The 69,769-nt window shown below is 45.3% G+C and overlaps 1 protein-coding gene across 1 annotated transcript; it reads right to left on the reverse strand.

The window, feature by feature from the left end:
* Positions 1 to 6,791: 6,791 nt before the first annotated feature.
* IRF2 (interferon regulatory factor 2) lies at positions 6,792 to 31,889 on the reverse strand. The gene is made up of 9 exons (XM_009956348.2): positions 31,814 to 31,889; positions 30,747 to 30,854; positions 25,299 to 25,398; positions 24,508 to 24,684; positions 22,425 to 22,471; positions 18,361 to 18,472; positions 14,808 to 14,972; positions 9,577 to 9,623; positions 6,792 to 8,158 (listed from the first exon to the last, which is right to left on the reverse strand). Exons 2-9 carry the CDS (start codon positions 30,831 to 30,833, stop codon positions 7,847 to 7,849), a joined length of 1,047 nt encoding a protein of 348 aa, XP_009954650.1. The 5' UTR covers positions 30,834 to 30,854; positions 31,814 to 31,889; the 3' UTR covers positions 6,792 to 7,846.
* Positions 31,890 to 69,769: the final 37,880 nt, after the last annotated feature.

Below are 69,769 nucleotides of genomic sequence, written 5' to 3' on the forward strand. Positions count from 1 at the left end.
TTCTCCAGAGAGGAGCTACAGCACTAGGGTCTGAAAGAAGTAGTCTTTACAACATTAAAACCAGTAACTCCGATTCCTCTCCATCATCTCTACACCAGCATTAGCCTGGATAAAACAAGGAGCCATTTCCACTGATGTTTCACCTCCTGACGCCAGTCCAAAATTAGCTCTGAACACAAATTCATTGAGGAGGCCCAGCAGTGCTCGGAGCTGCAGCTGTGGGAAGCTCAACAGCACACCTTTTAGCTGCTGCTGAATTATTTAGTCTACAGGCGTGTAATTGAGAGCAGAACCGGCCCAGAGGAGCTACCTATCATCAGCTACTCATCAAAAAATAACACACTGAACTCGGATAGGGCTTCCTCTGCCTTTGCTGATTTATTTAAAGCTGCCGCACACAGAGAAAAGCTCATTCAAGGAGCTGTAACGTCCAGTAGCTGAATTTCGTGCATCCCAAGCCTTGCTGCAGCTGCCTTCACCTCCTCAGAAAGCCCAGGGTCCTGGACAAAGCACTGTCTGTGGCAGCAGTTGCTGTTGGGCCCCCACCGTTTCCTTCCTCCCCACCACTATTTTCATTATTGTTGACAGAAAAATCCTGCACCTGCTGCTCTTACCTCAGAGGAGGAAACCCTCCTCCAAGCACTGGCTGAAAAGGTCATTGGGCTGTTTCTTCTGCCACGGCATCGGCAGGGAGGGAGCGCAGCCTCTCCGGTGGGAGAAACATCCACACAGGTGCCAGCAAATCCCCACCACCGGCCCCTCCTCATGAAATACAATCAGCGAAAGTAATTAACAGCCAGGCAGCCAAAACAACTAACGTGAGGCAGCGGGGATGAAGCTAAGCCAGCTTGCTGCCTGCGCTAGCAGGTGGGATGCTGCCGTAAGGAGTGCAGGGGCAGGGAGCGCTTCCCCCAGGCATCTGGGTGTGTGAGCCGGGGGTCCTGGCCCTTGTGCGTGCCTTTCCAAGGCCACCATGGCACAGCCCCGTGCTGTGGTCACCTCCCGGCTCCCCTGCCAGGCAGCCGATCTGAGCCAGCAACAGCAAGGGAGAGGCTGGAGCAAAGGGCATGCAGCAGCACCCATTCTCCCTCTTTGGGGGAAGCCCCAGCTGCAAGTGGGGTGGGATAGAAAGAAGAGAAAAAGATGCATCTTGGGTGAGAGGGAAACAGTTTAAAGGCTAAGCCAGTTTCTGCTGGCCCAGGCAGAAGCCCTGCAGCAAACCTGGCGACTCCAAGGAGCTCTGGGGAAACTCGAAGCATGGACAGGCACGGGCAGTTTTCAGACTTCTACAGATGCACCTTTCTCCCATTTATCCAAGTGCAGAGTGAACACATTTTGCAGTCCTGTGGCAAAGAGGCGTGCAGGTTACGTGCAGGTTACGTACAACCTCTGCCTCTCAGGCATTTTCAGCAAAGGTGTAAGTGCATCAGGATGCAAACCAAGCTTCACTGCCTGCCCCTGCCGCCAATGCATGCAGGCAAGGGAGGGAGGGGGGCGACTGGGTGGCTGCACACAAACAGGAACCAAGGCCATTGGTACCCACTGGGGAAAAAAAAAGGGCGGGCCTGGTGCTGGGGAATTTTGAGCTGACTCACCTATGGTCATTTTGAATGGGATTTGAGTATCTTTGTGTGCGAGGATCTTGCCAGGCTCCAGGAGGACCTCAGGAGTGGCAGTTCCAGACACCAGCAGGAACCTGGGCTGTAACATTATGTGACTCCTAAGCACACCTGGATAAATTTATACTTGTGGCCATTGTTTCATTTTTTTCATGTTCTCCCCCATTTTTTCCATTCAGTTGAGTTACAAAAAGGATGATCCTGCCTTCGCAGGAGTCCTCCAGCAATTTTCTTTGCCCCTTTCAAACCCAAGAAAAAATAATTTGTGTTCATTTATTAAGTCTCCTGCAAAAAATGGACATGGTTTGGCTTAGCTTTCCTGGGCAAGGGAACAGATCCCCTCCAAACAGATCTAACCCGGCTTCCCTTAACTGTTTTGTCTGTAAATTCATCTTCTACACACAGGTATATATATTCCTCCTATGGAAATATCATCTATGTCAAGGCACCATCCACTCAGTAAACTCATTTTTGGGATGGGACCAGAAGAGCATGTAAAATTACCCTCACGGCATGTGTCAGACTTGCACCTTTTAAATCCCCAAGACCCTGTACTTGGCCTCTATTTTTCTCAGGTGTTACAGAAATATTTATACTTTGGTGCCTTTTCCAAGCGAGGTTAGGCTGACTCCAGTCGATTTTGAAAAACTCAAGAAACGCAAGCCCAGGCGATGAATGTCAGCAATAGCCAAGGGCAAAGGCACCCATAGTAAAAGGGGGGTGATTCCCCTTGTGGTAAATCTGTAAGTACAGGAGGAGCCTGTGCTCTATAATCTCCTTTTTGCTGAATACCACCACTCCTCTTTTTTTCTCAGACTTCAAAGCAGCTCTCTGTGGCTGCAGTATGTCATGCAGCCAGGTCCCTGGCTGATACCACGGTGAGCCTTCAGCTCCATGGACAAAACCTCTGATTTCCCAAGGATCTGAGACGCGTGTCGTCACGCTGAACCTCATCAGCCTGTGTTGTTGTGTCCCCCACCCCACCCCCCTTCACACTTCGAAACCACTGAGGCTGAGGGAGGCAGCAGCCTCCATCCGTTGGGATATTCAAAATTGGATCAAATAAGGCTCTGAGCAACCTGACCTACCTTTTAAGTTTTGGAGCAGGAGTTGGGCCAGGTGACCTCCAGAGATCCCGTCTGACCCAAACTGCTCTACAGCTCTGCAGTAGGACATGTTCTACTAGTGAAAAGTTCCTACAAGTTTGAAAAAACACGTGCCTGGCTTGAAAAGACAGCTCTCACTAGGTCCTTGCTGAGGAAGAGGCTGCTGCATAGGTTAACCCTTCACTAGAAAGTTCACAAGGAGACCAGGTGGTGGGAGAGAGGGAGGCTGTGAGTGCCCTAACTTACAGGGGAGCTTTAGCAATATTCCCCCATCCCAGGAAACACCTCTGAACACAGCCCAGATCCCAAGCAAATAAATCTCCAGTTCTGCTGCTCCCCAGATGAATTTCCTCCTACCTGAGCCCCAAGGACAGCCCTTTTGGGGGGATCAGACTTTGCCAGAGACCATGGCATTGTGGCTCCTTGCTAGCTGAGCTCCCCCAAAGGGGACGGCTTGAACTGCCAGAGCACAGGCAGTGCCCTGGCCACAAGCTCTGTGGGTGCTGCACAAGGAGAGCCTGGCCCTTACCTCCCTCCCAGCCACTGCTCAGGGAGATTTCTGCAGGCTCGTCTGCTGACCACATCACAAAATTGTGCAAGATTAACTGTGTATTACTTGTAGTGCTAATGGACAGGCATCTGGTTTCCAGTGGTTCAGAACCGAATTGGCGGCTGCGCTATTAAAGGCTGGATGGTTTTCTACGGCTTTGTGTAGTTTTGCTAGCACGGATAACAAATGTAATTGAACATTGCCTTTCGGGATAAATGTCTGATGTCCCAGCCTGAAGAAATCTTCCTTTGCATTTACATCACCCTGCGGCTGGCCAACTGCTTTTGGTCTGAGCGAGTTGCAGAGGTGCCACCGGCTCTGCGCGGTGGATATTCTCTTTGATGGAACTGTGTTATGGATACGTACTGTAACTCCCGTGCTTGGATACCTCTTGGAAGAGCTTCAAACATATAAGCCCTGGGAAGAGGAGAATTTACCAAGTATGCGTGCCGTTCCCAGAGGTATGTGTGCGTGTCTCCTATTGCGCAGTTACCAGAGCAGTGTGGGGGTTCGTGGTTTTGCAGCTCAGCTGCCCTCCTCGCAGGACCAAGGGGAGAGCGAGCCAAGTTACCCGGCCACCAGCATGCTGCCACTGGCTTTCGCATGGAACGACCAGAGGCGAGATGTGACCACGTAACTTGCTTTAGCTACGTAAAGGTTAACGCATAGGTTAAACGGACATGCCTGCCTTTCCCAGTCAACTGCTCCTAAATTTCAGATGGCTGATGCTAATGGTAGCAAATCCTCCTCCTCGCAAGCGACAGATTACTTTGCAGATGAGTATTTATACATCTAGAAACACTGGGGTAGCCCTTGGGCAACCATCTCCTTACCTCAGTGACCAGCAGGGCTTGCTGAAGGCAGGCTCTCACCCAAAGTCAGGCAGGACGTGCAGAAAAGGCAGCTCAGGCCTCACTTCTCTTCAGCAGCCCCATTGGAGGCCAGGCTCTGCATATGCACCTGAGCAAACCTTGGGAACTGGGAAAGTAGAGATGTTCCACCATAAAGGGCAAATGTGTTCCCTCTCTCAGATGGACACACAGGACTGAGGTCAGGGAGCACTTGTGCAAGAAGGCCAGATACAAAGGGGCTTTGCAGGAAGGTACAAGGCCTCCGAGATGCTTCCTCAGTGCCGTGGGAGAGGGGCAGGGAGCTCAAACTGCTGCTACAAACAAGGAAAGCCCACTGCCTCTCACAGTATATAATGCAGAGGACACGGCCGTTTGCCTGGAGGCCTGCAGAGACGTGACAACATTTAACACCACCAACCTGAACGGTGAGGAGAGGCAGGCCATCACAGAGGTAAACAGCAGCCCTGCTTTCAGAAAAACCTTCAGTCAGCTCTGTTTACTTTGGAAGATGCTTTCCAGCCCCCACACAACCCTACCCCTGGGCTTTCTCTCGGCCTTACCTCTTAACGCTAAACCCAGGCTGCGCCAGAGGCAAGAGCCTCTCCCTGTCCACAGACTAAATACTCCTCCTCCTCGGAGATGAGTGCCAGAGCTTAGTTTACATTGCATGATGCTTTCCAGCCCAGTGCAACTGAGCTTTCTCTTTCCCTCAGCCCTGACCCTTGCCCTAGGCTCAGCCTCAGCCCTGGTGCTGCAGCTCTTCCTTTTCCAAAAACAATCCTTCCCAAGAGAAGGGTTCCAGCATCAGCCCACCATTGAGTTTGGCAGCCCCTTCCCAGCCGCAGCACAACTGCAAGTCTGGGCTTTCTCTTCTACCTAACCCAATTCTTCCTTCCCCACAATAAGACTCACCCAGCCCCAAGTCTCCTCAGACAGCCTCTTTCTAGCCACTCTCCACCTGCAGCTCCCAGCCCCAACCCCAACACTACCCTGAGGGCCAGACGCAGGGCAGGGAACTTGCCACACAAAAAAAGGCTGGACGAAAGGGATTCATGAAGCCTGAAAAAGAATTTCCTTGCTGGAAGTATTCAAGACCTAGTTTGACCGGGCCCTAGATAACCTACTCTAAGATCCTGTTTTCAACAGAAGGTTGGATCCAATGTGCCCCAGGAATCCCTTCCAGCCCAGCTCATCTGTGACCCCAGGAGGTCCCTCACTAATAAACAAAAGCCCGTCATCTTAAAAGGGGCTAGGAGATCCTACAGAGCAACTTCCAAACTTTAGCTTGGAAGTCTGGAAGAACTTTCAAAACCCAAAGCAGACCATGTTAAAAAAACATAAAAATAATTTCAAGCGAGCCCCAAAACCAAGAAACCTGCCATGCGCCTAATAACTGTGCTGGCAAAGGACTTGGGATGCCAGAGACTCACCGTCAACACCCGCCCCCACATGCATATAGACACAACCTCCTTGAGGAAGACCAAACCTTGTGGCCTCGGACCCAGAGGGCCACTGGAAGGGTAAACGCACAACTACAGGAAAGGGACAGAGACCAGAAAGCTTACATACAATGATTTTAACCATTATGAGTTTTCAGCCTCATTTCAAATACTGCTTGGGGCTTTCTCCTCCTCCCAAACCTAACCAAAGCTCTAACCTTGTCTTCCCAGGCCACTGGGCAGTGGGCTGGCAAGACAAAACTGCAAATTTCACATGGACTTGTGATGAAATTTGGAATCATGGTATCAGGTTAAGAACACAGCAACCTCCCATTGTTTGCTTTTCCTTTTCAATAGCCAGTTAGCACATCTCCTGTGATGCAGCCATTTTTGTGCATGTTACTGCTCATCAGCCCAATATACAGGGTACTCTGCTCAGCTATCTGTCGGGCTGGTATCAGAATGGTAATCACACCTGATAAGACACTCTGTGTCCACCTGTTTTACATACCTTAATCAATCTGTGCAACTTCCAACAGCTTAAAAAACTGCAAGAGGGTAAGTGCTCTCTACTTCTGACCATGCCAGTGACAGCTCGAAGTGTACAGCACTTCACAGAGTCTATGCACAGCCTGTCCACCAGCATCACACAACCCTGCAAGCCACTGCACATCCTTAATTAGATACTCAACAGCTTCCCTCAAAGACCCAGAAGAATGAGAACTTGCCATCACATGGTAGATGTTGAAAACCTTGGGGAACGTTTATTTGACTTCTGATTCATTCCACTAATAAGGAGTCATTGCTCAAAACTGTGAAAAGAAATTTTTTCCAGACAAGGAAACTAAGAGGAAGCTAAACAGAGACTGATGAGGAATGGGGCAAGCACAGCTGAGCCTGCAATGGGCAGGGGATGGACTTTCACACGATCCCTGCCATGAGGTGACTTGCTCAAAGCTCAACCACAGAATAACAGCAGAAGAGGTGCCCCAACTCCCAACCTCTGCACGTGAGGCCAAACTTGAGCATGCCACCTTTAAACTCTAGTTCCTCCTTCCGCCTTGAGCTGCCTCAAGCACAGTAGTTCCCATCGTGTTAGGTGGGTACTCCAGAAATTGTGAAGGTGGCTCATGCTAATTACTCATTCTGAGAGGTCACATTCACCTATCAAACCCATGCCATCTGGGCTTTCTGAAAGATTAAAAAAAGAGAGACAAACAAGAGGATTATTAAAAATTTAACTATATACCATATTTATTATCAATCCACAGGATAATCTGATTGCTACATGAGCTCATAAAAGCTATTTCACCTTTACAAAATTAAAAAAAAAATGTGCCACAAGGATGTAATAACTGCTGATAACCAAGGACTGAATCTTAAAATTATAAATTTGCTGTAGAAAAGATTAAAAAAAATTATATTCACTTTAGAATTTTACTTTGAATAAAATATTCCCCTGTATAAAAAATAAAAAAGCTTGCTCTGGTTAGAATTAGAGTATTTTTCTTCTTCTTTTTTTAAATCTGGGAATTTGCATAATATCTCTGTAATAGGTTTCTTTTTTTTTCCTATTGTACCACGCAGCATTCAAGCATAGCAGATTAGAAACAAACATGAGAAAAGCAGTCTTAAAACTTATGAAATCCACATAGGAAGTTTTAACTTCCTTTCCTTTCCTTTCCTTTCCTCTATTCTTTAAAGACACTTTAGCAAGAATAGCCTTGGAAAAGAATACAGGTGGGGAGGGACCTTCAATGTGCCATTAAGTAGAGCAAGGTAATAAAAGGCCTTTCGTAAGTGCTTTCTTAATAAGGTGCAGAAGCAGACTGCAACGTTGCTAGTACTGCACTATGTACAATATTCACAATAGACTTTTCTTTATTTAAAAATATTCCAGCTAGTTCACATTTTCTCTTCCATTCTGAGGCTTTCAGTTCCATCACAGCCTTGACAGCAAGAAGCGCAGCAGCACCACTTCCCTTGTGGTCGGTTGGTCCTCTTATGAAAACACTGGAACCTGCAAGTGGGCCAAAGTTCTTGGGTTGTTTGCCTACACAGCAACCTTGGAAATCCGCCTGGGTTCAGGTTGGATACATACTGACGGCTGGAGTCCTGAGTTAAAAACACTCCGTCACTGGAGTCGGACACAGCAATGTTTTATATTGCCAAGGCTTTACCTTAGATTTGTCTCGTGTGCGTCAAGGGATGAACCTCTCCTAGAGAAACGTAAAATACAAAACCAAACAAAACAAAGCTAAAAAACCACACCGTCAAAGGCTTAGCAGCTCTTGACTCTCGACTGGGTGATGTCTGACGTCTTCTTGATGACACTGGCCCGCGTCTCACGGTCTGGCCGGCTGCTGCTTGTGGAGGCTGTGGACACTACTTGTGGCAGAGGGATGTCTGGGAAAGGGGGCCAGGAGCTGTTGTAAGGCAGTGGGCAGCTTTCCTCTTTGATGGTAACTTGGAGGTCAGGCTTGTTGGCTACAAAAGTTGCCATGCTGGGAAGCATATGAGAAGTGTTCCTCATTCCCAGATTGCTGAGATACTGTTTGCCTTCAATGTTTTTCTTCTGCCAATGAAGTCGTCCCTAAAAAAGGGAGGAAAAAAGAAGGGAAGACTGAGTGAATGCGACTTCGCGCAGTGCTCCGACTAACAAGATGAAGACAGGAACATCCACAAATTGCACAGGAATTACACTATCTCTAAAAGCCTGAGCTTCTAGCTGCTGGCTTTGGATGTCTTTGCTCTCAGCCACTTCTTCCCTTCTGAAGTCATGTGCCTAAACCTTGGTGGGACTCCAGCACTCAAGAGGTTCTGCCCACTCTTTTGATGGAAAATAAAGGCCTTATTCCCAGTACGACAGAGACAAAAATAGACATGGATGACCAAACGCTCAAGAGCTCCAAATGGAAGTGTCTCCTCCGTTACCAGAGAGAGCATCCTCCTGCCAACAGGCAGGCACAGAGACCCAAGACCTCTTGAACAGCACCACCCAAACTGTCAACACAGGTGAGGCTGCTGGGAAAACCACTGTCACTTGATGGTGTGTCCCCCATCACAGGGAGGAGGTTCGCCAAGGAAAGACGAGCATCCAGTCCTTTCCCCTTCACACATGCCACAATGGCATATTCTGTTAAAGGAGGTTTGGGATGTCATTATTGGCAGTCTACCTACAGGCTCCACCCTAACCAAGGCACAAGAGACAAAGTCAAGAGGGTTAGCTGTGCCATTACACAGCTGCACAGCCTGCAGTTCTCCAACAAGGAGGACTCAGAGGGCTTTCTGGGGGATACAGCAGGAGAGAGGTTTGCAAGAGGCCTTCTGCAAAAACGCAACTGGAGCACAGGGCATCTAAGAGGCCTCAGTGAGCCACCCCTGGCCTCTAAGTACTCATAGAGGTTGGTAGGTCTGGTCACTTGATGGCAGCCCCAAAAGAAAAGGTGAGCGCTGGTTTTGCATAGGTGCAGCTCAAGAAATGTTTGTGGGGTGGCTATTTTCTCCACGGATACCTTTCACCCAGCAATACCCAACTGACTCCTCGGGAAAGCTTTTTGCCTCACATACCTCAAACATTCAAGTTGCATTTCTACCATGCATGTAAGCATTTCCTCCAATTGTATGAGTTCACATGCCATTTAAGGAAAACAAAGTGAGCGTGCTTTCAACCAAGATAAAATACTCACTACCCAGCAATGTCACTGCATCATATTAACAAACTAGCTGGCACTGTCGATGGCCTTCCAGAACATCTTGTCATGCAAATTAATCTCCTTGTAGTTTGGACAGATGAGGAGGGAAGAACTTGTAGAGATATCCATTCGGCGACAACATCATCCAAACGTCTGTCTCCCTTGAACTTTCCTGGTTTGTTTTTCTCCCCCAGCTATTATTAAAATGAATACTTCACTGGTAGATAAAGTTGCAAACAAAGAAGGGGGAAGAATACCTCAGGACATTGTTCCTGAGACCTTGCTCCAAACTGCTAAAAATCCAGGAAACACTTACCTCTGCATTTTCTTCATCACTTGGAACGCTATCAGTCGTTTCACTTTCTGTCAAACAAAATAGAACAAAAATGAAACTCATGCTGTTCTATCTACAGTAGCAAAATTGAGCTCAAGAGGCCTGATTCACTTCCACCAAGTGGAAGTAAACAAAGCCAAACACCCAGAAAACAACAGAGAAGCATGGACCCCCTGCCACAGCAATAGCGATCCAAGTGCTATACAGCCCAGCTGCATTGAACAACTGCAGTAAATTCACATGGTTATCACAGTTAACATGGCTACACCCTGGAAAAGACAGCAACGGAGAGGGAAGAAGTAGGTTTGTGCTTTCTGGGCAGAGAGAAGAGCCTCCCGCAAGTGGGGGATGCCCCCTCTCCCTCAGTCTCTCTTGGCAGCTCCAGGCCTGCAAAGAGCAAAGTTCTGTCCAAATCCTTATTTTTATCTCCCAGCAAAACCAGCAACAACTCCACCCCAGAGGAGATAAGTGTAGTTTTGTTTCACGAACTGTTATCTCGGCCTGCTGCCTCAAGGGCTTGTTGTCACTTCTGGCATTTTATTACTGTTATACTTTGCTCTTGTTTTCCTTTTGCCACCCGTGCACAGCCTCCCCCCAGCCTACTTCTCAACCCTTCACTCACCACTCGAGCAAACAGAAATGCTACTATCTCCAGCTCCATCACCTCCCCTCACCACACACGGCCTCCCTCACCCTCATCACTTCAACCAGAGCGCAAACACAGGGGTGCAGCTCCAGCAGGACGGCCACCCTCCTGCAGCTGCATCCCTCCCCTGCAGAAGAGTCTGAAACCAAGGAATTTTGACTGTATTTTCAAGCCCACGTGTGTCTGAATACAGGTCTCCCAGTATCTGAATGTCAGGCTCCTTGCCCATGGATTGGTTGAGAGTGCCATGCCTCAGATACATCTAGACAGGGCACAAACCCCTCTTCTCAGGACTGGTCTGCAGCGATGGCTGCTGCCTTCAGCACAGCTGCCTGGTGCCCACACCCTCACCCAGAAAAGCAGAGGCCTGGATTGCAGGTGCCCTTCAGCTTGTGGAGTTTTGAACTACCATGTCCTGTTTCCTGGGAAGATAACCCTAGGCATCTATCAGGCTACCAACAGCATTTGGAAGAGGTCTTCCTCCAATACCCCAACCAGGGCTGAGCAGACAGGACTCATCCACACCCTAAGCCAACAGGAACACAGAAATTACAAGGCTGAAGGAACGATGTGATGAGTTACTGTAGTAGGCAAGGAAGCTCTCAAGTCCCAGTTTCCACCCTCTGGTCTGTGTTATGTGTTTTAGCCCACGCAGACTGCTTTGCACACCCCTGCACCCCTGCGACCATCAACCACAATCCTGCCTTCCCAAAGAGCAACCTCAGGCTCTGCACTGGACAACATGAGCACTAAGGGTTTATGGACTGTGCCTCATGGATCATGCCCTTGCATGTCTTCAGAGAGACTGGCAGCACCTTGCCCTTCTCTCGAGGTCTGGCTAAGCATCAGGTTTAGGCAGAGGGCTGTAAACCAATGGTCTGAATTGCTCTTTCAAACCGTAGGATCTAAACTGCACTCAAAGTCCTTCTGAAGCAGGGAAGCAGGCAGCTCAGCCACTCCAGACTACTACTTCCAAAGCCAGCACCTCCCCTACACCAGATCTCCACTGCAGCGTGCAGTAAGCAGAGAAGCAGTCCAAAACATTAAATCTAACTGCAAAGCCCTGTGAAGTTAACACTCTGCAGGGCTTCTCATTCACTGGCCCAGGTAAAGCGAGACATGCCAAAGTGATTAAGCTGACTAATTAAGTCATACTGAGGGAAGGAGAGGCAGAAATTAATCTGTGCAAAGGAGAAATGGCCCTGGAGATAGAATCAATAGGAGGAATCCACATAGAGACAAGAAACAGATATTCTTTGACATGAAGAAACATGTGGCAACAAAAAAAGAGTGATGCAGCTGAAAAGGAATCCATCCTTGGTGTTTATACATAACAAAATGCTGAGCAAGAGATAGCACTATAGTTAGCAAAGCCAGGGAAGCTAGCCACTCAGGCATGGAAAGTTAGAGAGGTTATTTCAATCAAGGAGGTTATTTGAATTGGTGTCAAACGCAAGTGGAGGTTGACAACAGCCTCGCTACTAAAAAAACGGATGTCACAGATGTCAGTGGAAATATGAGAAAACTCACAAGGGCCACTCGTATCATTTGCCTGAGTAACCTCAGAAAGGAAATAGAGGTGTTTTTGAAATAAACCAGACTTTTATAGGACAGCTGATACCCCAGGCTACTTTTTTGTTGTTGTTGTTTCAGAAGAACTAAACTAACTGTTCCTGCACAGCTGTTCTGGTCATACTCTTTCCTGCCATTCAGCGGTAGCACCTGACAGAGCAGGCAGCTCCACCCAGCAAACCCATGAGCACAGGGCCAGGGGTCCCATGGTTCTCCTGTACGGGTTTGTGTCAAGCAAGACAAAGCCAGAAATAGTCACAAGAGTGTCCTACAAGCTTCAGGGTTCTAACAAACCACAGACCTCTGTCCTCACTCCTGCCTCAAGGGCAAATGCATGCTTTAAAAAAGAAAAAAAAAAAGTTCATAGAACAATTCATGGTGGCAGGGACCTCAGGAGGTCTATAGCCCAATCTCTTGCTCAAAGCAGGGCCAACTACAGGACTGGATCAGGTTGCTCAGGGCCTTATCCAGTCGGGTCTTGAAAACATCCAAGGATGGAGGCAGGACAACCTTTCTGGGCATCCTGCTCCGATGCCTGACTGTCTTGTCTAGTGAAAAAGGTGTCATTTTTTCTTATATCCAGCTGGACTAAGTTCTCTTGTCTCAATTTATGCCTGCTACTTCTCATCACGCACCTCTGTGAATAGCCTGGCTCTGCTTTCTCAATGACACCCTTGCAGGTAGGGGCAGGCTGCTACGAGGTCCTCAAAACCATCTCTTCTCCAGGCTGAACAAGCCCCAGCCACTCAGTATCTCGCCACAGAATGAGTGCTCCAGCCCTTGATCATCCTGGTAGCCTTTCCCTGCACTTGCTCCCATTTGTTTATATCTTTCTTGGACTGGGGGGCTCAAGACTGAATGCAGTACTCCAGAAGTAGTGTAACTAGTGCTGAGTAGAGGAGGATAATCACTCCCCTAGATCAACTGGCCATGCTCCTGAAAGCTGGTGGTCTTCTCTTTGGCCAGGGTGCTCTGCTTCTCACATTCAGCCCACTGCCCACCTGCCTTTCTGCAGTGCTGCTCCCCACCCCATCACTCCCAGCCTCTATCGCTTCAAAGGCGCTCATTCTTCCCAGGCACAGAACTTGGCATCTGTCCTTGCTGAATTTCGTGAAGCTTCTGCTGGTCCTTTCCTGCAGTCTCTCCAGATGTTGGCCCTGCCCTCACGCATATCAATTGGGTGTCCCTCTCTTCTGCTCATTGATATATTAAATAGGACTTGTCCCAGGACAGACTCTTGCAGTACTCCACTTCTTATTGGCCTCTACCTAGAGTAACCACGGTCATCAAGAGCTGCCTTGAGATGCATTCAAAAGCATGTCTGTGGCATGAAATCATCTCTGTGTTATCTGAGTTACGGACTAGCAGGTCCTGGTACAAGTTAAAACAGCTGAAGGTCACCAGGATGCTAAGACAACATAAGGGGACAGCAGAAGTACTTCAGTCATGCCTCATTTTCCTTAATGCAGGCTTGTTGCATTGACTTTAGGGGAGGTAGCCCATGACTTGCTCATGTTAGGGTGGTTCTCCGGTCACCAGACCACCTCTCTCTATCATCCCAGCCCATGAAACCACCCTGACTTCCAACCAAGACAGTGACTTCTGTTTGCATTCCAAGAATTTAGAGCCTGTAGCTGAGGTTAAAAAAAAGCATCATTGTTGTGTTCACACAGACAGGAAAAGTTTTGCAAGAAGCATTTAGAAAGAGGACAAATGTTTCAAAGGCCCTGTTCCAGCTGCTAATAAGTTAAAGTACCCTCATCCCGCTGCCTTATGTTTTGCAAAGCCCTTCTAAATGCTTTGGCCATTACAGACTAAACACATTGGGAAGCATAATCGTTTATCAACATGTATGAGACTAACACTGGAGGCTAATCAAAAGAACATCATACTATTCACCCGGACCCAAAGATAAAAATTACTAAATACATATTTTATAAAAATGTGTCTGGAAGTCATTTCAGCCTAACGAGTCAAAGGCAAAACCATGTGTAAAATAATAAAACGCATGGGGAACAAGTAATACTTAAGTTTGCCTAAAAAGATGACATTTGTATTTCTACCCAGGCTCCTGAGTCCTGCAAGTTAGCAGCACATTAAAAAGGGAAGGACAGGTTGGATCTGAAACTTTTTCTATTTTCAAATGTGGCTTTGCCTTCTTCCTACGGAAATAAGGCGTACATGATTGCAGGGACTCTATAGAGTGTGCCCACATGTGCATTTGCGTCTGTTCCTGTAACAACTTCTGAACACACTGTCAGACTTGGATAAAGTATAAATGAGTGCCAAAGACCCTAAACTTCCTACCACTTTTATGAAAATAAGGAGCCAGACAAAAAAGAAAAACCATTAGCACCCTGACTCGGGGGGGAGGGGGGGAACCTTGTTATCTCACCCCTTTTTAGGTACCAGAGAATCCAGATGGGAGGCAGACGTTGGAAGCCAGATGACCACAGCTCTGCTGCTTTCAAGACCATTTGTTATCAGTTGCTACATGGCAGTTCTAGTCTGCAGACTATTTGTAACAAGACAGATCCACTGCCTCGGGGGCCCTCAGCTCCATGTCTGCACTACATACCATTAGTGCAGCCCTTAGCACTCTGTGCCCACTGTGCTAGGCACTGAGGAAACATACAGCAGAGAAGAACTTTAATTTTTAGTAAGTCAGGGTGCAAGGGGGACACACTGTATTTGCAGCACATCATTTCTACCACTGAAAATGCCCCTCTAAGAAAAGATTGGAAAAAACTCTCTGCATCACATCTAAAAAGGTTCTTTTTCTGTCAGTCACAGGCTAAAACCTGCAGATCTGCTGACTTGTTTCCCAAGGTGAAAGGAGTAGAGGACTGTGTTTCTGAGTTTCATTAAAATTGGAGAAGGCAGCCAAACAGACATTTCTGGATCTTTGCCAGCTACCCTGGAAGAGCCCCCATTCCCACAGTGTCTTCCAAACATTTCCAAAAAAAAGACTGTAAAGAAATACCAGGATGCTTACCTGCATAGGACGAGACAGGGGAGATCTGTAGGGGGTACAGCTGGCTCATGCTGAGGGGCTGTTCGTCGCTTTCTGTTGTGACCTCTACTACCTGGCAAACATCAGGAGGATTGGCCACTATCACCTGCTCCTCACTGCTGCCGTCAAGGTGTGGCTGTCCTACAACTTGGGGTTAGAAATAAAAAACTGATTATTTATAACACCTTGACCCCGCTGGATGTCTAAGAGCCTGTCCTTGGAGCCTGTTTGGTAATTGAGTGAGTCTTCAATACTGTCTCAGAACTGTCTTCCATGACCACCACCTGCTTTCAATGTGATTTATTTCATTTCCATCACCTTCAGAGACATTTTTTCCCCACTTGTGACAACTGAAAATGCCTAACTCTCCCCTGGCTCTCACATATAAAGTCCTTGAGTCCTGCTTGACATACCAGCTGTCCAGAGGCTTTCCCAGGGAAGACCAGAGCCAAACCCCTCCTCCACCTAGAAACGTGGTCTCACCAGGACATACGGACCACAGGAATCTCGACTAATCTGGGAAAGCATCCTCACCCAGCAAGCTGCCAACAGCCCATGGCTTCTGGATGCTCTCATGTAAATTATGCACCAGAAAATGAGAACTGGCATGCAAAAAACTGGCCACATGGTCATGTAAAACATGGTGGGACTCTGATTTGCACGACACGAATCTGTAAAAAATTTCTCCTCCAATTAGATGCTTATTCTCACTGATCCTTGCAATGCCATTGATGGTACATAGGAAAACAGAGTTGTCCCTGTAATCTTTAATCCCCATGGTCTGTGACAGAAAGATACCATTTCGTTAGTTATTTACAGAGGGTTTTCTATTCCCCCAGGCACATGGTATTTAATACCAAAGGAACATTATTTGTTTCTACAAAGTGAAGGAACCATGGATGCTTTGCAAGTGTCTTGAAATGCTCTGCAGACATCAACTGTGCCACACAACACCTTTCTGAAACAGGGGAACAAACCAAGGTATCAAGAAGTTACCAAGCAAAGCAAAAGCATGGTGAAAGCCAGAATCTTGCTTCTCTGGACCTGCTTCAGACAATTCCCTCTGTCTTGTACAACTTCCCTATCAATCTGAGCAGTATGAACACATGGCAACCGCATTAATCCAGCACGGAGCTGAATGCCACTAGCTAGCTTGGAAGAACACATGGGGATGGAACTGTCTAAGGATGGCTAACCTGAATCCATAGTTGTCCAAGAGAAAGGGAAGGGCTATAGATATTCTTTCCATGGGACATAAAGCTTCAAAAGGAACAATCTTCACACAGACAAATTCTGTACAAACACGGTGCTGTGTTGTTAGAAATTCAGACAATCCATTTCTTTCTAGACCCATGATAGGAAAAACATGTAGGCAATGAAAGACAGAAGGAAATTCTTCTGTTAAGTGACCTAAGTACTCTAATTATTAATTTTAAAAAAGGCAAAACGTAGCATCTATTCCTGGATGAACTAAGATAAATATACATCAATGCACATACATACATACACAATCCATTCCTGCCTTCTATCTTCAGATAAGGGTAGAATATAACTTTTTGAAAAAGAAAAGTGACAGTTTTTTCTCCCAGGGAAAAGCTGTATGTGTATTTTATGAGACAATTCCAGCATAAAGAAAATTACATACATACTGGATAGTCTTTTTTTTAAAAAAAGTTGAATGACTACAATTACTATAATTTTGTTCCATATATTTCATTTCCACTGTATTTTACTCTTCCTGGGTCTGAAACAACCGGGTTTTTATTGAGTGGGGTGCAGGGGGCAAGCACACACACACACACAGTTAATTTTTATCTGGGAGAAACCAATATTGTGCAACCCTGTCATGGTACGCAGGCCATCTGCAGTGTTTTATCTTTCTCCTCAATACCTGACAAATTCTAACCCACCCCAAGAGATAACTTGCACAGCAAAACTTACTGCTCACTTGGGCAATATGCCACAACTTTCCCGTGAGCTGCACATATATCAGAAACATTGCAGGTGCTGTTTCTCTTTCCTCCCCTCCAGCTGACTTCCCTCCTTTCTGCACAACAGACCTATTTTACCCTTTTGCCCCTGTTTACATTAAAATCCTACTTGCAGTCCTAAATAAGGACTCCTCTCTCTGGTCTGGATAAGCAGCACACTTCACAAGCCATTAATAACAGTCACCCACCTGAGCCTTGCTGTCCTACCCCTGAAAATGGATTATGTGAGTCCAGAGAAAAATGAAAGCCCTTAAGGTGCAAATTCAGTTCTGTTTCTCTGAACCACTTGCTTGCTTTCCATTCTTAGATGATGATGTTGCCCCTATGGGTCCTGTCCTGTAAATTACTGAGACCTTCTAAGCTGCAACATGCATTCATCTCATCATGAAATCAAACAGGAGTTCGGGATACACTGTACTCTGATGTTAGTGGATGTTCCAAAGACTGCTGTTATTGATCTTTGTTTGACTTTAAGACTGCAAAATAAAGCAAAAATGTATGAAGCTTCTTCCCTGGGACTGCATATTAGCCTTGGGGTGTTTCAGATTGTTTATGAGTCAGTCAGTAAACAGGAAGCACTAATAGCACTACAAATCTTCAAGTTATAAAACCCTCTGTAATAGTAGGAGCAATAATCATGTTCTAACACTCTTATAAAGCAATAGCTGATTAAATGAACTGCCATAAAGAGAGGAAAACTACTTACAAACTCCTCAGCCACTGAAGTACTTGAGGGGAATGACTATGTAAAGCCCTGCGACCTAAGAAATGGGCATCAAAACCAGTCACTGCTCATAATCTCTGCCATCTCTCCAAGCAGAAGGCTAACATATCTTTGAAACACTTTTTTGTCATATATAGAAGTGGAATTCTAGACAAAATCGTATATGGGTCACATTTCTAGGAGCCCTCACTGTAGTGACAACCTCAGCCAAAAAAGAGCTGTCAAAAACCAGCCCAATTATTCTACTGAGAACCAATTATTCACATGCTGAGATGACAGCTAATTCCTAATGTACCAGTTTCTAAACGCTGATCTTTGTTGTTAGCTCAGTGATGTTAAGAACTAACCCTTCTACTGAGGTGCCAGTAAAAAGAACCAAGTTCCTCCATTTCATCTGCAGGTTTAAACTCCCAAATAAAACGGTAGCCTATACAAACCTCTGCTTTGAGCAATGGGAAACCATTATCCGACTGCAGTTTGACTCCCACGTGACACTGGCTATAGTCTCCTCATAGCTGAGGACTACCCGGTGGAGTACGTTCATGTCAGGAAAAGGCACCTGAGCATGTCTTTAAGTGCTCTACTCTCAGGGGAACCACTACGCTGCCACAGTACTGCTCGCTGTCTCTGCAAGGTGGCGGGGCTGATCTGCAACCAGGACCTTGTGTGGCTTGGGCTAGTGAAAAATGGGTTGGCCTGAGTGCAACCATGGCGTTCTCCAAATTGCAAAATGCTGATGGAAAGCTGGGTTTGGCAGAGTCAAAAGGGTTTTTGAAGTCACCTGTATGCTCAGCATGTAAGAAAACATAGGAGTACTTACCTACAAAGTTCACTGTACTGTCAACTTCATTTTTTATACTGGAGGACAGGAAATAGTCAGAAGTGACATCATTTAGTCCATTAATCCCAAAAGATGATTCAACTGGCTCTTGCTAGAATGAAAACAGTACAGTTGGGTCAGGTTTGATTTATTTTAGGACCCTGGACTCAGTTCATCTCTTTGTTCTGAGATGGTAATAAATCATATCACTTCTGCCTGCCATGTACCCCCTGCTCTCAGCTAGACATGGTCTTACAACAAATACTTTGGTTCTCTCAGAAGAAGCCAGAGTGTACTCTGTTTCCAAATCTGCTTTGAAATGAAAGCTATTTTTAGTTTTCAGATTTAGAGTGAGCCTTCAAAGAGCAAGAAAATAGTGTGCTATTTACTACAAGAGATTATCATTTGGAACAAACAAGGAAGAAACACTGCTTTAAAGTGATACTCTATTTAATATTCATCCTCATTCCCTTCCAAACACGCTGTTTCTTAATGCTCTCTGAAAGGAAGCTTTAGCTTCTGTACAGCAAATCCTAAATTCTAGCCTTAAATTTTCCTCTGTAACAAGCCTGAAAGCAAACCAAAGTGTTTAGACTAAATACAGCCTTTTAGATCACGTCCTAAACATTACCACAGGGCAATACTGGGAAAACACCACCTGTTCTACATAGACTAAGCTTTCCACAAGACGCATCCCTGTAGGTCTGGTACACTCGAGCAGGAATCTAAAAAACTCCCTTCAGAACAGACACCAAAAGGTTTAATTCCATAAACTCAGGATTTCTTTAAAAAGCTATACCCATTTAAAGGATATCTACAGGTCCAACCTCCTCCCCGGTATTGGCTGCCTTATGGGGTTATCGGTTACAAAGTCTAAAGTCTTCTGCTCTTACTCAGGGCTGGCCATGCCAGCACTGCAAGGGAAGTTCTACCTTGCTGCTGACCCAGAGACACCCGCAGTGAGGTGCATAGCTGCCAGTTGGATCTGACGCCATGCCCTGCTCATTTCCACACTTCTAAAACATTTTGGAGAGGGCAGGGCAAAGGTGAGCTTCAAGACTTGTGGTGCTGGCCTTTCACGGCACTAACTGTACAAACTGTTATCACAGGCACAAAACCCTGAAACCTGGGGACAGTGTGGCAGGTCTTTCCTGGATGCCACATGCTGTGATTATGATCCACTCAGAAAGAGCTGTCACTTCGACACAAGTCTGCACCTTCCCAACCATTAAGCAAGGCAAACACACACCGTGTCCCAAGGCCCCTCTGCACATCAGAAGGGTGGAAAGTTAGTGTTAATGGCAACTAGGTCTTTGCTGAGCTGCACTCATTGTGTTGACCCACAGGCCAAAGACCTGGACAGCCGGCAAAGATAAAATTAGCTGATATTGATCTATTGGGGATCAGGACTGCAGAGACAGGTTAGGGCTTTGCACTGGAGACCTGTGCCTCCGGCGCTGTGCAATGCCCCAGCAAACACAGCAGCCCCCATAGAAATGCTGCACATGCAGCACCTTGCTCACTCAGCTTTACTGAGGCTTGGTTACAGAGAAGTTTGTTTAGTAGCCCGTTTCAAACTGCAGAAACAAATAGCGTCCTGGAACTGGGGTGATGTTGCCAGACCCACAAAGGGCCTTGGACACTGGCACAGTTGGTGTTAAATCACCTAAATTCTCAGTGTCCACATGTCCAGACTAAGCTAAATGCATGCAGAAAGGTATCACTTAGATTTAAAAAATGTCTCAATGGAGAGCTGCATGCATAGTCAAAAGGATATGTCTGGGACAAGCCAGAAATTAAGCCTCAGGCAGGCAGTTCAGTCCTTTGTTTCAAAAGGAAAGGCCTATTTTTATCTGCGCTACTCAGATACTTACGGCTTCTTCCCATTGCTGAGAATTCATTTTTTAATGGAGAGACCCCATTTGCCCAAAGGCCCAGTGGCAGAAGGCCAATCTGTGAGGTGGGAAACCTGCTCGCAGCCCCCCTTGCTAACATGGAGCAGCAATTTGCTAAGGACCAAATGAGGACATCCATGGGGACAAGCAGTGAGTGCCCCGAGCACCCTGCTCAAGCTCAGCAAGGTCTGGCAGGGCTCTTCACTAACACCAGTGGTTCCTGTGGGTGCCACCAGTGTGCGGCAGCAGCAACAGTGCGGAGCTCAATGTGAGACTGTGGCTATGCTGAAGTCACTTTGCAGATCCGCACTCAGATCCTCAGCTTCTCCTTCTGCTGCTATTACCCCATCGCAGTTACCACGCAGATCACGGAGCAGCCTTGCACTTACCTCCACTAAAGAGAGGTTTTCAGGCTAATTGCAAGGCATTCGATGTAAAACACACAACTTGGATCTCAGGAATTCACGTCACCAAGCAAAGCAATTATAAGCAGCTTTCAATGCTCAGAAATGTGCATTTGCATTAATTCATCCACCACCCTTCTCTGCTATTATAGACTTCAACATTTAATAGTCAGTCTAACAGTAGCTGAGCATGGAAGGAGCATCTGTTTTATAATCCAGGCATATCCGCAGGCCAGCTTGTGTACACATTTGTCAGAATAAGGGGGAACAGACAGGAATACTACCTGGCCCCAGCTCAAACCCTACAGGAGCTAAGTGGCCGTACCATAGTCGGTGGCTGGTGAGCCATATGTTCGTAGTAGGTATCGCCGCTAGGTGTTATGTGCGGGAAGCACGGCCAGCTCAGCTCACTGCTCTTATGTTGCCTGGCCTAATGCTTCTGTGCAGGTCAGGGCAACGGAGCTGGAGGAAAGTGCTCCCAAAAGCTGCAAGTATCGCCCTGCCAGCACCTACTCCCAGGCATAACGCCACATGTACTTGTCTGCCAGGCATCATCACTGGGACTTCCTCGGCAACGACTATTTGTGAGATTAATTTTAATGGAGCGGACAAGATTGTTCAAGCACCTCTACAGCTTTTCAGGCATTTACTGTTTTGACTAAAAGAAAGACTATGAAGGAGAGGAATGGCAATGTGCTGCTGCCAGGTTTGACAGGCATCACACGTTGCTCTGCTCTGACCAAGGCAGTTTACTGGCTCCCTCCGAACACAGGCTGCCCTCAGAGTCATGTTATACAATCACACGTGGGCTGCACGATCCAGATAGGATGGTTAAAAAGTGGTTCCTTTACGACAATTTAAAAATCACAGCATTCTGACATGTAACTCCACAAGTCCCAACCGCCAGGACAGCATCTGCCTTCCAAACCTGATTTCAGTGGAGGAGTTTGCCCGGCCTGCCAGGTTCACCTGGCTCAGAGTACCTCCTGGCCAGCGGGTGCAGAACCAGCGCCCAGGCGTGGGCGGCACAGCCCTTCACAAGCGAGCAGTAGGGGACTGAGCTGCCCTTCTGCTGCAGACGTTGCTGCTACGCGCAACCCAAGAACACCGAATTTACTGAAGACTGAAAGTCTGAAAGCTTTGCAATTTGATTTTTGAAAAAATGGAAGGCAAATCAAATCCTGCCAGTGTGTAATACTGACCACCTTGCAGAGGCAACACTATGCTCTGTAGGAAAAGCTTACACCAGTCTGGGTCTGTGCTCAACAAGCAGAAAGCTCAGGCAATGACTGAGGAGCTTTACAACTGAGGTCTTCTAACTGTCAAAACATGAGCAGAAGGTGCAGCTCTGACTCCCTCTTCTCCCCCTTGTCTGAACACAAATGCATTTCCAGTGCCTTATGCACAGAAATTAATTGCTTCAAAAGGTAGCTCTATTGTTCAGAAGCATTCCTCCCATTAATTACTGTATTTCTACTTACACAGACAAACAAATGGCAACTGTATTGCCGAGGCTGCCAGTTTTCCAACCTCCAGGCATTGTAACACAAGGGCTGTGTCAACTGATGACGTCAGTCATGGTTCTAACAGCCTTCACATTTTTAAAAAAGAAACCAAACATCCCATGTAACTGTAGCTACTTAACCAAACCACAAGCATGAGAGATTCGCAAATATCCACCACAATATACTATTGGGGCTATTAAAAAAAATTTGCAACACATTGTTTTCACAAGCTCTCACACTATTAAACAGCCACTTCTTACCTTAATTTGTTTGAATTTGTCATCCTTCTCGGACTTTGTTTTTTTTCCTGCAATAACAAGAGGAAGATTTCTTAAAGTCCTGTGTGCTGTGAGTTATCCTTCACCCTTTCTGTATTCACCAACAAATAGCCCCAAAACATGCCTCAAAAGGGCAGCGCCTCCTGGGAAAGGGAGAACACATTTTGCTTAATTTTGAAACCTCCCTTGAGGTCTGGGCAGTCAAAAATTCACCTTGAATGCCTTGGTTTTGTGTTTTGTTTTTAAAGGGCTACCAAAAAAAACCATGACGGGACTGAGGAAAGCAATGGCAGCAAACAAATCAGGGTGAAAAGTATGGAAGAGTGACAAACTAAGCAACAAGAGCTGTTAAAAAAAGGTGGAAGGGGGAGGAAAATACTCTTAAAGGCAAAAAAAAAATCAAAATTTATGTCTCATCACATTTGTGACACTCTCACTGTAGCTATAGGAAAAGGGGGACTGTTCGTTGATATAACATGAAAAGAGCTTACAATAAAATTCAACAAATACTTTTGTAAATAGTTGCAACCTGAGAGGGGGGGAAATATATATTATAATTCATGAAAAAGTGGTTTACGCAATCATGCTGGACTTCAGAATCCAGAAAACCACACAGCATATGACCCTCACAAAATGTGTGCCTTGGCAGACCCAGTGTTGCTGCCCCTGCTCTGACGTGATGAGACCCTGCTGTGGAAGCTCAGACTTGCTGGTGCAACCTCAGCTCCATCCCACTGTCCGCACAGATATGTCCCAGGAATTTCTCCCATCTCTACTACAAGATAGCACTGAGAATTAGAAATGTTTGCAGCTGAATTCTTTTGCTCTCACTCACACATAAATTTAGCCACATGCCACGTAGAAAGGGCATGTGAGAATATATACAGGGCCCAAAATATGTCAGAGTTCTATGGTAACTGGACTTGCTGCAGAATCCTCTCCTGCTACAGCCCCCATCTCCAGAATCTCAGCTTTCACGATGAACTTTTCTAGTTCTTACTGCTATTAGAGGAACCTACTGCAATGGGACAGGTTATAGTTCAGGGAAATGTGCTTGAATGTACAAAATACACCATTAACAGGAGACTGGAAACACTTTCAAAGCAAATGTTCTACCTTTTGCAGATTGATCTCCTTTTCATAGTGTGATTCTGCCCGCAAAATGCCAAAGTTCATCACCTGCAATCACACTGACCTTAAACTGAAGATGTGCCTTTTGCTTCTCAATTTAAGAAAATAGCAAACTGAGCTACAGGTGAACTGAACTGGATTTCAGAGGAACATCGTGCCTTTGGTTTGCAGGTTATCTTTTTGTCCAAAAATCCTAGACACCAGAGGATACCAGAGGACTAAGGAAGCCACCGTTCTACTCTATAAACCAGTAACGAAGCCATAAGGAAGCCAATGAGCCATAAAGAAGTCAGTGTTTCTACTCCATAAGAAACTAAATGCTCATGAAATTGACTTTGCAGTTAGGTCCTCTCTAATCCCTAAATTTGGCGATTCAAACATAGTTTCCCATCTCACCATTATCACACTGTGGGGGCTGGTTTCGCATGGCCTAGTGTAGCTACATAACTAACAAAGTGGTTTCACAGTTTACTGTTCTGAGCAAGGAGTGTACTGCTCTGGCTCAGCTCAACAGAGCGCCAGTTTATTTCTAGCCTTGCTTGAAATAAGATACCAAAATGTCTGCCACCGTATTCTGAATGAGCCCTACTGTGTTAACTGCGTTGATGCCTAATATCCCCCTAATCGCCCTCCTTGACTGAGGGAGACCTGGGACTAGCATCTGAACTCAACTCCACCGGCTTTAACAGAACTAACACAATTTACACACATCATCAGCTTGGGGGTATCACATCTTGCTGATCCTCTGTCCAAGCAGCTGGCTCTGTTAACTGAATGTAGCCCATTTTTCACTCAGCTGTTCCTAAGCTCTGGAGAACATCTGGATAAAATAGTCCAGCTTCGCAGCAGAAGTAGAACCAGCACATTTTGCAGGCCTCAAAATAATAACAATGCCCCCAACACCATTTTCATGTTGACAAGCTCTCCCTTCTACCTTTTTTGGAAGGTCTTTCAGATAACGGCAGCATCCGGTACACCCTGAAGGCATTGTTTCCTTTCTTTATACTTTTGTCCTTCACTTCTTCTATGTCAGGCAGGGAGTTCATAGCACAACGGAAGTTTGCCTTCCACGTCTTTGGATCAGGCTTATCTACTCCTGACTGGTATTTTCCTACACAAAAAAAAAGAAAGTTAGGCACACATGACGTTCAATTGAAAACCTAAGGCAAATTAATAACAGCATAGGTTAACGTCAAGATATCAGCCTTTGGTTCCCATGACAAGCATTCAAACAATAGCTGAGGTTGCAAGAGAGTGTTGTGATCTCATTCCCATGCACATTTCTAGAACACATGATGAACAGTTTCTGCTCAAGAAAGATTCAGGGCGCTAGAGATCAGATGTGACTCCACAGCAGTGAGGAAAAGCTTGCACAGCATCTACCTTTATTACATCTGGTTCAAATCCATAGAAAGGCATAAAAAGCCTAAGGGTCCAAGTCTACAAAGTGCTGAGCATGCTCTACTCCTAACAATTTTAAACCAAATCTTGTTAACATTTAAATCAATTAAGTTTTACTATGTTCCTCAATGCAAATGAGTTATGGCACTTCAACAAAGCTGGAGAGTATCGCAGGCCTTCAAAAAAGCACTCAGCCTCCCACAAATCTAGACACTTAAATTCACTTTCTGTGTTACTAAAAGTAAAGAGAAGCAAGAAGGAAAACGTAACTTTAAAAGGGAAAACAATGTGAAAGTCTGTCCTGCAGAAAGACAGTTCCAATACCTGTGTGAATTGCCCAGTTTCTAAATAAGGGAGCATCTTTTTCAACATCCCACCCATGTCTTGCGGCATGCATCCAGGGAATCTGAAAAATCTTCTTCTCCTGGAAGGGAAAACAAACAGGAAATGCCAACACTGATTGACTTGAGGGATCTTCTGATGACTTTAAGTCACTTATTTAAAAGCACAGTTCAAGCATCTGCAAGTGTTTTGCTTCATTCTAACCCAGGGCTGCTGTCATTGAAGTCAACACGAAAATATCCACTGGCATCACTGAAAGCAAAATACAGGCCTAAGTATTTGAAATACTCAGAAGCCCCTTCACAGACATGAGCCTGGCTGCTTTCCAAGCTGACACACGGATAAAACATGCAGTACTACACATTTCTAAACATTCAAACGAAGGCAAGTCTTGGCAGCACAGACACTTTTATGATTATAAAAATCAAATATGAAACTAACCATAGGAACAGAGCAAATTCAAGGGATTTAGAATTCAGCCAGTAAAATACTAGCATGGTGAAGGAAAGGAACTTCTCAAATTCATATGCCAAGCAAATGGGCATATGAATATATCAACTGTAAACATCTGTCCAGTGGGGATAAAAAATACATGACACCCATGTGAAGAGATGGCATTGAAGATATTTGAACATATTTTAATTTAGAAGCTTTAGGTCAAAGAGAAGTGCATTTAAAGCAACCCAAAGGAAGGCTTTTTTTAAAATTAATTTTTTAACACACAACACGTAGTTAAACCAGGGCATGCTTTATGTGGTGGAAGGATAAACTGATTCCCAAAGGGAACAGAAAAACTCACAGAAGATACGACACTGGTGACTATGAAAGATGATAGTTTTGGGATGCAGCTTTAGCTCTGGGAGCCCAATGGCTTTCAGAGCGTGAACAGCATGTTTCCTACACTCCTTTCCACAAGCACTTAGCACAGAGGATCCTGGGCCAGATGGATGCTGGGTCAGATGGGATTTTATGTCATACAACATGGAACAAATTCCTATGTACTGACCTACAGGGCTGCTTCAGAACTCTTCACACTCATTTCTGCAAAGCCACACAAAAGGAGTTTTTCCACGTTTGTTTTTCCTCCCCTGTTGGCGGCAATGCATCTTATCTGGCCTCACATGCAGACATCTTGGGCTACAAACAATGCCACTATAGGTTTACATCCACTTCTCAGTCTGTGAAGAGAAAAGCACTTCCAGGGCAAAATGCACCTTTCTCCTGAGGCGGCCACCTGAGCTATGCCAACTGAACTGCACCCTAAAAGAGCCTATTTCTCTCCACTGACTATAATCAACTCTAGACAGGCAGCTCTCATTTAAATGACTGCACTGTAGAAGTCTGTGGTCGGATGAGATGAATCCTTTGTCCTTTCCCCTTCCTCCAACAACCACTTTTCTTCCTTGTCTGTCTGGTTAATAGTTCACTAATGTCAAGGTAAGGTATATTTCCCTTCCTTTCCATGTGATCTTTTCTTTTTTGAGACTGCATTTTGTGTCATCCTTCAACTCTTGTCTTCAACCCTTTCTCTCATTTACATTCACTTGTTCAGTATTGCATTCTTCCCTTCTCGCTTGGCTTCATCCTTTCTTTAATTTGGTGAAAGCACAGATTTAACACATTCCTCATTCTCCTTCAAGCCCTCACACTCTCATTCTTCCCCTTAATCTATTCCCATCACTTCTCTCACGTGCCTTTTGCCTCCTTACTCTTCCCTCTCTATATAGTTAAATCATATTACAGAGATGCTCTCACCTTTCCCCAAGTAGAAATGGCCTAAAGAAAGTCTCAACTCCACTACCCTATGGTCCATAGCACTACTGTACTCATCAGCTTCCTTGCCTTCACCCTCCCACAGACTATAATGAGCACAAAAACCCCCTCATACTTCCATAGAAAGCAATTTCTGTCAACAAGAACTTTAAGAATTGATCAGATTAAAAAGTCTTATCATGCTTGGTGTTGGGGAGAGGTTTGAACAACGCTACACAAAGCTACAGAGGTTATACAACAGATTTCATATTCCGTATGATAATTCAAAAAGTTCTACAGAAACTAGCAGACTGAATAAAACTCCAGACATAGCATCCTGTCACCATCAACCATGCTCACTGCTTCAAAGGAAGGTACCAGCACACTCTCAACAGCAGTCTAAGTGTTCATTACAGTATTTCTGTTCATGACAGAAAGTTCTTCATAATCCCAGATGTCTTGAACCACACAGAGTTATAGCAAATTATAATATAAATAACACAATCATAGAATCCACATGTATTATAGTTTCAGAACACATGCTACAGATTTTCTCATCAACTATCAAGTATCTAGTCTTCTCTGAAATCCTGCAAGACTGCTGATTGCAGCAATACCATGTGGTTGTGTGTTCTGCTCTAGTTTACCTAGATGCTTTCTATTTAAATACTAATTTTTTATTTCACACATTATCAAATATTTACCTATATCCTTCTTCAGTTGCTGCTTCCTAATAATGACCTTAATAGGAAAAGGCTCATCAGTGCTTTCTCTTAGACTTGGAAAATCATGTGGTATCTGGTACAGCACTCCATCACCGGACATTTGTGTAGGAGTCTTGTGTTTCTATTAAAAAATTAGCCTCACCCAAAGTCAAAAGCACTATCCACAAAACTTTTGCAGCATAACAGGGTTTGCTACCAAACTCCAGTGGGGACATCAAAAGGCAAAAGGTGTCACATTCTTAGATACAGGCAGGAACAGGAAAATAGTATTAAATGCTTGCAACCCTAGTGTTGCAAAATGCTCCAAGCAGGCGAATGAGCGTGAGATCGCATACCAGCTAGGAAGTCATAGGACAAATTTTAAATAGCAGCAACTGTCTGGAGGGTAATACTCCAAGCATCCGTCAAAGCAGCAGGTTCCTCTTAACTCCTGTTACAGCTACTCTGAATGTTTCCACTCTAATTTCCTTTTCCAGATCCATGAGGGACACTGACCTCTCATTATCCCCCTCCTCACACCACCTCTGCCCTCTACTGAACTATGTAATTTCCTTCACACCTCCCAACTTTGTCTCTCTGGGAAGGTAAAGAATTTTCCTCCTTCATGCCATTCAGCAGGAAAGCATTTTCACCAGGGAGGTACACAAGTATTCATTTTTTAAGCCCTACAGAGAGGGGTCTGTTCCAGAGGGGAACACAAAGCAGGAGGTATAATGTGATCAACGGACAGTAGGGGAAGCAATTAGGTAAGTCAGCTGTACCTGATTTGTCATTTTTAACTGAGAGAAGTCTAATTCCTTTCTGAGTCTGGAAAAATTCCCCTAGAAGAGACAGCCAATGACAAATGCAGAATGGTAATACTTTCTTTAGTATTTAAATCTTACTTCCTTAAAAGTTGCGCACACACAGGAGTGCCATTCTCTTGCTAACCTGACCCACCTTCTTTTCTGTACTATAAACAGTTCTTTACCAAACTCTGATTAAAATACACAAATCCCAAAATCCTACAGCCTCCAGAGTCAATTCCGTGGGTACAGAATGGGCTGTGATACACATGACACTGTATCATTGATTCCACGCATGGTCAGGATTTACAGTAAAAATAGAAATATTTTTGGTTTAATGATTCATTGTTGGAATGAATGTTTAAACATTTTTAAATAGAAACGCTCAGAAGTGCAATTAGCTTGTTGAGCACAACAAAGGCAACCCAGAATGATGCCAAATCAAAGGGCAGAAGTGGGGAATTGGAGTTTAATAAACCTCAAGGCAGGCCACTTAGCCTGGTAGGAGCCAGGGCTTTGTTCTAGAAGAAAAAAAAATTCAAAATACTTTATTTGTGAGACAAGCCTTGGTCAATATAGAATATGCTAACTAAGGACAAAATCTCCTAATGACTCCTGCATGAAAACAGTTTATGCCAGCAGCATAATGCAGAAAATGCTGTAACAACACGATCAGAGGGCTGCAAACAGTAAACAACATGACGTGCCTTGCAAACTGCCTTTATGGGCTGGGTGGGCTGAACTTGGAGGAATGAAGCCCTTAGCACAGTGGCAGCATTTTCACTCTGCACAGCAAAGGAGGCAAGTACATTCCTGGGGTGTACCAAAAAAGGTTACCTACAGATAACATTGTATTTAAGAGTAACATGCTCAAACCTGAAATACTGTGCCCTACTAAGTGCAGAGAAAATATTTCAGGATTGGGCAGCAGTGCCCAGCAAAGGACAGCAGAGATGTCAGCAAGACTAGACCTGACACCTAAGCAGAGCTACTCAAAGAGAAGAATCCGTAGGGATCTGAACACGGGACTCAAATTACAAAGATAACAGTAAAAACTGGTCTCTTCTTCCTCTTCAGCTGTGACCCCATTATGCAAGAACAAGGACCTACTCAAATTCACAGGGCAGCTAACTAGGGAATGGATAAAGCAATATTTATTTACCCAGCCACAGCATGTGAGAGTCACTGATGCAGGAAGTTCCTGAGAAACAAAATTGGTAGCTGAAATTTAAAGGGCTCCTGATAATTTTATAGTCACAAGCATTTCTAGCTTTGAAAGCTGAAATAAAAAGTAGTAATCTTAATTGCCATTCTTTAGCTCTAAAAATGAACACCTGAGCACCACAACTACTGCTATAAGGAGGACACCAGACTAACTGATTTAGTGGCTTAATCAGAGTGGCAGCTCCTATGTTTCTGCACCTGATTTTGTGCATTTCCAACCATTTTGATAATAAAGTAGCCTCTGCAGCCAAAAGTGCTTCATGCTTTTCAGTGTGGCGAATTACTCCTGCATACAGCAGAATGCACGCAGTACTTCCAGAACTTTTACTGTTCAAAGTCTCAAATCCACTCCTTGGTTTTATAGAGCCACTTTTAGAAAAATTCAAATTGGGCACCGACATTGGAGCCCATGCTTGTGCTCTCAAAGTGTCTAGAGCTCTCAGTAAGAGCTCAGGACCAGGAATATTAGGTTTGGGTCTGGCAGGGTAAAAGTTACCCCATTTTTTCCCAGGTTGGGAAGTATCAGAGAAGTCACGCAAGTCTGGAACAGGAGATTGTTGCGTCAGCACAGAGTCTAACACAGAATAAGCCTTCCATCTCAGGAGAGCATTTTGTTCTCATGCCTCTGATGCTACTTGGTGAGCAATCTGTTCCCAGCTTGAAAAAAAACATAGCGGAGTCTCCAGAAACGCTCAGTCCAACAACAAAGAGCTGGGAAATGCTTTCAAAGGAGCCACAAATCCACCAGGCCAAAGCAGGGCACCTCAGATCTGGCAGGCAAGGCTGGAGGAACAGGTTCAGCAGGAAGCATTCAGCTTTGCCCTTCCTCCCCATGTCACCCTTTTGAAAATCAGGAATGAGCTGATTTACCTATCCAAACCTCAGGCACTGCTATAAAGTCCCTCTTCAGCACACGTACACACGTGTGCATGCAACCCCCTTACCTTATTTAGCCATTTCAGCCCCGGTATCCTGTTGGAATTGATTTGCTCTTCCAGCCAGGGGCGCATTCGCATTCTTTCGACAGGCATTGTCACCCACCCGGGAAGGAGCTGCAGGGAACAAAGGACAAAGTTACTTGTTTTCCAGGCAAAACACCGAGGCAGCTCCCCCATCTCTGCACAGTCTTATTAAAGCTTTGCAGGCATCGAACAATTACAAATATTAACAGTAACTATAGATCTGTGCAGGAGCCTCCCCTAACAGCAACTGAGATGATAAAGCCTTCTCTATGGCAGAAAACACTCTTCTGGTACACCTAGATTAGGAAAACCTTCACCTGAAGAAGACAGATCATATTGGCAAAAGTTTGTCTGCTGACACAGGCGGGATACCAGAGGCCACAAAGAAAAACAACTATGTTCCTGAAGAGATCTCTTTTTGGCCCACGTACCTGCATTTGCACAAGACCTTTTTTTGCCAAGAAAAAAAAATGTAACCAAAAATATTCACATGCAGGAAGCAGCGCTGTACTAGCTAAAATGATGCACCTGCTAACCAGAGTGCTTTCAAATGGCTGTTTCTGTCCCATAAACTTGACTAAAATTATGAAAAATACATTTTACATCACCGCAATTTATCAGACCACTTTGGTTCTGGCTGAGTAGTCTGACCTCCTCCCTCCAGCTTTCTCTGATCAACCCAGTCACTGATTTTTTAGCTGCTATTTTACATTTCGATACTGCTTAGCTAGAAAGCGAGTGCTTTACAGCCCCTTCAGCTGCACCAAGCCACACTGTATTATTCAGTTAACACTCCAACTGACTTCTTTTTTTTTTCTCTCTCTCTCTCACACACCCACGTGACCCTGATGCCACTTCCCTGTTTAGAGCTGTAAATTATTGACATAAGAGTCCAAAGTCTTGAACCCAAGGCAGAAAATTTTAAAAACATTAACCTATCTCAGGCACCACTCTGAAAGCACCAACCGGCACTAGATGCAAATTAAAACATGGCATTAAACTCCCATTAAGCTGCCTACAACCCATTATTTCCATGTTCGAGTACTTGCATTTAGGCTGCTGCTTCTCCTTTCCCTCTCTGCACCGGGCTCAGCTCCTTCCTCTCTCCTTTGTTCTTCACATCTGTGTTCTCTGCATCATTCTTAACTTCTCTGCTCTGCTATTCTTGTCACCTTTGATCTTAAAAAAAAAATAAGAAAGAGAAAAAAAAAGAGTAGGGCACGTATTTGAAAGCACACAGCAATGACACAAATGTAAATGGGTTTGTTCTTGCTTCCTATGGGAGTACAGGCATCAGATAGACTAACAATTAGGCAGTACCAAGCCCACACCCAGCACAAGAGGAAGAAAAACGTTCAAAGTTTCCTCTCATTGCTCTGAGGACATGTATTTCCTGAAACTAATAAGGAATTAAAACCTGAGTGCAACAATAAGGTTCTTTGATGTGTTCAGAGAATTTACCAGCAGCCATGCTCACACTAATCTCTTAGCAAACATCCTGGCATTTCATATACTACTGTGTGGAGCTGGTCACTCACGTTTCAGCTGCAGCCTTTTCCAGTTACTAAGAATTTCTAAAATAGCTCAGAAAATGGTTGCAACTACTCAGCTCTCTTTCAGGTTCACGTCAGACATGAAAAAACAGCCAAGCCCAGAACCCAACAGCGGCTGAGCCCTTGTGCAAATTCCCTCTCTGTGCAAGAGGGAAGCTGTTTTCTGGGCAAGGGTAATGCGGGTGCAGCTTTTTTGGCCCCCGGGATGGTGGTGAGCAGCCGGCTGCGCTGCTGCAGCCCCTTCTGTTTGGCACCAATGATCCTCACCCAGGTTGCAGAGTGTGTACAGGAGATCTGTACCACCTTCCCCTACTACACATTGGGTCAAAGCTGAAAAATGCAAATGGCAATGAACTAAAAAGCATGAGTAAATATTTATTTGTCTGTCAAGGAAGAAACAAGTAGATGCAACGATCATCATCGACGCATTTCTTTGTAAGGGTATCTTTAAGTATACATGCACTTCAAGACAATTCCTGGAAACACTGTGCAACATCTTCAGCATTAAATATATAAGTGCTCCCATTTAGCAGTGGGACTCGTCTTGTCTTCTGGGTAATGAGCCCGTAAGACAAATTTCAAGCCCATCTGAATGAACAAATTAGTCAGAAAGCAGAAAAGTCATCTTGAAGGCAGCAGCAACGAATCTCACTTGGGACAGGCAACACAGAAGAAACAGAAGCTGCCTTTGTGCAAAAGCAATGCATTTCAGGAGATGAGAAAGCTGCCAACATCGCTACTACAAGGAAGCCGTTCTTGCCCAAGACAGCATGGTTGAGCCAGTTGTCTCTTCCTTCCCACGTCACTGCGGGCTTCCCCAGCTGCTCCCCTGCAGATGCTGTGGTGCTCATCTCCTTTTCGGCACCCTGGGACTCCTCTGGGATTAGCACCTGCAGCAGTCAGCACACACCTTCACATCTATCATCTATACCAAGGCAAATTAATCCAAGGTAATTAGAAAAGAGGTTTGGCTTTCAAGAAGGGAGAAGTGGCTCCCAAGATCTGTTTATCTGAAAGTAAAACCAAACCCAGCTAACAATAACGCGCAATGATGTCCAGCTGGAGAGAACAGTGGGCATCTTCTGGGGCAACATCCTTCACAAAGGGGAAAGCACAGGATGCTTCTGCTCATCAAAACACACCCTGTGCTCCTCTAAGAGCACGTGCTGCCAAAAATAAAGCGTGATGTCTTCACAAGACACCCCCAGACTTGTCTGCCTCAGGACAGCACTGACCACGTTGGTGATAAAATGTAGTGGGCTTTTTGGCAGTTGCACGTCAACAACATCCTTGTGATGAAAACACGAAGCCAAGTCTATCAAGTAACTGCCTATGGGAGATGAAGGTGCCACACCTGCCCTCCAGAACTCTCAAATGCATGATACAGTTGTACAGAAAGAACATCAACTTCTGCAGTGCCTTGAAAACAGCCTGTGTCTGGCCCTATGCAGGGTTTAATCGGATGCAATTGGGAGTCTTATTCTCATGGCTTCAGGTGGGAGAACCTTAAGTCCATTCATCAGTGAGCAGCGGGACAAACACCTTCTGCCATTAAGAGTCATTCAAATTTATTCAGACTTTTGAAATTCTCCAAAATAGGCAGCAAAGGCATGTAAAGTTTCAGGGACCATCACCTAACACCAAGCCAGCTTCACCTCAATTAGAATACATTAATTATAAAACAAACCTACAGAGCCAGCAACTAAGGTGAGCCATACAAAACAGCAGGCATGCCAAGTTCCAGCCTCTCCAGTGTTTACCCAGTGGAAAGGAAAAAGCAGAAACAGAAACAGTCAATCCTTTTAAGGATAACGAAACATCAACATTTATAATCTGAAGCAGGCTGTAAAACTGGGAGCACCTATGCACCTACCTCCCATTCCCAGTCAACGTTAACGTTGCACTTACCCTGCACATTTACACGTGGAAGAACCTACATGCAGTTGTCTGTATTTATGTATCAGGGCAAGGGGACTTCTACAAGTATTTTCAGAGCTGCCAAGGCATCCAATTCCCACTGGTTTCACCACCACTGAGAGCTCCTGAGCTGTGAGTACCTATGTGCCAATCTAAGCAAACCTCTCCAGAAGCCTGGTTACCTTTGGCAGCCTGAACCTTCACACTTGGGTTAATTGGGAGAAAATGGCCTAATGCCTGCCGTGGGTCTCTTGGCACCATCTTCCTCCACCTTGGAGAGACTGTGGATGGAGACGGCCTGGGGAGAGGAGCAGAGCTGGCTGGGGCTGCAGGGGGAAGGAGCAGCTCCAGCTCCATCAGTGGCAAATGAGTACCTCATGCTCCACTCCATCACTCCCACCCTTCGGTCCCATCCCAATTTTGCTGCACACTAATGCTACTCTTTGCGTAGGTAGCTTTGTGAACAAGACCAGGGAACTTTGCAGGCTTACAAGCAACACCTCTTTCCGTAAGGCCTTTTTCATTTGTTCGAACCTGGACTATCACTCTCATCCTGCTCAAAGACGGGTGTGACAGTGCATCCGAGAGGGGAGGACACTCCAGCATGGGAGTGGGAAGGAGCAGCTGGGGAGGACAGGGAGGAGCCCATTAATCCAAAACTGCTAATGAAACTCCTGTGCTTTTAAACCATAGCTTCACACTTGGACAGTACTAATCCCTAGCATCTCTTTGGGGAGAGCACAGGAAAATGCTTAACACTCCTAGAGACCCATGCTGGAGTCAAACTTTCTGGCACTACATTGAAAATAAATCCGCTTTGTTTTTTCTTCTGGTTTACCCCTGTTCCATGGTGAGGGAAGGGAAGAATATTCACCAAGAAACACAGTCAACTGCTAATGCAGGTGGGACCTAAGAAAGCATTTTTCTGCCCTACAAGAAAAAAGGAGCTCATTTAGACATGGAAGTAGGGATGCCTGCTGGGAATTCATTTTATGAATGCTTGCCATTCTCAACAAGACAGCAAATCTTCAAGAACCGTAATTTTTAACCATATCTCCTACAAATGTATTAAGGCTGGTAGCTCTGTGAATATCATTTCCCGTTCCTCGCTCCATTTTCATCATCTGCCTATTTCTTAAAGGAAGCCGTAGCTACGGGCACTTGCCTTTTCAGTGGTGGGAGCTTAAATGTATCGACGGACATTGAAACATCAATAAAATTATTCCCAAACCAAGCACCAAGCACACGAGACACTAACCCCAACTCAATGCTATTTGCATGGAGGGGGAGGCCACTGGGAGCCTGCGAGGAGTCAAGCCCCACGCAAGAAGCAAGGCCCACAGACGTACTGACACCACAGTTTATGGACCTCCTTTGAAGCTTTATTTATTGCACTACTTGTGCTAGTCCTGAAGTCAGTTCAGCCTTTTTTTTTTGCACCTACATACCACAAAAACATGGTGGAGGCTACCCCCCAACAAGTTATAAACTGTTCTAATCCTGCAGACATGACCCAGAGGAAAAGTGCTGCGGAGGACAGATAGCATAGGATCTGCTGAAGCTGGGGCCAGCGTAACCCAATTAGAAACAGAGAGACCAGGAGGAGACCAGTCAATAACACCACTCCTACTACCACACATTGCACTTGAAAATGAGCTTTCCACAAGGAAATCACACCAGCAGTCCGGGTGAAGCAGGCAAGCCAGCTTCCTAAGACAGACACGGCTGAAAGAAGAGTCATAATACCTTAAGAGAGGGAAGCACAGGTAGAGCAACGCTTGTAGGAGTAGTCACACAAAGGGCATTCAGCACGTAGCTGTCACCAGGGCATCCTTAAGACATAATAAACCATACCGTATTTCAGCTCTACACTTCGTAAGATGCATTTTTCTAAGATTCTTTATACAAGACTCTTCAGAAGAAAACTCACAGCACTCATTTATTTTTAAAGAGACACTAGAAAAATATTAATTATTTTCAAGAGCTATTCATCTTTAAAGAGATACCAGAAAATATGTGATGGTTGCAATCCATATATACAGATAAATATTTTCACTCCATAATGTTCAATAAAGAGCATGTAGTCCTCCCTACTCTCTGCTAAAACATTCTAGTAAGTCTGACTTGTTTTTTCCCTGACGGAGATAACACTCCTGCCATACAGAAAGTGTAACCTTTGAGAATGAAGAGCTCTTCACTAGAATTACACCAGCTGCAGACAGAAAGTGAAAGCAACAGCATGGCAGGCATTAAATCTGAGCAGTATGAGATGTTCTCTTCAGTTTCGCTCCCTCTGACAGCACCTGGAGAACTAAAAAGGCACAAAGGTTATCCCAAAGACACAAGCTACTCTATGCCTATGGGTATTTAAAAAAAAATATATTTCTATGCTAGTAAGAAAATAATAATCTGAAAAAACAATTATTCTTTCCCCATCACAAAGGTAAAAGATTTGCCAGTATATGGAGATATTACTAATGGTTGTGAGAAGGTAAGGCAGGATAAGATACTTGCAGGTACATTTGCGAACTAGGTCACAGCCTTTCCCCAGAGCTGTAAAAAACCATCTGTTCCCCAGAGGACATGTGCAGAATATTGCATGGTATCCATTTCTCTTTTCTCTGCAAATACAGAACTGAGAATATTTTTTTTAAAAAAGTTATCTTGTCCTTGTGCTTTGCTGATAAACTTTTAAATATTCCCTTTGTTTGCTAACGCTGCTGCAGTTCAGAAAAGCATCAATCACCCTGTGTGACCAAACAGATATGCTGAAATGAGACCATATGCTAATTTTAGGATTCAGAGAACTGGGTTCTGTATTTGTGCCTGCGCCAAGACTGTTCCAGGCTACAAGGAAACATGATCTTATTTTAAGGAACAGTACTCGGAGCAAAATTCTGTCCCTCGGTCACAGCTCAGACTCTGCCTTCATACAGGATTTTGCATATAGGGCCACCTTTTTTCAACTATTCCACTGTGGATGCCCCTTTCAAAGATTTAACCGTACATACTCTGAGTAAAGCTCGGCTTGGAAGTCCAACGCATCAGAGGGATACTTTTCCTGAGTAAGAAAACCTGTCAGCCTCACCTGCTCAGAAACACTTCAGAAATGTGAGACTGACACTGAAACACAGGCAACCGAACTGCACTTTACTCAGCTGCTCCAATTTCGGACACCTGAAATCCCCCTGCCCACAGCCCACAGGGAGATGGATCTCTGCCTGGCGCATTTCCCACCTACCACGAGGAGAAGGAGAATCTCACCATTGATGCTGTGGAAGCAGAATTAACACGCCTTCTTTCTGATAACCCCAAATTATGCAAACATCCCTATCTTTTTTGGAACCAATAGCAAAACATGTAACTAAAGTAGGATTAGTAAATGAGGAAAAGTGGGCATTGCCGTTCTCAGAGGTGCAAGGGTTAAGGGTTCGAAATAAAATCCTAAAGTTCTTGGTGTTCGAAACAGATACGAAGCAAGAAAACACATAAAACCCTATAAGAGGATTCATGGATAGTTAGACAGTAAAACCTACCCTCTCTGGTCTTTTCATTGCATGTAATGGTGCCTCTTTTGTTCCCTAAGAATACTCTGTCAGCGATGTCCTGTTGAACAGGGAGGAATGGGGGAAACATCACAACTCGGATGGTGGATTTGCTTATCACTAAGCACCTCTTGCCTTGCACTCCCTTATTGCTCCACAGATCCACTCCTGTGTTGGCTGTAACTCCTGATCCGCATGGTAGCCGTGGCAGTAATTTTCCTGCTCTTATCCTAACACTTTGGTGGCAGCAGCAAAGACGCCACGAGCATGCTATATCCTTCCTGTCCATCACCAAGAAAAATAATTCGCCACGGGCAGGAAAGGTGATATCTTATTTGCTCAGGTGCCTGCAAGAAGGAGGAAACTATCAAGACAGGCTGGAAAGTCAAGAATTGGAGAGGAGGCAGGGTGGGAGGGTGCAGGTCCTGGGCAGGCTGGCGTAAGGCACAGCATGGCCATTAAGAAGAACCTGTACAGGCAAACAATGAGCAATACTTCACCTGCTTCCCTAGGTTCCCAAACCAAATGCGGCAGGGCTACAACAGGACCATGGATGGTAAGAGGAAAGCTCTGTGGGATGGTGAAACACTTGGGAAACTGGGCTGCTATGCGACAGATTCAAGCTAGCAACAGCTACCCAACTTCCCAAGCCCCTGCTTCGTAGGGGCCAGGTTGTGTCCACCTCGGGCTGTAGGGAGGTGCAAGATAGATGGAGGAGGAGGGAAGCATTCAGCATGCCCTCTCTTGTGTTGCTGTACCCAAGAAAGATACACAAAGGTAGAGGAAAGAAAGCTCTGATGTTCTCAAGGGATAGAGGGTGAAAAACACCAACCAACCCAACATTCCCTGCAAAAAAAAAATAAAAACCCAAACAAAACAAAGGCAGCAAATACCTCAAACGTGTACTGAAACCAGCACTACAGACTGCATGATAAACATGACCAGGAAAACATACAATGGGAACTCATGCTGTATTATAGAGTGTGTTTCATCAGCCCTATAGCATTTCTGTTCCACCCAAAGGGTGTTAACGTGCCCTGGCTGGGATTCAGACATTACACATCAAAACAGACTCTTTCCTTTGGTTTCCATGCAAAGCTTATTCTCCCTCAGCAGCAAAGACATCAGTTGTTACTTTGCAGTGATCTCAGGCATCATTAAAGGTAGCCCTTGGATTTGCAGACTAGAAGTGCACTGAAGAAAAGCCATCTTATTTTAATACAACAGAACTAGAAGGCTGTTTTTTGCTTCTGGCCTTAGCCATAAAGAAATAATGCCTCAACTTCTCACTATCTACCCTTGCACTGGCTCCTATGTTAAACATCATCATGACGCTTGAACAACAACACTATGTCTGTGGCTGAGCCCATTCACTTCTCTGGCATCGCAGTGATTAACATTAGCTAGGAACTGGGCCCAGGTTTCTAACAAATAGATTGTTAAAGATCATCTCCGCATTATCCTTGTCACAATCATCATCTGCACACACATGAATGTCTGCAAGTCTGGTGACAACATAAAATGATTGCTTTACTTTCAGCTTCATAGGAATACTTTGTTTCCTGGGCATTCCTTTCATTTGCTTCCCAGGTCTTGCCTGGAGTAAAGATGGAGATGCAGACGCTGGTGGCATCAGGATGACAATGGGTCTATGCAAGTGATAATCAACTGCATGTGATTACAGAAAACTCCCCCTGCCACCTCCTCCAGGAGTCTCAAAAGCAGCCATCACTTTTACCTGATTTATTTCCTTCTTAAGCTTTGTGTTATGTCCGATGATTGATCAAGATTTGACTTCAGTATCTGGGGTGTCTAACTACTTTTCCCCCAAAAGCTACAGAGAAGAAAGATGGTGACTTTTCAGTAGTAGAGCTGTACTTCACTCAGACAAGCTTGGGAAAGGCTTGTTTACAAAAAACTTACTGGCATGGTTTTCAGGGAATAATTAATTCCTTGCATTGGGGAGCAGTTATCCCCCAATAAATCAATTTTATTCCAGAATTAAGTGCTCACACACAAATCCACTCCTGAATACCCACATGTAATAGCTGCTGCTGCTTAGCTGTGTCAGTCGCTATCCACAGAAGCCAAACCCTGTGCGTTCTTGAAAGCTGCCAGGAAAACTCAGCATTTGACACCTGATTCATAAAGAATTTTCCAGCCTGGTGAAAACCAGGTGGCTACTAAGGCTCAAACGGTTATCAAGAATGACTTCTTTTATGAGCTCGATGCAACTCCACAGCATTTTTTTAAGTCTCTCCATGGCTCTGTTAGACCAACGCACTCTCACATGCTCTGTGACTAGGTTTACAGGAGGCATCCCTAAAACTTTTAACAAGCACAACGTGTTTCCTACATGCGTCCCTCTAAAAGCAGTGGAAAATCACACATGCAAGTATCTGCAAGACCAAGATCTTGAATTGTAAAAATACTTTTTAAACCCTGGGCAGACTTCATCTCTATGTCCTGTCTAGCATTCTTCTGCCTAAGTACAGGGTCAGTGCTTTATTGGGTGCTATATATAAGAAAAGCAGCCATCATAAAACAAAAGTCCTTCATCTCAAATGTTCCCACACTGGTGGCTTGTGAGGCTCAGGCAGGATTGCAGAGAAGACAATGTAATTTTAGAGGCACTCAGAGAGGCAGAAAAATTATTCCAGATAGCTAACACTGAGAAATGTGTTCAAGGAAGAGTTTTCACATTCACCGGCCATGACCTGCACCTGATGTAATCCACCTTGCTCGGATTGGGCTTGTTTCTCACAGCTACCTTTGTTTGTATAACATACTGTTCTGCAACACACAGCAAAAACTATTTGCACACTACACTAAAGTGCGATTTAATATTTGCTTAAAGCTTTCATTTTATTGTCTGGGCAAGGGCAGTTTCTACCACTGAAGTTAATAGCTAACCCACATCTACACTTTTGCTACTCGAACTTCTAATCGCTAGTGCAGGACCCAGAACCGAGACCAAAAGACAGAAGCTACCTATGCTTAACCTCACAGGAAGCACCAAAACCAGCCCTTTCAAGAAAGCAGTTTCTCCTTTACTTCCAAAGGAAGGCATTAAAGAAAAGTATGGACTATTTCAGACTCTCACACTTACTTAGATGCTCTCTTTACAGAAAGAAGCTGCTACACAGCAGGCACAGACTTGGGGGCTGGGATCCTCTGAATCATCCACACTGAGAGCTGGAAACACGTCTGTCACATGCACTTATTTACGGGTACAAAAATAGCACCATGAAAGAAGCAGATGTGTTGAGCACAAAAAATAAATTGAATTAGTTATTACAGAGATATTGCTCGACACTGGAGAATTTGAGAGAGAAATGTCTTTCTTTTGTACATATGCTTGAAACACTTGCACTTAAAAAGTGTTAAGTATTAAATGCTTAATACTGAACGCTTGTTGAAATGGTATGACATAATTCTTCTTTTTATAAAAATACTACTCTTTCCACTGCCACAAGACGTACAGGAACTTCTTAACTCATGTTCATGTTGAGATATGAATAGTTAATAGAATCGGTTACAAAACATGTTCTTAATTTAAAGTTTTTGTGTTGACCACAGACCAGCAGCACTGAGATAGCCTCAATTTCTGATCTGTAGCAGCTATTTCTACTGTGGAAGTTTCCTAAAATACTACTGAGCTAGAGTGAGATCACTTAAGTCATCTTCATTTCTCATTTAAGACAGATAAATATTATTAAACTAAACAAAGCTAGTCTTCATCAGCTTCCCTCATCAATCTCAAATCTCCAGAATGGTTTCAGCATCCAAAGAATTTGGTTTTTATATGCTCGAATGCAATGTGTGCAAATGTGTAAGAATTAGATCTCTGGAATTAAAGTCCTTCATTTCACCCTAGTACGGCTTCAGCAAAGCAGCGATTGCCCAAGCTTCTCCTCAACACCCAACCTTTTTGTTGCTAGAGCCCAGGAGCATGCGTCTCTACATATGAGAAGGATATTCACTCCAGGTTGCACAGCCACCCAACGTAGCCATCTTTTGACTAATTCACCAGCTAGTTCTCAAGGTCAAAAAGGACCTTCTAGCTGTTGATTGTTGAAATGGAGTGAAACCAGTCGCAGTGATTTCACGTCATCAGCAAAGCTGGTATCAGATAAGATCTTTTGGTTACTGTTGATCTGACCCAGATCTACGTGGATGATCCCAAAGGTGGGGAGCAAAAAAAAGCCCACCACATATTTCATATCTCATCCTATTAACAACGTGAACCTCAACATGAATAAAATTCAAGCGCACCTACCAGCTGAATGGCTCCCTTTCATCATAGTGGATGTCATCACCTCCGCTGTGCTTCCTGTACGCGTTTGCCACAGCATTTCAAAAAGTTACTTCCGTGACTGAAGAAGACGCCGCTTCCTGTACTGCGAGGCCATCACCCAGACCACTGGGTGGGAAAGGTAGCACCCAGATGAACCAGGCAGAGCAACTCCTAATCCCTACTGTGTAGTCTGCTACAGGAGTGCTGTCACACAGAAGTCAAATTTACCGACAGACGAAATAAATAATAAAATTGAAATAATTTTTCAAGTGCAGCTCTCATGCTTCTTTGCTCTGTGTTTATTCTTTCATTTTTGCCAACTGGGAAATGAAAACCAATGGAGTCGGTTTCACTTTTGTTTATATTTGCTTTCAATTTTATCCTCAAGTTTTGCTTTCACCTTTTTCATGTAACATTGTTGGGATTTCAGATCCTGCAGGAAAGCTTTCAGTAATTTAAAAACATCAGTCTCCATCTTTTTTCCTACTGTGGAATTATTTTTATTTTAGATAAACTTTTTAAGATGCTGTCACAATTTTGGAATGCGTTTGGGAGAGGGGGTTGTTTCATTTTGATTTGACAAATTTATACACCACATACAAATAAATTCAGTACTTCTGTATTTTCCACTGGACTAATCTCTCAGTTGCATATAAAGTACATTCACACGATTCAACAAAACACCTTAAAAGAGCAGCCAGCACACCAAATCCACAAAAGCCCACATCATGCAGCAAATGCATGTTACGTAAATGCATGAAACGCACATAAAGACCTAAACTTACTCCTACCTTAACTATTAAAGAATTAAAGGCATTATCTTGCTTAAAGCTGTAATGCTGTCAAGCAACATCCAGTATCAACAGCAATACTACAGTAGAGACTTTGTCTTCTGCGCACTCATCAAGCCCTTCAAGTCACACACATCCCTCCGTACACATGAAAAAGCAGAACTTAACCACACTTCAGACTTTTTAAAACAAAACCCGTAAGCAATCCTTCCTTCTTTTGTGCTATGTCAATGCTAAGCATGAAAGTCTTTAAGAAGTACCTAAAAAAATTTTACAGCAAAAGGGAAACAGTTAAAACAACATCCACTGTCACATGCAGTTCAAACTAAAGGACAAATTCAAATACTTTTGCAGCACCTTAATCCCATTAACACCTGGGAGCTACAAATCAAGCCCATAAAGGTCAGCTGAAAAACTAACAAACCATAACCTGCTGTACTCTTTAAGGGCCAAGAATATGGAAATTACTACTTCCAAGCTCATCTTGAAAGCTAGCAACCTATATAGCAACAATTTAATGTTAAAATAATTTGAAGTTAGAATTTAGTTCAGCACCTTGGGTGAAACAACATGCAACAGGCAGGCGGATTTGCTCCTGGGTGCCCATGTCCAAGTTGCAACAAGATAAAACGTCTGCCTTCTACAGAAGACTGCTGTACACTTGTTGCAATCTGCCCCCAAGCAAACACAGAAGTCAGAGGAGTTCCAGTACACACAGTCAGGCTTGCATGACTTTACTGCTTACCACTTCTTTCTTTCCTCCCTAGCTCATTCAAAAAAACGAGTAATTCTTCATCAACTTTCAAGAAACTGAAAACGTATCTGGTACTAACTGGAAAAGCCAATTTTAAAACTGTTTTACAGTCTACCAGTAAGAAATGTGTGCTGTACAATGTATTGTCTATGCTATATACAAAACATCCAATTTTCTATTTTTATATACACGTAGATATGTATGTGGGCATATATATACATATATATGCAGACATCAAACTCTCAACTGTTAACATGCACTCCCTTCCACTAACTGTTAGTAACTTAACTGCTGATTCCAATTTTTGTTACTGGCTATTTTAATCTTAACACAAGAGTTGACACATAGTCAATACAAGGAAGAACCTTTACACAGTTCCAACAAAACTTCTGAAAAAAAACCAAGGGGAAATTATTTACTTGCACTGAATGATTTTTTCCATAATGTTATTCATACATGAGGAATATGCAACTTAGTAAATCTGTTCCTCTCATTCACTGTACCCAGAATCTTTTTGGCTTTCTCATTTGTTGTTTTGCTTTTGCACTTGCGATCTCAAAAGGACAAATCAGAAAATGTTTTACACTAATCTCAGTTTATAGCACCATAAACTGTAATAAAACTTTTGTAAACACTACCTTATGGTTTATGCCCTCAATATCACAATCATTGTAGGCCTTTGAAGAATCGAGTTTCAGAAGGGCAATCTTACAAACAAGTCATAGAGATAAGTAATACGTGGTTAGTTTTACTTCTTCACCTACAAATGGACCATGACTTTCAATATAAGATTCACAAAATAAAAGTTGAGGTTCTAATCCTGCAAGCATCTGAGGAATTTTGCTGGGATACCACTCCTGTGCAATGTTAAATGTATAAAGGATGCATTGACAAGTCCAGCGGTAACAAGCACAGATTGAATAAGATCATCAGATGAACATGTTTTTGCTGGAAGTTTCATAAGATCTTATGCCACAAAATTCACATAACAAAGGACAATACACGGTCTTGCTTCTCTATGTTATCTGCAAATGGACCGTAGCTTATGCTTCTCAGTGGAGGTTTCTATTTGCGGTTTTCAGCAATAATTCTTGATCAGCATCTGCAGTAATTCTTTGTGGGCAGTCAGTGCCCAAAATGTGATACTGAACTGTTCTGACTGCTAAGTTGCACAGCAAGTTTCTCTCCCACAGACCGCCTAATCACTCATGAACCCACGTAAACTCCTGACATACACGCGCTGGCCATGAGCACCACAATTTATATACCACAGCACAAACACCTGCTGTTTTGAAGCTACCTCCCAATTGTTTTATTTGGGTCGCATTTATCTTATCTATACTATTGCCTATTCACTTTCTTCATGACACTAATGATTTTAAAGAACATCATCACATCTTCTTCAGTCACTTCTTTTCCAAGCTACTTATTCTTTCACAAAAGCTCTTTCATACCCTTGGATCATCTTTGACGGCCTTCTCTGTAGCCCATCAACTTTCACTACATCTTTTTTTAGATGGGGGAACAAAAATCGTTAACTACTCAGGAGAGAGGAGCAACATAGATTTATAGTGGCATGATGGTGTTTTCTATTCCTTTTTATTCCTTTTTTTGCTCCTTCCTATAAATTCCTAACCTGCCCTCTCCTTTCTTAGCAACTTCTGGGCACAGAGCTTATTTTTTCATAGGATTATCTGTGTTGTATGATCTTTTCCTGAGTAAAAAGTCAGTTCAAACTTCATCCTTGTGTACAGAAAGTTAAAATTGCGTTCCTTTCCATGTGCATTACACTTACATTAATCTGTACTGAATTTCATCTGCAAACTTACGTCTGGACTTCAAACGAGATCCTTTTGCAGTCTTTGCAGTTCAGCCTTTGGGATTTTCATGCTCTGAATGAGTTAATACAACCAGCAAACTATATCACCACCTATCCCTTCCTCCATCCACTGAATGGTACAGACCCTGGGCAGACTCAGGCAGGCACACAAAACTGGCAATCTCCTTTCATTGAGCGAACTGACCATGACCATATGACTCGGAGCAATCTGATCCCACTTTGGAACTGGGTGTGCTTCAGGAAGGGCTGTATCAACCAGACCTCAACAAAAGCTCAGCAATGCCTTTAGAGAAATCCAGAAGACTCATGGTACACAACTCCTCCCCATCAAAAGTCAGGCCTAGTCTAGGTCAACATATCACATTTATATCCGTGTTCACTAATCCCTGGCAAACAACAAGCAAACAAAAATGACCACCCTGGAGTTCTCAGTCTCCCCAGAAACCTTGAAAAACTGACAGCTCATTTGTCACCTTCTATTGCGGAAGCACCAAAGCAGGCCTACGCAACAAGTTACACACAACAGACAATGTATCAGCAATTCCTCATTTTAAGTTCTTTCAAAACTCTTCAACCAGTATCACCTCCTGCCACCTACTTCATCCTCCTCAATGGCTCGTTCTGACACCCTCTCTTACAGACACTTCAATCTGGAAGAAATCCTCCAATACCCTCACCCCTTCAAAAAAGAAAAAGCCTCCTGCAGGGGAATCTCCTTAAACTCTTCCTCAGTGAAGCAAGGCTCAAATAATTCCTTTCACTCATCTGCTATGACTTTATCTTCCTTGGGCACTCCTTCTACGTCTGGATCACTTATCAGCAGGCTTCCTGCTTTTGATGTATTTCAAAGAGGATTTACTAATTGTTTTCATGCCTTTAGCAACTTGTTCCACAACTCTTTTTGGCCTACCTTATTGTGTTTAACACAGATTTTTTGTTCTTTTCCACCTTTCCCTTTTGGAGACAAAGCTGTACTTTTGAAAGATGTCCTTTTACTTCTACTGAGCTCCTTTATTTTGCCTCTCAGCCTGTTCACCTTTTTTGGTTATTTCTGACAGATGCCATGCAACTGCTCTGAGCCTTTACTATGGTGTCTTTGAAAAATTACAGGCCACCTGTAAGTATTTTACACTTTTGGCTGCTTCTCACCATTTTATTCACTTTTTTCCTTGCTTTATCAAGACTTACTTTGGAAAACTGAACAATGTCACAACAACCTTTGGCTTTACTGCTCCTGAAGCAACATTGAGTCTAAGTATGTTATGATCACTGTCACATCATAGCTAGCTGGCATTTCTAACATAAAATTCTGAACTTAATTCTTGCTGGCCAGGGCCTTGTCCAGAGTTGCTATCCACAGAGTACCCTTACAAGCCACACCTAGGAAGTAGGGGGTTTTGGCATCTGAAAAGTACTTGGGCAAATTTCATATTGGAGCATAACATAACCTACACGGGGGCAACTGAAGTCTCCCATTATCATCGTATTTCCTACTTTTGTAGCTTCCCTACTCTTCCTTAATAGATGACAGTCATTGTCAACATCTTGGTTGGGCAGACAGTCATACAGCTCTAATCTCTACTCTTCCTATGCAGGCCTAGAACACCAATTCATGAGATCCTGTGTTACTTCCCAAAACAGTTATTTCCTCTTTAACAAAAACTATCTCATTTGTGCACGTGCAAGCCACTCTGTCCCCTCTATGCCATCTGTACTCTGTCTCTACAGTATCTGAGCTTCCATGAAGTCTCTGATACTTCAAGTATTATATCATGGAGATGTTTTAATATCATGGGGATGACGGTCCTCTTCAAGAGAGGATGTGCCATGGTAACTTTACGTTCTTCATCTGTCAGCTTTTCCTCACCTATACAGTACATATATAGCATATATAAATAAATATACATTTTAATTTAAGGGATACATAGACCGGCTGCAAATTTATTTACATAAAGCCCATTCTTCTAATCTAGACTCTTTCTATTCCAAAAGTATTTCAATTTCCTCTTGAATCTTAGCTCTTTTTTTCCGCCCCACTTTCTCAACTGTGCATTAAGACTCTGCCTCGCTCTAACTCCATCTGGCCCCACATATCAAAGGCCTCCATGCAATGGAGACTAGGGTCTTCAACCGCCCTTCCTAACTGCCTGTATGCTACTTCTCATACCTCTTAGCTACCCCTTTCCATGTAACGTGGCCTATGACGAACTGCTCTTCTCAACAGACTGACTTGATATCTTCTGAAATGCGTCACTTCTGTAGTCAGCAGGTAACCGGGTGGCACTGCAAATGTCAAATATAATGGCTGACTGCTCTAACTACCTCTGCTGACCAGCTGGGACACCCAGCCTCAGAGGGATAATATCAGGGTCAGCAGACTGATACCTTGCCGTGCTGGTACCTAGCTGAAGAACCACAGTGTGGCACATGACTACAATAAAGTGATACCGTGGCAAAGAGTCAGTGCTCTCAGACCTTCCTCCACCATTTACCAGTGAAAAGGAACCACTGCACACAAAGGGTACATGAAGTAATTCTCCTGCAGGACATTACCAACAGGGGCCAGAGAAGGACACTGATGTCTCCAAGGGTGCTGGTGGCACGGAAAGATTGCAATTCAGACGGAAACCATCTGCCTCACAGATCAATTCTGCTACTTTTATAATTATGTCACCATTTCCGTATTAGGGTGAATTTAAACATTGCTGCTCCACTCAATTCTCTTTTTATGGTACTAATGCAGGCATTCTGCAAAGGTCATTATATGCAAACCTATTAAAACTTAAAGAAAATAACTATAAACATGCCGTATTTCATGTCCAGAAACTGAGGCTGTAGTTTACAACCACTCCTATGTTCAAGAGACTGCTGTCTGCAAGATCTTAGCATGGTAAGCTGGGCTATAAATTATAACCATACACTAACCTGGAGCAAAGTTCTGCACTCTGAAATCCCTTTATCTGAGCTCTAAATAAATAAGCCTCGAACGCTCTGCTGTTCAGGTGTTCACACTAATCAAAAAGGGAATTAAAGACCTAAATATCTCTGGGAACCTGGGCTGAGGGATCCAATTCTTCAAGCACTTGCAACACTGACCCTGGACTTTGCGAGACGCTTGGAATTTGACCCTCTGCGCTACACACAAACAAAACCCCCCCCGTTCATAAATTCCCTCCGAGGGAAGATGTCCAGGGCTTGGCCCTCCACTTGCTGGCATGGAGCAGGGCAGCGCTCTGCAAACCGCCACGCAATGAGCTGCGCTGCCTGTACCCACAAGAGAAGAGGCTATTCCTGCAAAAAAAAAAAAAAAAAAGAAAAAAGAAAAAAAAAGGAAAACAAAAAAAGAGCGCAGTTCAAGGCTGTCAAGCGTTCAAATGACACACTCGCTAATTCACTGAGACCATACAGTTCGGGGGGAACACCAGAAACGCTTGCTTTCTAGAGGTGTGTTTACTTTAAGACCCGGACATCGAGGCGGGAAGGCCTGCTGCACAGCAGCGAGGAAATACCACCACCGCCCATTGCGGCCTGCCCTGTGCAGCCCTCCGCAGGACTTCCTCCTTCCGCTGGTCCCACGGAACCCACCCGCGGCGGCCGAACCGCCCCTCAGGCCCCCGCTCCACTTCCTCCCTCCGTACGGCTGGTGCCGTCCCCTCCTCGCAGGGGCAGAAACACACCCCCGGCCACCTCAGCCGCCATCGCGGGGGGCCTTAACCAGCTGCGGACGGGGGGGGCGCGGGGGGGAAACGCGGCGGGTGAGGCGCGAAGGCACCACCCCGCCGCTTGTGTAACGGACACTCCGCGGGGCGGGGGGAGGGGCGGGCGGGGGGAGGGGCGGGCGCGGGGGGGGGCGGGGCCTCTAAGAGGCCCCGCCCCCCCCGCGCCCGCCCCTCCCCCCGCCCCGCGCGGCCCCAGGCACCCGCGGGGACAGCGCCCCCCCCACACACAGTGCGACCCCCACCCTCAGCCCCTCCGCCTGCCAGCGCTGCGCCACGGCTCGCCCCCCCGCCCCCCCCTTTACCGGGGCTACCGACAGCCTCCAGGCCCGCAACAAGTGCGGGAGGGCCCCCCCCACCCCGGCCCGCGCCGCGCCCTGGCCCTCCAGATCCAACGCCCCCGCCTTTGTCTGCAAGCCAGAGCTCCCCACCTGGGAGGCGGCGGGTAACCCACCCCCACCCCCCCCCCCCAAAAAAAAATAAGAACAACTCCCATCGCCGCCGCAATCCGCCGCCCCTTCCCGAATGCAACGGTGGAATCGGGCTCGGCGCCGGCGGCTGCAGCCCCGACCTTTTGTTTTTAAAGCGATGCGCATCCCCCCGGCGCGCGAGAACAGCGGCAACGCGGAAAAAAAATATTGAAAAAAAAATCAAACAACAAAAATAATTTTTTTTAAAAAAATAGAAAAAACATTAAAAATTACCTTGCCGGCCCGTTTTCGCGGCCCTTATATAATCCCTCAAGGTTACCGCCGTTGCCAGGGGACGCGAAATGGAAATGAAAACAGGCGCTGAATAATCGCGGGAGCAAAACTAAAAGTTAACTGCCTCCGCCCGGGCGGAGAAAGGTCCAGATCGAAAGCAAAACAAGGAGAGGAAGCGGCGAGGCCGCCGGCGCTTGGAAATCCCCCCGCCTCTCCCCGGGCCGGGCCGGCCGCGCAGGCGGCGGGGGCAGGGCTGCGGCGGCGGGCGCGGAAGCGCGCTGCGCCCGTCATCGCCGCGGCACGGCGCGGCACGGCACGGCACGGCACGGCACGGCGTCCCCACACACAGACACACACACACACACTCCGCCACGCCACCGACCCGGTTCGCCCCTTCCTCCCCGCACCCCCGGCGGAACCGGTCGATCCCTGCGGTGGTGGGTAGTTTTGGTGCTAAAGGTTCCCGCGGGTGCTGCTGTAGGACCATCGGCTCCTATACAGCATCTTTTAAGTGTTTTTAATTCAAAGTCTGATTTGCGTGTGGAAATCTTACGGTTTATTCATAGCTTGGCTTGCGGCTGAAGTAACTCCCACGCCCAGCCCTAAATAAGGCGGGGGGCGGGGGGGTGGTGTCAGCCCCACGCAGAGAGCTGGAGCCGCCAGCCCCGGGATGGCTCCGGGCAGCGAGGAGCGAGGTGGGCACTGTCCTGGGATGCAGAAGCCCATGGCTGGCAGCAGGCTTTGCCGGAGACCCCTGCGGCTCAGCTCCCCCAGCACCGACTGCGTCACTGCCTGCGTCTCGTCCTCTGCCGGGGTGGGAGTCGTGGTCTCGGTGTGGTACGCACGTGTGCTGGGACTGACCTTGCCTTTGAAAAAGGGCTATGGCACAGTCCTACAAGGAGGACAATTTCAGACCTGGCCCTTTGAAACTCTCGAGTCTCAAGCAGCTGGGTTACTTCAAGAGAGAGCTCTTGGATTTCAACAGATTTTGCGAACTGCCGTTGGTCGTGGAGTCTATGTAGAGACCAGGGGTGTTCTGCAGATCCGAATGCAAATCACAGCATATAAAATCGACTGAGGAGAGGATGCAATATGTCATTCCCAGTCTTACCCATAGATGATGAAAGGCCCCAAGCGCTGGAGTAGTGAGGGAGATACGAAATGTAGTTATTACAAATGGTTGTATACAGAGAGAGAGGGAGAGGTGTACACGTCTCGCTCACATGCACGCATATCTGTATGCATGTACATACATGTATTTAGGTAAGCAAGCAGTGTAGCTACATGTGCCGACACATGATGCACAGCTGTCAGCGGTGGGAGGAATGCCAGGACACTAGGGGTTGTGCAGGGGGTGGCACAGGGGGATGGTTAAGGAGCAGGCTGCTCTCCAGCAGGACAGCAAATGGCGGAGGAGATGTTCCACAGATCCCAGGTGCTAGGAGGACCCTCTGCAGTGGCAGCCCTGGACATGCAGAGGACACCGAGCTAGTGACAGAGTGGAGAATGTGCCCTGGTATGTGACGAGTTCTCCTGTTTTGGAAGGTGCTCTCCTTGCACTGAGGAGAACATAATGACAGAATAATTTAGGTTGATGGGAACCCATGGGTATCAGGAATCCACCACCTCCCAAAAAATGCTGGGGCCTAGCAGGTGGCTGTGGTCCACGTGTGCACCAATGAAGTAGGAAGGGGCAAGGGAGAGGTTTTGGAACAGGATGTAAGGGTGCCAGGCAGGACAGTAAAATCAAGCATCTCCTCTAAAACTTCTCCAGAAACACTCACAGCAGGATGGAGAGGTCCACACCGATGGGGAGGGACACAGGTCCCTGGAGCAGCTGCGAAGGAGCAGCAAGGAAGGGTCAATATTCACATGGCAGACACTCCCAGATACTTCCAGAAGAGAAGAGGTCAGTGGGACTGATTTCCATGAAGCCACGGTGGAATGAGGATGAGGGACCTGGGACACCTGGCTTTGAATTGGCATATTGACCAAATAGATGTGTGGGGAGAGGAGTAATCAACAGGACACAGCAGTGACACAACACAGCTTGTGTAGGAGGGAGGGTAGGACTAGTCTGTGGCTGGAGGGAAAGGAGTTGTACACTTCATGATGAAAGGAGTCAAAACAGCTAACTCCAGCAACTAAAGCCAAGTTTTTATGGATTTAAGGTCTAACTAGAAAAGCAGTAGTACTAAGATGGTACTAATGACTCTCTGACCAGGATGGAAGCGTTTACTATGCCACATGTGATTGGAGAGCAGTAAAGTGATTGAAAGTGAGAAATTTCTAACCAACTTGTTCTCACTTGGAAATAAGATCTTGCAGTCATAATAACTTCAGTTCGGCACCTGGAAACTGTCACAAAGCTGCCAGGACAGAGCACAACGGAGAGCATGGGGAGGGCTGCAGCATGCATGTCTCCAGCAGCTCTGAGCCAGGTGTAACAGGAATGGCAAAGATCCAGAGAAGAGCCACAAAGATAACCAAAAATATGGAGCGACCTTGATGTTAGAGTGATTCAAGGATTTGAGTGACCAGGATTATTTATGATAGAGAAGTGATAACAAAAAATGGTCAGATGAGAGAGAACACACAGTCATGAGTAGAGAAGAGTAGGAATGGATTATTTGCTTTCTCTTCTAATATAAGAACTAGAGAGCATCAAGTGAAACTAGCAGGTGGCAGATTTAAAGCAAACAGAAGGAGGTGGATCTTCACACAGCAGGTAATTCAACAGCGGGATGTCCTGCTTTGAGGTGCCAAAAGTTCACAGGGGATCCAAAAAAGCACCTATACATATTCACAGAAAAAAAAAAAATGAAGTGCTATTAAATGTAAAGACACCAACTCTGCCCGAAGCAGCCCTCTAAGCCACAAATTTCCAGGGGCTAGAAGCTGTTTGGAGCATGCCCTTGTCCCAAGCCTTGAAAAAGGCCTGACTGGGAATGCCTGCAAATGGCTCAGGACAGGGAAGGTGCCTGGTGCTGCTCCGACACATTGCTCTGGGCAAAAGGAAGAACGGCTGGGGCTGGCTCTTGCAATGCTCAGTGGCTGCTGTCATTCCTAGTATGTGCTTTTAATTTGTTTGCAGAATGAGCCAGCTGCAAAAAAGACTGCAGTTTATATATCAGCAGATATTGTGAAGAAAAAATGCTTACCATTGTATTAATAATTTAATATCACACTTGGAGGACTGCTTGTTCACAAAGTGGCAACACCGTGAATGACACTAATTGGTTTTGGTCAAATAAAACACAGTTGGCTTCCTTGAGAAACACTAGCCAAACCATTGGGCAGAATTTGCACCTCACTCTTGCCAGTTCTTCCCACCACCTTCAGCTGATCTCCATGGGGCACGTTCAAGGATCTCCATGGGGCGCATTCAAGGCGTTAACAAAGGCATTTCACTCCACATCTTCTAGCATTACAAGTTCACAGGATGCACTAGAAGTTAAACCTTCTGTTGTGATTCTTTTTTTTGATGTTCAAAGGTACTGGGAATGGGCAGATTTTGTTTTCTGAACTTAACTTTCAGCAGTGACTCATTCCCTCCAAAAAGTGATTTTTACCTTTCATGACTTTGCTTTTTCAGTAAGATCTGGGAGCTTTAAAATTAAAAAAAATAACCCAGAAGCAGCAAATATCCATAGCTTTTTGTCTACAGAATTGCCAAAGTTTGCCACTTGCTCTTTTAGTCGTCTTTTTTAGTGATCCAGCTACTGGAATCAGTTGTTTCCATTAGCATCCCGCGTTTCCTTCACAAAAGATTCACTATTCTGGCCTGGCCTTCATGTCTGTGTGAAAAAACTTGGGAGTCCTTTAAGTTCCAGAAGGTAAATAAGCCACCCAGCTTATTTTTAAAATGTAATAATATTTTTGAAAAGTTTAATAATATTTATGAAATTTTCTCCCTTTTTGTTGTTGCTGTTGTGGGGCTTCACACTGTCTTTAAGTGGAACAGACTATACCATCATTTTGGTTCTTAAAACCACTGTCACAAGCATCGTGACTTTTTATCTGTAGAATTAGAGTAGTAGAATTTTGTCATGGAGTTGGGCCCCAAGCTCACGTGCTCACCCACAGCTGACCCATTTCTTTTTCTGGTAAGTTAAAGTCAGAAAGCTCTCCCGCAGAAACCGTGTTGGTAATTTGCATTACAGGCCAGTGCTTGTCAAAAAAATAAATCAGTTGCAAGAGTCTTAGAATTCTTACTTTAATACCATTACCCACATCTTCTTGAGTGCCTACACCCATTTTTAATCATGACGCACGGTGAAATTTATTTTCCAATTTTCATTTGTCCTGCAAAAAATATTCTGATGCTGATGTAATCTGTAGCACCGATATTTTTAGATGCTACATAGTAACGGCACCTTTCTTACCATAAAAAAACCCAAAACAAAACAAAACAAAAAAAACAAAAAAAAAAACAGAACAAAACACAGGATTTCTGATTATAGTTAAGAATTTAAAATATTTGCATATTACTATAACACAAATAATCACCCCAAGTATAATGGAAAAAATGTTGGCTAGCACTTTAACAACTTGTAATTAATGTCTCCTCTGAAATCAGTTTTATTCTTTGGAGAGGTTTTTATTGTTTATACTGTTGTAAATAAAAGGTCTATCTGGTCTTTGGTGTTTCTGCAGTGTTCTATAAGTATTTACTCATGTTAAAATTCAAAGAAACTAAAGCTTGTTGCTCCTTTGTTGCTTTTGCTGTGGCCCCAGCCTTGGCACGGGGAGGGGGACAGGCAGAGCAGTGGCCATGAGGAACTGTCTGCAAACTGTCACAGGTGGAGCCCTGGAGATGCAGCTGTGTCTCTTCTTCCTTACCCAACATCTGGGGGGGAAAAACTAACTCACTTAGGTCCCAGTTGAGCAAATATGCCCTTAGATGCAAGAACATGAGCAATTCCTCCTGAGTTCAGAGAGAGTCTTCACATGCCTGAAGTTATGTGTGCATGCAGAAGCGTGGTGGGGAGAGCCTCCCAGCTCACCCTCTTTGCCTTCGTTTTGCCCAGGTTCCTGTATTCAACCTTTTTGTGGTCTTTCCTCCTTTTCTTTCCTGCTCTAAGGGCTGAAGGGTGTCATGTAGTTTGCTCAGGCTGCTTCTATGGGTTGTGGACCCCTGCCCGTTCTTGGTGGGGCTTGGCTGTGTCATCTCAGGGGACAGAAGCATGACCTGAGGGCCTCCTGGCTGGCCACAGCAGAGACCCATCCATAGCAGCAATACTGGATGCCAGCAGCACCACCCCAACGCTCTTCAGAGCATGAAGAGGGAATTTCCTTAGCACGTTTCAGAGCAAATCCATCTATGGGATAATTTCTTTGTCTTCAGTTGGGTTCTGCCAGCGGGGACACCTACCCTTGAGAAGCTTAACAGGGTGTCTAAATTAGTGAGTACTTCTCAGCTCTCATGTTCCAGCTGTGCTGATCTTCTAATTGCTAAGAATTTAGATGTTAGGAGTGTTGCTTTGTTTTTATTGGTAATAATTAAAGTAATAATTACAAAAAAAAAACTGTTCCAGGATGGAAAAATCTATTTGCTCAGACCAGATCTCTGAATAGTAACTTTATTTAAACTTTTCCATCACAACTCAAAGCCTCTAACACTTTGAGTAAAGGCAAGTGTCCTCATTAAGGTGCTGCTTTATCCAGCTCTTAGGGAATTCAGCCAGAAAGGGCCAAGAGATAAAATAATAACCCACAACAGACATCTTTTCTACTAAGGGATTTTTATACCTTCACTATCTTGTTGGTCTGGTTGCACCCAAGTGCTCCAGGAGGACGGGTAGGTGGGGAGCGCCTGTCTTCTGAGCCAACAACATATATACAACAGAGAAGAATGCCGTCAAGGGCTAGAGTGCCTATTCATTTTGCTTGTCACTGCTTTTATTTGGCTGCAGTACTTCAGCCCATCACTCTGCCAGCTCAGCTGCTGTACACAGTTCATTTCCTTTAGCAGGAGAGAAGAAACTGAACAAGAAATTTGCTTAACACCAGCATCGTGAGATGGTTTTAGTTACTCATGTCTCTTGGCCCTCACGAAAATTTTAGGGAGCAAAGCAGTCCTTTAAAAATATGTACAGCATCTTGACATTTCAGGGCTGGAGTGGAACTTGGCACGGAAAACCTGGACAGGAGCCAAGCTTCTTCAGCAGATCCTACCTGAAAGTGATACTGCTTAGCCCTGCTTTAATAGAGCGTTTCGCTGGAGTGGAAGCTTTTATGGCAATTTTCCCAGTGAAACTGAGGTAGGATAAAAAGATAAGTGATATATCGCCTATTGGCTTGACAAACCAGAACAAATACTTTTTCATCTGGATAATAATGAGATATTAAAAGCATTGCTTCATATCATGTGTAAATGCAGGCATTGATTTGTTAATATAAATATTATTTATTATTAAAATTGGGTCAATTATCTTTGCGGAGGGGGAAGGGGCTTTTTTATCTTTTCACTTTCCGTTTGTAGTGGATTTTCACATATAAAGAAGCCTTACCAGGGACAAATGCTAACCAGACACATTCCCCCATCAGTCACTGTCTGAAGCAGACGATACTTTTCCATAATTTGTGCCAAGGTCCCAGGGCTTTGGTGGGTAGAAAGGTCCCACCCTGTGCTAGGGGTGTCTTCCTCCCCTCTGGAGCTGGAGGACAGGAGGACGGAGAGAGCCAACCCACCCATGGGACCTTCTCCAGGCTGCCCTGGGCATCTCCTGGCAGATGTGCCCTCATGATCGAACCAGCATCCCACCTCCCATCCCTGCCTCCTGCAGTCCAAGGCAGCACACCCCTGTGCTGGGCAATGGGGGTGAGCAGTGACCATTGCCCAGCTCAGGAGGCGAGGCAGGAGGTGCTGGGATGTGGCCAGCTCACCAACCCCCTAGAGGGTGGCAGAAGCAAAGAGGTGCCAATAAGTGCAGTTCCTGCTCAGGAAGTCTCCTGCTGGCAAAACAGGCAGTGCTCTGCGTGCCCCCCAGCTTGTCTGACCCTACAGCAGCCTCTGATAGTACATGTCTGGGGGGCTACTTAAATATAGCTTGAGCCTTTCCTCTTCGGTGCATTCCCCAGCTCATACTGCAGACAGCCTGGGTGACAGCCCAATGTGACACCAAAAAAAAGTAAGAGAAGCCAATGATAAACATTTAATTTAAGGCTCTTCTACCTTAAGTTAGAATGGTCACTGCAAGCTACAAATCCATTTTCGAGTCAGCACCCTCTTTAAAGCTTTGGCTCTTTTGCCTTTCCTAATCGGTGTTTAATTATTAACAGAAGAGTAATTTTTGGATAACGAGTCCCATCTGCTGACTGGCTGTGTGTATTTGACCTGGCAACACTGATGTCCAGAGCACTTCTCCATAGGCTCTGCACACCCAGCTGACTGCCCTCCCAAAGCAAGAGCAGATGCAGCTTCTTCTGAACACACTGAACTAGCTGAAGCTGAGCTCCTCTGTTGCACCTTTGGTGCTAGACTGTTGAGTCCAGCAAGTTCACTTTCTGAAAGTCAGCAGCTGGCCCTGCTGAGCTGTTTCTGGAGCACAGCTCACCCATGACTCATCTCTCCTGCAGCCCATCTCACTGCACTTCTCTTTTGACAAGTCATTTCTGTCACTCTGACCGTTGCCCGGCTCTCAGGTTTGCTAAGCCCACCTAACTGAGGAGACACTCTCAGAGGCAAGTGGATAATCACTGTCAGAGGCTGAACAAGAAACCTTTCATGGCATAGTAAAAGCCATCATCAATTTTAAGTCATCTGTTCCCAGAATTTGCCATCATTGCCGGGGTATCAATGGGGCACATTTATAGGGAAACCGCTTTGGGGAATGCTGCTGTAATACAGCTGGAAAAGTGCTGAGTTGGTGTTTGAGTGCAAGGGATCTTGAAACCCTGGCAGAGTTGCTTTATCACTTTAAAAGAAAGGGGCCGTGGGAGGGGAGTGAGGAGGAAAACTCTTGGCTATTAATAGAGATTATGAGTAGGAGCTTTATTTTGAATGGCTTCTTTAATTAGTGACATGCAATGCAGAAGCAAGGCTTGTGATGCACTCTACCTGATGACTTCCCAAGCGCAGATCAGAGAGAGGCAGGCAGATAAAAAACCATTGCCATGCAGGGGAGTTTTAAACAGGCAGAGATAAAATGCCCAAATTAAAAAATTACCAGGAGATCAGTCAACCTTGATCTTCAGAGAGATGGTCTCTGAATGTAGGCTAGCGGAGTCAGTGACAGCTCAGACACAGGAAATTTAAGTTACCTTCCCAGACCTACCTGCCTGCCATGAGGTTTCCCCATTACTCTTATTTCTCTCAGACTTCATCTTTTATGTCTGTGTGGACGATAAGCTCCTGGAGATAACAGCTGCCTTGTCTTATTCAGTTTTACAGTACCTGGTACAACATGTCTTGATTTCTCAGGAACTCTGCTCTTGTACAGTGCTACAAGAAATAATATTGCTTTGTACAGTGGTTCTCCAGAAGCACAATTTATTTGTACTTGTGTTTTCAGTATCTGAGAGAAATAAACAACACAACAAGTGGAAGCAGCTATTTAGGTGATTTAAAGCTAGGAGAAGGCTTGCTTCCTTAGCTCTGTAAGACATGACATGACACCTGGACACATGAACCCAACGGGACTTCAGCAGTACATTAAATTAGTGAGACTATTTTGAAAAACACAACTCAGATGCTTGTGGTTACTATTTGCCTATTTGCACCTTGCTTTAAATAATTACATGTGGGGTGGCAAATCTTCCTTCTAATGAAAGAAGAAAGGAGTACTCCACAGGTATGCATGTTATGGTGCTGATAAACAGCAACCAGCCCTGCAGGAAAGTTTTAGTATGCAGATATCAAAAGCAGAGGAAAGGGCAGACAGCTGCCAGGCCTAGGCAGAACTCCTCCTTTCCCAGTAAAGAAGTTCTATGGGAATGCTGACTCACCTGCTCCCTGTATAATAGAGGTGGAGAAAAAGCAATTATGTATAATTTCACTGCATTTCTTTTCCTCTCGCACCACCATTTCACTTGTGGAGTGGGTCTGGCTGAAGAATCAAGAATTCTCTGTGTGGGAAAACCTTATAAAATTATACCTTGGGCTAGATATGTAAAAGCCTGATAAGCAGGTGTTAATAGTTCCCAGTCAGCTTCAAAGAAAGGGTAATGTTTCATTGCTTGGCAAGCCAACACTTAATGCACATAAACCAGTTGTAAATAGTTTGTGGAATAGTTGCAGAGAACATATACTCAAAAGCTGTTAGCAGATCTGCTGGTGGTGTTTGCACAGGCTTCCCCTCTTTTTTCCAACTGTGTATTTGAAGGTTTCATCACATTATCTCCCCTCTCTTCCAGGCCGGGGAATCTTGTTCCTTAAGAAGAACATTTCAGCTCATCTGCAAGTACTTGCTCTTCTGCAGGTGGTGGTCCATGGCTGGTTGTCCAACATGGTGTGATTTTTAGCACCCAGCCCTCTCAGCAGCAACATCTCTCACTTCTCCGAGGGAGAAGTCAGTCCAGTTGAATGGCTTCTCTCCCCTGGCCAAAGTCAATGCCACTGCATTGAACTGTTTCATGTGAAAAAGTGAACAGACACGGAAGGTAGCTCTTAGAATAGATTCATTACTTGGGCCGTCATCCCATCTGATCATTCATGTCAAGTACTTTAACTTCACCATTCGCTGCTCTTCCATCCCTTGACCTGACAGCACAGCTAAAATACAGTATCAGCCAAAAAACCATCAGATGCACAACTGGTTTTTCTCCTCAAGACACAGACTCTGGGTTGTGGTAGTCCTGATGAGCCAAAGACATGAGAAAAGCAAAAGATGACGAGTTGCTCAAAATGCCCCTTTCTCCTGCTTTATTAGTGGTTCTAGTGAAAGACATGACCTCTCTCTACAAGCCCGGCATTGCAAGGTTGCTTCTCATCTCATCTCCCACTTCCCACCAGAACTCAGATGCTGTTGCTTGCACGCAAAGCTGCTGGTTATTTTGCTAACTTGAAGGAAATGCCTAAGGGACAAAAGTCACGAGACTTGGAGGGCTCCTTGGAGGGCTCATTGAGTATCCATCATCACAGGGCTCCTTCTGTCCACAAGCCATCTCTATTACTCCATGTTTATGGTAAACCAAGGACAGTGGAGGTGCAGCCCTCAGCCCTCCTGACCTGTTACGGCTCTCTTGATTTTAGCAGGCCAAAGTCAGCTAATCGCAGCTGGAAATTAAACCCCTGGAATACAGCAAGCCCCGATGCACTGCCTGGTACTCCGGCAGTAAGTGGGGTCATGCAGGTGAGACCTCTCCCCACTGCCCAGCACAATGCCGGTAAGGCTGGCAGGACTGTCTGCACTTTAAAACAATGTTGAAAATCCTGGGCTGAATTCCCCTTGACCTTTTTCTTTTCCCCTTCAGGATCTCACTTTAATCTCATTAGATCTGAGTTTCAGTTTTCCTATTTCCCAACCAAAATCCCTGTGGCACCTCAGTGAGTTGAATTGCATGAGTTTTGCTGTGGCCGTGCTGCTGTCTCTCATACATGCCTCCAAGACATGGAGTAAAAGCAGTCTGGAAACGGGCGTCACTTGCAATGCTGACTTATGCCTGTGTTTGGAGTGGTTTGCAACATGTTGCAAGATGGCAAAACAAACGATCTTCTGTTTTAGAAAGAAGGTAGATGGTGAACTCCACTCCAGATGCCTTATCTCTTGCAGTTATGGACACAGTCAGGACACAGTCAAAACAAGAAGCCGAAGGCAGAGGAAGTTTGCCTCTGTATTTTTACACTTTTTCAACTCATGTCTTTGGGTTCCAGAAGTTTGTGACATTTTGCTCTGATCTTTTGCATGGCCCTGGTGCAGAAATCCCTCGTCACCCAGTGCCAGCATCCGCATGTATGTCTACGCTGGAATCTTGTTTCCCAGCTTAAGCTTGATACCTCCATGGTTTTATTCCCCTACTATCACGATTCAGCTGCAGGTCTGATTACAAGCGATCTGGCTTTCAGCTTAAACCCAGAGGAAAGCCAATGAGTGAATTGGCTCCCCATGAAGCTCCCCAATGCTTCGTACTTGTAGCCTAGGTGCTAGATAGCAAAAGAAAGGCAGTTGGTTTAGTGGGGTTATTATCAACCATGTGAAATGTATATTTGGTTTTCTCTTTAAATCACCTCCGGCATTAAAACAAAAGAATCCTCGAAGGTCGTGCCCTCTTTGCACTGCTTTCACTCTGCTCTGCTGCACACAGGTTTCAACACCTTGCTAATCTCTGGGGTGCTGGAGACCCCTGTGATAATCAGTGCAAGAACCAATCACCCACGGCAGCTGTCACTGTCACCCTCTCCTCGGTGAAGAAACATGTGCACATGAGTCATTTGTTCTGATAGAATTTTGTATTTTGCTTTTATTTTGTTTTTCAATCAGCTTTCCTAAAGAAAAAAGGACGCATTTGCGGCCACGTTTTGTCAATGCCCCCTTTCCCTGGCCCTCAGCATCCTGACCAGCTCCATCTTCTGCTGCCTGAACTGAGCAGCACACAGAGGAGAGGTGGAGAGGAGCTGCAGTGCTGGGGAGGCAGCCACAGTTCAAGCCCCGCTGTGGTCACGGACACCGGCCAAGGCAGGCAGGACATACAGAGCACTCAAAAAGCCCTGAAGAGAGCTCACCCCTTCGTATGCATGGCATGAAAGGAGCATAAACAGGAAGCATAAAGCCACAGGAAATTCGACTACTGAAGTGTCACCGTTCATAGAAGCATTATTTTTACTAGCTTTACCACTATGCCTTATGTCAGTAAAAAACATCCATTTTTTCTCACTCTGCTCAGACCTTGGGTAGGAAAAATATAGTCCCTTCAGGTTATGGATTGCTTTACCTTCTGCCTCCCACAATATTACAACCTGGTAACACTGAGCCCTAAAAATTCACACCAGAGGATGCTGAAGTCCAGCCATAGGGACACAGCTCCAGCCAGAACTTGGGAAGAATGGCTGGATGGGAATATTGTATTGATTTAAATGGGTTTATAGAGATTGGCATGTGTGAAGGTTGCTGCTGTCACGTTGTGCATGTACTCAGGTGTCAGTAATAATACATCCTTCACTTGCTCTATGTGTTTCAGTCACCGGGACAAGGCTGATAACTACTATCTTGTTTTGAAGTAAAGGGGAGAAAATAATGTGCTTTGTAGCATCTCTCAGAGCACTTCTTTTAATCCTTCATAACATTTTTTTCACTGCTTCTCTCAGCAAAATTCTCCCATCTATGAATTACACAGGTGAGCAGTTTTTCTCCCAAATCCTCCAGCATTCAGCAGTGAATGAGGGGCACTCCATACTTAACTCCTCCTCTTGACCTCACATGCCTCTCCTCAGGGATTTCTTCATCCACAGACACAAATCCCACTCCATCCCCTGTGCTGGTGATTGACAGATCCACTTTCTGCTTCAGTAACAGTCTGTCAAACTGAAAACCAGGTGGCCCTCAGAGGCAGGACAGAGAGAAACCTGAAGCTTACAGGTCTGTCCGTCCTGAACAACATCTGTCAGTCTGCCTGCACTGTGAGTTGGCAGGGAACCAGCATGGGGGGAGCTCAGCACCTCTCCAAATGTGGGAGAAGCCCATGAGGGATACTGGCAGAGCTTGCCTTACCTACACAGTTGCCTGTGAAGGACATCATGACCTGGCCTTTCCAGGTCATCCATACAGCTGCAACTCTTGCTCAAGAGCTCCACATCTTGGCCACCACCAATGCTTGCTGGGGCCTCTCTCAGGTGGTTTTCCTGGAGGTGACAGTGCTGGTGGCTTTCCCAGCCCACCATTGGTCTAATGTAGCCTGCTTGTCTTTGCTTTCAAGGTCTTTCCTGGTCCCCATTGCCGACCAAAGCCATCCTTGCCCTGCTGCCCACCAAGTGCTTGCTTCTCTGCTTTCTTCCCAGCTGCCACCCCCACTTGGATGGTGCTCTAGAGCAACATCCTGCACAGCTCCTGGCACCTCTCCAATTTCCTTAAAATTATTTATAGTAACTGCAGAAAAACCCACAGCAGGTTGATACCGCTGCATTTTACACTGCCCAGCACCATCTCCTTGCCTCCTTACCTGCCTGCTGTTTCCTTCCCTGTCTTTTGCTTGTGAAGTCTTTGAGGTGGTAAATCTGTGGCTTTCTAGAAAGCAGTAGCTTTTCTCCACTCACCAAGGCAGCACAGGTCTGGCAGCCGCTTCTGTCCAATCTCATGGCTGATACAGTCAGCCTTTCCCAGGGACAGTTTGTGCCCATCTCACAGTGCTGCTGCAGCTCTCAGCTAGAGCAGGTGCCTCAACCTCCTGGGTCACTCACCTCTTGCACTTCTTCCCCACATCCTTTTCTCTCTCTTTCTCCCAAGCTCCATCACATGCTGCCATCTGAACACAAAGTAGCACTGGCGGTTTAACTGGAGGTTTTTGCATCTGCTATTTAGGGCATTCCCCTGGTTTTAGAGTTTTGCTGGTTCAGTCTTTTTCCTTGCAGGACCATTTTGTGTTTTAGCGCTAAGGCAAATCTGCACCATGCCTGGACTATGATCTCTTGCAGCGACTGTCCTCCCTCCTCCTTAGTTTTCTCTGCTCCCTGGCCTGTTCCCCTTTGTCTTTCACCCCAAGTTTTGTAAGCCAGGCTGCTTCCTCCTTTGCCCCCTCCCTGGGACCATTTTCTGAGCATTTTTTTTTAAGCCACTTCCCTTTTTCAGGCTTGCCATGCAGTCATAGATGACTGAGGGTGCAGCATCCTGGGCACACACTGGAGTAACCCTCCACTTCCAACCGCCTGCCACAGCACATTTTAATCTCGTCAACAACTGCACAAACTATTTATAATCAGCTCTCTGATTACATTCCTAAGGTCAACGTCCAAGTTAAAAGACTCAGAGTAGCTGATACACTGATGCAAAGCCTCCTCTCCCTGAGGTTTCCAGAGTTGCCCAGAGCTGGGCAGTACTTAAAGGCTGCAGTTGGAGGTCCCACCTCTCTCAGGTCTCTCTCCTACCTCGCTGCTGCCCCTCTTGCTTCCCCTGCCCCCACTGCTGCCTCACACAGGGCTACCTTTGGGGAAAGCTGAACAAGAAGTGCCTGCATTGACATGCCCTAGCAGGTCAAGCCTGCATACCATATATGACAGCAGTGTCTCCCCAGTTCCCCCAGCCTGTGTCTGGCCCCGAGGGTCTACAGCCCTCGAGCACCCAGCTGGGGACTGGAGGCACAGGTGACATAGCTCACCAGGCTCCTGTCCCTCACAGCTGCTTGGGGTTCAGCAGTGGGTGGCTGTTGTCCTGCCATCATCACAGACCCGGGTCACTTTGGGCAGCTAAGGCACCTGGGCACCTGTCGTTTTTTCACTGATTTCAGCACGACCCAAAACCTCGCTCTTTTTCCATGACTTACAAAATTAAGCCAGTGCCACCCTTTTGGCTTGCCTACAGAAACCCAGAGTCCTGTGGGCCACCAAGCCCTGCACAATGCTGGCCCTTAGAGCTGCTCTACAGCGGGACCAGGAAGCCCCACTACAGCAGGGTGCAGGCCAGGGAGGCTTATACATCACATACAGCCCCCGGGAGGATTGCAGGCATAAAATATGAGGACTAGTGAAAGGCAGGGGGAGAATCTGGTTTTCATTTCACCCCTAGATGCTTTCACTCAGTAGCTTTTCAGCAAGTAGCAACCACCAAGCGTAAGGCAGAGGTGGTACCAGCTCCCAGCGTGCTGCTGGAGACTTGGGAAAGCTGGTTCCTTCTTCTGATGCTTCTCCCATCTTCCATAGATCTTAGGAGACATTTTTATCATAATAGTGCCATGCAATCTTATACAGACCCTATCCTGGGCAAGGAAAGTTTATCAAAGAATTATGGACTCTTGCATGACCCTATGTCTGCTTTATGTCAAGCCTTCCTGAGGTCTTAATATTATTAACAGGCAGGCTGAATGGAGAAGGCCACACATGTGGGGTCACCAGTCTTTCCAGCAGTCTGACCAATGGGACCAGATGTCAGGTGAGGAAGCCATGGTCCCCTGAGTGCACGTCCAGGATCAGGACCTCCCACAGTGGCAGCCCCAGCCCCATCACCTGAAGGTCAGCCCTCACCCAGAAATCTCATAGCCTCAGCCAAGGCAAGGAGGCAAGGTGGGAGAGCTGAGCACAGGGAACCAGCTGAGGGCGAGGAGGCAAAGAAAGGTGAAGGGGCTCTACAGGAGAACCACTCTATCCAGAGGAGGTTAAATCTGCCTTTAACCATCCTTTTTGCATTGCATCATGCAGGAGAAGTGTGGGCTGTGCGTTTGAGGAAGCTGCTTTTAGCTGAATGGGATAAAAGTGAATGCAAAATGTTCTGGGTTTAGTACCAGAAGTAGACAGGGAGAGAAAGAGGAAAGGAGGAAATGCTTGTGTCTGTTAAGAAGGACCCTACAAATTTAAATCCCTCTGTAAGTTAGTGTTTAGTATTAATCATGTTTTTGTACAGAAGAGTGTAAATTGCACAGTGGTGGTTGTTTCCAAGGCATTGTGATTAAATAAATAGAACCAATATTTTCTTGATGGATGGTCATGGAGTACTATGATAGTACTCTTCCTACATAGGTACATCTTTGCATCAGATACTCTCAAACCACTCAGGTAATATTACTGTGCCTTTATGCCTGTGCAGAAAAACCTGGTCCTCCTTTAGAGGTAGTGAGGTGGTTTTGCATGGCTCCTTTTTGTATACAGTTTGAAGCCAGGAGGACATATAAGATCATCTAGGGAGGTCTTCTACACACCCCATGCTATTGAGTTTCACAAGTTAAGTCCCTGTGAAGCTCACCATGTTCTGCTAGGCAGAAACATTTTGGTCTTGTGCACAGCAGGCAGAGGCAGAGCACCATCACTGGTCCTTTGACTTTGGGGGCATCAGTGGTGAGCTATGGAATCCAATGCCAAATCTTACCTGCAAACACTAAACAAAAACACTTTCGGACAACAACTGCTGTGCACCTTGTTTTCTTTTGAGGCACTTTAATTATGTGACTGTCTTCATAACAGAACATCTTGGTCTCTAGCAAGAAAAAAAATTATGTTTCACTTAGTTGGAAAAGTCAGGTCTTAATTTTTGTTTTGTGGTTATCCATGAAAATCCCATCTTCAGAATTTGATTTTTAAGACATAAAAATAAAATTTAAGAGCTTACAAGGCAAGTTCTTCTCTTTGTTTCCAGTAACCACCTTTCATGATGCAGGCAAAGCAAGCTATTGTACCATCCTTCTGCTTAAAGACCAGGTATCGCAGAAGCTTTTTCAGGGGGTGCGGTGTGGTATTTTTTTGTTAAACATTACAGGACTATCAGTGGTATGGCGACAAGGATATGCAGGGGAAGATGCTCCACAGTTGGAAGTATTCTCTGGGTAGGTCTAGGACAGCAGAGACAACCCTTTTTGCCTCAAAATGAGCTGATTCTTGTTTACTCTGATATGCAATGAGGCAGACAGGGAGGTTTTGTCGGGAAGATGCAATGCGGTGTTCTCATGTACTTTGGGATGCAAGTCCCAGGATATAATGAACACTCAAGCTGACAGACAGCAATCAGCCACTAAGAGGTGTGAAAGGGTTTCTTCATACTGGAGGCTTTTGGTTTTGATTTTAACTGACTCATTAATGTCAGTTTTGGAAACCATTGTGCTATCTGCAGTGACACCCTGTGGTGATGGGGCAGTAGTTTATCTCTCAAAAATCAGGGAGGTTTTGCTGTGACTGTCCTGCTGCCTGCAGTCATTAGCAAGAGGAAATGTACAGCTGAAAGGTAGCTTTTCCTGGTAAGAAGTAGCATTCCTTATAAGATATGAGGAGACAAGTCTTTTGCTGTTACTGTTGTAATTCAACCATTATTAATCATACTGTTAATATTTCTAAAATCATATGCATACTGCCTGGCTCTAGCAGAAAAGAAAAAAAAAAAAAAAAGAGAGATTATAGTTAAGAATATAGATTGCATATGAAGGTATATTTAGTATAAAATGTAAGGAGAAACCATATATACTTCCGAGAAGAATGCATTATGTATAAAAAAAGGACCTAGTAACTTGTTAACAACTGTATCATAGAATGGTTTGGGCTGGAAGGGACGCTTAAAAGGTCATCTAGTCCAACACCCTGCAGTGAGCAAGGACATCTTTAGCTGGATCAGGTAGCTCAGAGCCCCGTCCAACCTGACTTTGAATGTTTCCAGGGATGGGGCTTCTACCACCTCTCTGGGCAGCCTATTCCATCGCCAGCCTCATTGTAAAAAAATCTCTTCCTTAAATCTACTGTGAATCTACACTCCTTTAGTTTAAACTCATTACCCCTTGTCCTATTGCAATGGGCCCTACTAAAAAAGATTGCCCCCAACTTTCATGTAGTCCTCCTTTAAGTACCGGAAGGTTGCTATAAGGTCACTCTGGAGCCTTTTCTTCTCCAGGCTGAACTACCCCAAATCTGTATTTTGAGTAAGTTGCATGGGTTTTCTTCTGGAGCAGAGTACTAAAAGTGTGGATCCTGCTCTCAAGGGCCGACTGTTTCCATGGGACTCACAAGCATGTGTTTGACTTGCCTTTTTTTCTTTTAACAAAACCAGATTTGAAATATGCCTTTTCAGAGGCTGTTATGGGAAGAGAGCAGACTGCATTCAACGTAAGGATTTGCTTAGCCAGGAGGGAATACTTGACCCAGTGTAAACCAGGCAGCATGAACTGCCTCTCTGGTTTCAGCCTGGGTCTTCATTTTCTTCATCCTTCCATTGCTTAGCATCAAACGCTTCTCTTTTTTTTGAATTATTTAAAAAAAAAAAGTTTTACTTTTGCTAAAAAAGCAAACAATAAAAATCATTAGTTGTCTTATATGCCATCTTTGTAATTTCATTACTGACTTATGAAAACTTTGTGGTTCTGGTGGCTTTTCAAATCATCAAAATACTAAGGATCAGGCTTCATAAAAGCCTTTTGGATATGATTTCGCCAATGATCCAGTTAGCCGCGTAAATATATGTATCTTCAGGTGAAAACACAGGCATGTGCTTTTCAGGTCAGCTTGAAAACTGCAGCCACCCTTGGCATGAAGGCCTTCCCCAGGAAAGTGATGAACTGTTCTCACTGGTTAGTGTATTTGAAACCGTGAGACACATTTGGGCAAGTGTTTTCATGCAGCTTTTCACCATTGATCTCTGTGAAGGTCTCTGTATTTAAAATACTTTTTTCCTTCCCCTTCTGGAAAGAAAAAGTTGTCTCCCTCACATTTCAGAAGTTTGTTGAACAGTGTGTCTTCCCAAATTGTTTTTTCAAAAGATGTGTTAGGAGAAAAAAATAACAGGCGGTATCCAACAGCCCAAGAGAGGTAAGGCTGCTACAGGTCCATGTCCTCAGGTCCAACCAGTAGCAAGGCTGATGTGTTTGCAGTAGGCACATGCACACAGAGCACACGTACACACCATGCGTATACACATACATGTGATAATTACGTAATCACACACACTGATAACACAGACAGACTCTCAGAGTACTCACACAAACACAGACAGCATCAATGGCCTCATCCTTCTCCCCTCTGAGCAGGATGGAGGTCCAGAAGTGGGAACATACATGCATGTAGACACTTAGCCTGCCCCATAGCTGACCCTGGATCCCAGTCTCCCCCGTTGCTGGCACCTGGAGTGCAAGCCCTTGAGGCCACAGCCCCACTCCGGTCGCTAGCACAAACTGTCTCACTTACGTAGACACACGCACACAGGGAGCTGGCCAGGACTCTCCTGCTCCTCCCAACAGCCAGCTCTTCCCGTGGCCTCGCTTGTAGACATCCCACCACTGGCTCTGAGGCCACTTCACCTCCTGCCTGGCTTGATCCTTGCTGGTGCTCACACACTCACTTGTATACCCGCAGATGCTCCAGGTGCTGCGCCATGGGCACATGGGCCACTATGACCCAAGGTGCTACTCCCATTACTGGCCTATAAATCAGGTCACTGCAGTCACTGTGTCACAGAGACACAAGTGCTCTCACCCGTGGTCTGACTCCAGTTGGTGGCACTCGGTCCCCCATGTACACATGCAGAAGAGAGCTCCCAACTCAGGAAGAGTTAAATCAGAATTTACTAAGAAGTCATGACAGATTGTGCTGGTCAGGCTCAGGGCATGGCCAGATGAGCATATTGACCAGGAAATTACTTGCACGTGACCAGCTCTTTTTATCCCCTAACACCTCTATTTTCCCCACAGTTGCTCCTCCACAAATCACCTAAATCCATCCCTCTCCCTGCCTTTGGTTCCTTCCCTAAACATCCCATAATAAATCCTGTGCAATCCCCAAATGCTCTTCCCCTGCATCCCATGATGTGTTCCACCATCACACGAAAGGTGCTCGTGCATCGACTGACCTTCAAGGGTTTCGCACTTGGATCCTGGGGCTGAGGCTTTCCTGGGACAGCCCTGGGAGAAGCCCGCACAGGGTACCCTGCCTTCAAGTCCTTAGTTTGTGTTCCTGCCTGCACTTGTGCTCCTGTGCACATCCGGGCTCATGGAGACGAGCCATTGACAGGCTGATGGCTCCTGCCATGGGCCTGAGAGTAGCCCTGCAGGGCAGGGTATTATATAGGCTTCCCCTCCTGCCCTTGTCTTTCTGTGCTCCTTTGTGGGTGTGCAGACAAGCTTTTATCACATAAGCCAACAATAAAAAGATAGTTCAATGGCCCCTTTACCTGTGGAGCCTGTTGTAAAACTGTTGCAAGATCTGCCAGGTTTTTAGTATAAATCACCTGCTCCTTTCTCCTTTAGCTTCACTCAAACTAAGGCAGCTTCCTCTTTCTCATTACATTGTGCAATTCTTCCTTTCACTTTGCTTCCACTCCTCTACCTTAATTTT

This window comes from Leptosomus discolor, chromosome 4 (genome assembly GCF_034619465.1).
Source record: "Leptosomus discolor isolate bLepDis1 chromosome 4, bLepDis1.hap2, whole genome shotgun sequence".
Lineage (NCBI taxonomy): Eukaryota > Metazoa > Chordata > Aves > Leptosomiformes > Leptosomidae > Leptosomus > Leptosomus discolor.

Coding starts and splice junctions, on each gene's coding strand:
- IRF2 (XM_009956348.2), bottom strand. CDS start 30,833: ATGCCTGTCGAAAGAATGCGAATGCGCCCCTGGCTGGAAGAGCAAATC. Junction 18,473..22,424: donor ACAAATTCAAACAAATTAAG/GTAAGAAGTGGC, acceptor TTTTCATTCTAG/CAAGAGCCAGTTGAATCATC. Junction 9,624..14,807: donor CCCTGTCTCGTCCTATGCAG/GTAAGCATCCTG, acceptor TTTGTTTGACAG/AAAGTGAAACGACTGATAGC.